General features: G+C 40.5%; 1 protein-coding gene across 1 annotated transcript; it reads right to left on the bottom strand.

Annotated features, from left to right (window-relative positions):
* Positions 1 to 36,443: 36,443 nt before the first annotated feature.
* On the bottom strand, positions 36,444 to 36,926 carry LOC148010118 (uncharacterized). Its single transcript, XM_087672879.1, has 2 exons — positions 36,764 to 36,926; positions 36,444 to 36,673 (listed from the first exon to the last, which is right to left on the bottom strand). Exons 1-2 carry the CDS (start codon positions 36,924 to 36,926, stop codon positions 36,444 to 36,446), a joined length of 393 nt encoding a protein of 130 aa, XP_087529005.1.
* Positions 36,927 to 72,089: the final 35,163 nt, after the last annotated feature.

The raw sequence follows: 72,089 nt of genomic DNA, 5'->3' as shown, positions 1-72,089 counted from the left end.
CTCCTGCCTCTTTGTTCTCTCTCTCTCCTTTGCTTCTTTCAAGGATTCCTTCTTCGCCCTTTCCAAGTCTTCCCTTTCTTTCTTCCTGCCTTCATCACTCTTCTTCTTCCCCTGTGCCGCCTTCTTCTTCGTTGTCCTGATTGTCTTCTTACTAGTTTGTCCCTCCTCTTCTTCTTCTGTTTCCATTCTGTCGGTGGACCTATCTTTGTCCTGTCGAGGGGGCGACTTCTCCGATGTTTCTCCTTCTCCCTCCTCTGGCTCCTGTGGTGCCCTTATTGCCTCCTGAATGAGTGCAGTCAAGACTCCTCCGTAGCCGATGAAAGAGGCCTTAGAGGAGGCATTCTTCCTTTCTGTCACCTTAGAAGCCGAAGATTCTCCTCCTGTTGGTGCACTTCCCAGGGCTAGTGCCTTGGCCGCTTGATCAATCATCTTCCACACGTAGCCATTCCAATCCACCTCGTCTAGAGTGTGGGCTGCTACATTCTCCAGCATTGGCACGCTAATTTGATGCATTAAGAAATTGTAACGTTGGCTGGAGAAGAGCACATGCACCAACTTGGCTTGCAGCCTGGCGTCAGTGTCAGGGATGTCCTGGATGCTTATGCCGTCATTCGTGAGTACCTCTTCCTTCTTCATTTTGTCGCCTTTCTGTCTTAGGTACCAATCCCAGAGCCTTTTCCACCAAGGCTGGGTCCAACCGGACTTGCACCTGCTTTGTACCCTCTCCTCGGCCCACTATTACAATGCCACCTTCCTGGTCCAGATTGTATGTTCTGAGGAATTCTATGCATTTAAAGTGATCCGGCTCCTGCGAGAATTTTTCAATGTACTTTGTAAGGTTGCACTGTTCCACTATCCTCCTGGCTGTCTCCTCCTTCGCCACCACGACTCCGATGTTGTGGATGGTTTGGAACTTGAGCTGGCCGAAGGCACGGTTCTCCAATTGGATGCAATATAGCTCACTTTCCTCTCAGTGAACGGGAGTCGATGGGCGCGGTCTCGCTGCGACATTTTCTACTCCTGCCATAATTCGTAACTTCTGTTAGTATTTTTCACATAGCACTTTGCTATTTATGCGAGAATAAAAACTTTTGACTGAATTTTTGGAAGCCATTTCTCATACTAATGCTTATGCCTTTCACTACTTTTACTTTACCATGCCCCCTTTTTATTCATTTCCTATCTGATTCTTTTCACTTTCACCACATACCCCACATACATACTCACATACCTCTTCCTCTTCCGGCTGAGATAAGAATCCTTCCTAGGATTGGGGGTTAAAAGGTGAAAGGCATGGGTCCTGTTTGGGCAGGACTTTACGTGTGAAAAAGCCATGTGTAGAATTTTGGATTGTATTCCAGTTGAGCATGACAATCAAGAGTAGCTGGTTGGATAGAGACTTGGGAAATGTAGGTCAGGACATCATGAAATAGATCTCCAGTATTAAGGCGGCTGGCAACATTAATTCCTCTTCCGTGAGGAATTGGTCAATATAGGGGTGGGCGAGCACATGGTCGTCCAAATGCTGATTGCGGGTGATGGCCAAAACCCTAAACGAGATGGGTGCCACATAAGTGGGGTCATATTCAATGGTTTTAACTGCCCTGCGTTGCTCAGCATTGGTCATTATTCGGAAACCTTTTTTCTCCCATTGGATTCTCAGAGCAAACCACTGCTGCAAGAATGTTGAAGGCGAGCTTGCCATCTGTGTGAGCTTGTGCATCTCGTGTTCAGGAACAGAACGAGGAGGCTTCCGATATGAAGGGATTAGGCGTCTGAGGTCGGCTTGCTCCTTTGAGATTTCATCATTTGCTATCAGTTCGGCAGCGATTTTGGGGGATTTAGTAGTCATAAGTTTGTATTCTTCCCAAGTGCATGGTAATGCACGAACCTCCGAAGCAAGGGTTTTGTCAAGAAGGCCTAGGTCTAGCCTCTTGTAGCTTCTAGCGAATGTGGTGAAAGTTTCGTCCAACATCTTGATGCAGGTTATTAAGTCATCTCTAGAGGTCGCGGCAAGGTCCTTAGCCAAGGAGAGGAAAGGTCGTATCGCGTATGAAGGTTTAAGACCTGCTGGTGGGGATGGTGCAAATGGACTGGATAGTGGTGACTCCCTTATCGGCATCACCGGTTGGGCTGCACATTCCGAAGCACGTTGAGGCACTGCAGGAAGCTCTAGGGGCCTAGGGGTTGTGCTGGGTTCTGAATGAGCAGTCATAGGGCTTGTTAAGTCCTCTGGATTAGGTAGGTTTAAGGCTTGTGACATTTGCTTTGGTCGATAGATTAGCTGAGGCTTACTAGCCACAGCTGGCAATGGCGTGCTGACTATGTTCTGGGCACCACGTGTGCAAGCCTTCCGCACTAGGGCGAGATCGCTCGTAGATGAGATTTTTAGCTGGCCATTTTTAGGCACCCAAATCCAGGGGTTGCCCTCGTAGTATCCTTGTGCCCGCAAGAGATCCTTGGGAATCCATTGCGGCGTGGTTGTGTATCTATGGCGATAGCATCTAGACTGCCTCTTAGGCTAGGGTGGTTGATGATGTTGGCGGTTAGGATTGCGTTTGGGTGGTTTACCTGGATGTGGTTTCTGCCGTTTTGGCACCCACATAAGTTTGGGCTCCTTGGCCTTGTGAGCACTCTTGGTGGGTTTGGGCCTGGGGTCAAGAGCCTGGCACGAGGCCGCAGGTTTTACAGCCCACTAATGCCAACCTTGCCCCGTTTGGGGGTACTGCCTATCCACTCCTAGGGAAGTGCAAGGTACTCGTTTCCATCGAGTCTGAGAGTTTATCAACTTTCTTCCATGTGTTGCCTGACACTAAAGAAGCCGGTAATGTGTCACTCTTGAGTCACATCTTCAAGAAGCTAACGCATTGTAATGTAGATTACAACCTAAACCGCATTCATCTTGCTATCGAAAACGTCCGTATAGTGACGACTTTCAGCAAGGGCTGTCATGATTCCTCCACCATCACGACGCCACCGGTAGAAATCCCTGGGACTAGCGTCGGTTGACCAATGCGTGCCCAATGGTCATGCGTCAAGATGTTGTAGTCGGCCCCTTCATCCATCAAGGCATCGAAAGAATACACCGCTCCTGTTGCGACTGTGATTCGTAGATATGCCGGTGCCACCGCTTCTTCGTCCTGATCTGTAAGGTCGGTTACAGTAGCCATGCAGACGTTTAGTGGGGGTTCTAGCATGGGTGACTCATGTAATGGATGGGAAGGAGGATAGTACTTCTTTACACGGCTACCATTAAAAAAGCCTATTCCCTCGCCGTCAAGTGTCTCCAACTCAACATTCCCGGTTCTACCAATCATGCGTACTCTGAAGGGCCCTAGCCCCCGGAACTTCATCTTTTGTTTATGTCCTTTTACCGAGTATAGCAGAACAAGATCCCCTTGTTCGAAGTCTCGCTGCTTGACATGCTTGTCAAACCACATCTTTCGTCGAGCCTTTTCACAAATCAAAGAGTGAGTAGCGAGGAGTCGAGTCTCCGTTAAGCGCTCTAGCTCCACCAAGTGGTTGGTCCAAGCCTCTCGTCCCTCCCAACGCTCCTGGACTGCTAGCCTCAAGCTAGGAATGAAGAATTCTAAGGGCAAAATGGCTTCAATTTCGTACGTCAGTCTAAAAGGCGTCTGTCCTACAGCTGCTTTATAAGCTGTGCAATAGGCCCATAAGGTCGCCATTAGCTTGTTGTCCCAGTCTCTTCTTGAAGTAGACACGACTTTTGTAAGCACATTGACTAAGATTTTATTTGTGGATTCGGCTTGGCCATTAGCCTGAGGGTAATAGGGAGAGGATTTCCGATGAATTATTAGGAAGGTAGAGAGCAAGTGGGAAATCACCTCATTAATGAAGTGTGTGCCTTGGTCGTTTACCAGCTCAATTGGACAGCCAAACCGTGAAATGACCTGCTCCCACAAGAACTTTGCAGTGGTCCTAGCATCATTCTTCCTCGTGGCTCGTGCCTCTGCCCACTTCGTTAGATAGTCGATTGCCACGATGATGTAGCGAGCTTGGGAATACTGTGCTGTAGGACTGATAGGCCCAATAAAATCGATGCCCCATTTTTCAAAGGGTTGTCGGGCTATGACAGGGGTCAACTCCATCTTGTCCTTCCGCATAGGAACTTTGGTCCTTTGGCACTCATCGCAGTGCTTTACAAATTTAGCTGCATCGCGGAATAGGGTGGGCCACCATAGCTGGGATTTTAGCACCTTTCAGGCTGTTGTGTCCCCGCTAAAGTGTCCTCCAGCGATTCCGCCATGTGCTTCGTTCAATGCATCGTGCATCTCGTGCTCACATACACATTTGCGCAATAAACCGTCTTGTCCCAACCTGTAGAGTTAGCCTGCTATCAGTTTGGTAAGGCTGAATTTTTAGGATAAGCCTCTTCAGCTTGGCCTTCTCAATGGGTCGCTCAGGTAGTCCGCTCTCTAGTACTTGCACTATGTCTTCGGCCCAATACCGTGTCAGATCAGCTTTAAATAATTTCTTCTCGCTAGACAGGTTAAAGAGATGAGCATCCGGCAAATCGTCAGGTATGCCTTGTCTAGCGGCTTCTCCTGTGGGTATGCGAGACATGTGGTCAGCCATGTAATGCTGCTTTCCTTTGCGTACAACCACAGAGAAGTCGAACTCTAGTAGCAGGAGTAACCACCTAGCTATGCATCCCATAGCGCAAGGCTTATTCACAAGATACAGCAAGGCTTGATGGTCAACAAAGAAGACAAAGGGAGTGGCCAACAGGTAATACCTGAATTTCTTTACCGTGAACACCATGGCCAACCCTTCCCTTTCCGTTGTGGAATAGTTCATCTCGGTCTCTGTGAGCTGTCTGCTGGCAAAACTCGCTGGGTAGTCTAGATTATGTTCGCCCGGCTGGCATAGCACGGCTCCGATGGCAAACTTGGAGGCGTCTATGTGTACATGAAACACTATGTTCCAGTCTGGGGCTCGTAAAATTGGTGCAGTAGTGAGAGCCTTTTTCAACTCCTCATATGCGCGTTGGCATTCCTTAGTCCACTTGAACACTATCAACAACTTGTACAATGGTCTAACAATTAGTACGTAATTTAGTACAAAGCGTTGATAATATCCCGTGTGTCCTAAGAAGCACTGAACTCCATTGTAGTTATCGGGTGGTGGTAAATCCACAATGACTCTGACTTTAGAAAAGTCAATGACAATGCCGTTCTTTGACACTACGTGCCCCAGGATACATATGCGTTTCACCCAAAACTAGCACTTTAAGGGGTTCAAGGAGAGACGATATAAGCGGCACCGTTCAAAGACTGCCCAGAGTTTGTTTAAGTGGTCGATCTAGGTTGAATGGATACACAGATCATTGAAAAAGACCTCTAACTCCTTGCGAAGTATGTCTTTAAAGATGGTGCACATGAGGCATTGGAAAGTGGCAGGGGCATTGGTCAACCCGAAGGGCATGACTATATACGCAAAGACACCCCACTCAGTGGCAAAGGCGGACTTGTGCCTGTCTGTAGGATGTACTTGCATCTGGTTGTACCCTGAGAAGCCATCCAGGAAACTGTAAGCTTCCTTGCCTGCCACCCTCTCAAGCATGTGCTTGGTATATGGCAAGGGATAGTTGTCTCTCTTTGTAGCAGCGTTCACCTTCTTGTAATTGACGCACACTCGAATTTTGCCATTCTTCTTCATCACAATGACTATGGGTGACACCCAATTCGTGTGCTCAATTTCATAGATGAATCCAGCTCTCATCAGCTTGTCAATTTCCTCTTTGACAGCATGAGCGTGTTTTGGATTAATGGGGTACGGTCGCTGCTTGACCGGCGTTGCGTCCGACGTCATGGGTATGTTGTGAGTCACAACACTCGGATCTACCCCCCTTAGCTCTTCTAAGGACTAGGCAAATACGTCTATGTACTCCCGCAAGAGAGCAACAAAACTCAACTCTTCTTCACCAGTCAAGTCATTGGCAATGAACATTGGTCGGGGTATCCCCCCTTCTAGGGCTAGGTTCACCTCCTTGACCTTGGCTGGTCCTTCGATTGGTTCGCTCGTCTGCCCTTGATGCTTGGCACCTGGCAGAACCACTACTCTATCCCCTTTTTTGAATTTAGTGAAGTGTTTAGGGAGGTCCTGCAGCTTTCGCTGCTCTTCTCATCGTGCATCCTCGGGGTACTTTACCCTATCCTACTTTGACCGTCTGCATCTCAGGTGGACGGGTAAGTCCCCCTTGGTGCATCTGGTCATGGGCGGCCTAGGGATCTCTGGGTCGCTATCTGAAGTAACTTTCGATTCAGAGTCAAACCTTTCATCTTCGCTGAAAGAGGTGGTCTCCCCTGGTGGCCGCAATTCGGATGGCGATTTGGTTCTAAGTATTGATGTCGTCCCTGATTGGGCTAGGCCTGCTTGCTCAAGGTCTATGGCCCCCATACATTCCAACCATGCACGATCACATTTCATGTGCATGACTCCTTGCTCCAATCTAAGGGTCTGCCTTTTTAGCGGCTTGGCGTCTGCTCGTATCTGCTCAATCTCTCTTCCTTTAGTGTCGTACTCTATGGTACCCACTTCACCCTCGCTTCCATCACTGAAGGATTGGCAATCTTTGTATTCATCGCAGGAATCCTTGGCATTTGACTGTCCATCATCTCCTAGGGCTTGATATGCCCCGCGTCGTTGGTCTGGAATCAGGGCCCAGTTGTACATGAGGTTCAGCTTGTGCACCCTCGTCCATCGCCACTTAGGATCCTCTAAAAGATCCTGGAGCGGTTTGAAGTTGGCAGCCGGGTTGCCTGCTAGCTGGTCCGCTAGGTATTCCAGTACCCTCTGGAGTTCCCTTTTGTTGGATGGCACTTGGAAGGTAACAGGCTTAGGCCTACCATGGAGGCTTGCTGCCATCATATAGATGGGTGTAGAGAGTGCTTCGTTTGTCTTGCCGATTGTTTTGATGGCCAGCTCATATGCCTCATGGTCTAAGAATGGCAGGTCAATCGTAGCGAGAACGTGCATCCAATCCCGCTCATCCTCTGGGCATGGGATGTACTTAGTTAAGGGCCCATAGGTCTTCCTGACCTGAGTGCTCCCTTTGAGCATGGCAGAGATGGCGTCTAGGTCGACTGGTGAGGTCTTCCAAGTGTCCATCTCTATTCTTACGGCATCAGTTCTATTGCCAAGGAAGATCAAGCCATTGCCCCAATCTTCTATGACTCTAGCGTTGCGCATCCAGGGTCGGCCTAATAGGACATCGTAGTCCACTCCCTTCATGACTATAAAGTCGACAGAGAACTGGACACCTGTGATCTTCACTGTCCAATTCCTCAAGACCCTGAATGGCTTCACTCTCATACTGTTTGCTATCGTGACATTAAACCGAGCAGCCTCGACAGGTGGGTTTCCCCAAGTCTGCAGCACTGCGTGGCTAAGCACACTAACCCTGGCTCCTGTGTCTACAATTCCCTTCCTTGTTGTGTCACCTAGGGCTAGGATCGGCAGGACTACGTGCATCTCAGAGCCTTTCCAAAAGGCGTTGACATGCAAGGATTTAGGCACAGAGTGCAGCGTCAGACTTGGCAATTGCGTTTCTGCATCCTGGTCTTGAGGGTCTGCCGTGACCTGCTCTTGCGATCCCTCTACCCACTGCTTAAGGTCTTGCCATAGGGTAGGGTGCTGCCTAAGTAGATCTCCTAGGCTAAGTGTTATAGGGGTGGTCACTAGAGTGGTCAAGAGGTGGTTAGCACTCGTCCTTCATTTAGCCCTGGCTGCTCGGACCAATGGCTACGGCTAATCTGCGGCTCTGTTGCGTCTAAACTTGGTCTCAGGGGCACTACTCGTGGCAGAGTGGCTTCGGCCGACTTAGGTTGAGGTGGTGACATTGACGTGCTCACGCTGGAGAGGTTGTCGATCTCGTCCTCTATGATGGGTTCAGTGTCTGTGAGATGCTGTTGAGTCTCCCTCACCCACTCCCTCACCTTTTCTATGGCCTCCAATTGTCGCTTTGTATGAGGGCATTCCCCTATCTTAGCGCTTCCCTTTTCAGATGTCTTAAGGGCTGAAGTTGCTGCCTCCGCGTCTGAGACTTTCCTCCCAGTAGGTAAAGACGTCGCACTCTCGGTCTTTAATGCGACCTTCGCTTCCGATCTCTTCTTTTTCTGCCTGCGGCTTTTCTTTCCTATTGAGGCAGTGTCAATATTGCTAGGTCATGGCAGAGAGATGCTGGCCTGCTTCGTTTGGGCTCGGATCATAACTCGCAAGGGAATAGGTGTGGCTTCCTTATCGGGGTTTTCGACACCAAACAGCCCCAATGGGACGGATGGCACATTAGCTGAGCTAGAGGGCAGCTTTCGCTCTGGGCAGTCTATGAAAAGATGGGTGATTCCGCACTCTGCGCACCGTCAGCCTTGTCCGTGTTTTGCTGCTCTCTTTCAGGGCAGCGTGATGAGACATGACCAGGGTGGCCGCAAGTCCAACAAGTGACCGGATCCTGTGGCTGCCCTCCTAGGCCTTTACCCCGTCCTCGTCCTAATGCCATCACAGGCACGGATCCATGAGGACCGCGTTGCCGTCATTGTCATGCCAGATGTAAGGGCATATGTAGGTCTCTTCGTCACTAGGCTTCTCCACGTAGTGTACTAGAGCATCGCTTCGGTGGGTGGGTCACATAAGGACCAAGCGGTCTAGGAATGCCCGTAGGATTTATGTCCATTCTAGGGACAGCTGGTTTCATATCATTAGGCGCGGGTAGAGCCAATGGGGCTCCCTTTCCGAAGAAGGGCTGCGGCTTGGTAGCTAGATAGGGCTGGCCGTAGGGCTGCGAGTATGGAAGTCTTCTTGGTAGTTTGTAATGTGTGGCATCGTGGCCAAACCTACCGCAGTTAGTGCAAGGTCTCGACCTAGGGTCTTGACACTCGGCTGGCAAGTGGTTTGCACCACAGTACACGCATTGGATGTGCGGGCGCATTGGTCATCTCAGCATGTCATGTATCTTGGCTAATTCTATCTTGACCTTAGCCAAGCCTTGGTCTGTCTCGGTGGCCTTCCCCTTATCTTGGGGTGATGGGTTTGACCGCTCACTAGAGGCTGACGTTCTCTCCAAGCTTCGCGGGTTAGTCTCTTCTAGAGTTGAGCTCCTAGAGCTTCGCTCTCTCAGCTGGTCATCGACTTTGATGGCCTCCTAAAAAACTCTAGCCACTACGTCCCGCTGCAAGCTTGAATTGCCTGCCAATGCCTTATACAGCTCCTCGTCTCTAATTTCGCTGATGAATATAGTTGAAACTGCTTTGTTAGTCGGTCGCTTGCCTAGAGGGATTCTCTTAAAGAGACTCCTCACATGGGTCATGTAGTCGTGGATGTCCTCCTTCTCTTTTTGCTTGACATTCATCAAGCGTACTAGCAGGTTATCGGAGTATCCGGGCTCGGCGAACCTCTTGACGAAGAGATCCTTGAGATTACTGAAGTTGGCTCGCTCCACGGCATCCAGGCTTGTATACCACATCCTACCCTTGTCGCCTAAACAAAGCCCGAATGCTTGCGAACGTTGGGTCTAGTCGTTGAGGCGGTTGGCTTCGCAGACTTGCTCAAATTGCTCGACAAAGCTGTATGGGTCATCATGTGACTGGTACGTACTTGTCGAGTTGTTTGGCCACAATCGGTATTTTGGCCTGACTCTTTGAGCCCTGGTTTGCCCCTAATCTTGCAAGCAGAGATGTCGCTAGTGCAGTGGCACTCTGCTCTACTACGGTATTATCGAGCAGCCGTTTCATGAGGAGCTCGCTCAGCGTCAAGTCTCCCTCTAGTGCTCTCTCATGGTCCGTTCGGTTCCGGGCCAGCCAGGTTTAGCACTCGTTGCACCTCATGCAGCTTTATGCTTTGCCTTTGGCTCCTAGCCTATTGATCCCTATTGTAATCAGCTATGCCTTGCAGTGCCTTGCGGGCTAGCCTTCTCTCCTCCTTTAGGTCTGCAATGATTGCATCTGCTGTCCTGCCCCGGTGCTCGTACCGGGCGTGCGCGTCGTAGCTGCTCACCATCAGCTGTATAGCATTTGGGAATACACTCAAATCGAGCTCCTCATTAGACCGATGGTCAGAGCCTTCTTCCATCATGGTCGAATTTTGGAGCCCCGCTGTACTATTAATTAGGTCGAAGAGTCGTGACGGATCCTCGTCGCTGGCGCTCCTTGCTTGGTTCTACCCTGCGCTTCGCGTGTTTGTCTATGTCTTGGGTCTGCTCCTATTGGTGGGTTCCTTGAGAGACTTATCTGAGTGAGTTCCTTCGATTATTGAATACAAAACTTAATTTATGGTCACTAGGTAAGTGTGTTGTTCCTCGTGCACTTGTGCCTAATCAGGCTTTCAGTTTTCTTAAGTGGACTTCAAGTGCAAAAATTCAATGTGAGTGTAGCAAGCAATTCCTCGGCGCCTCACTCACTCCCGCTCGTTTCTGGCCTGATAGGCTTATAGGTCCATTTTTCGGCTATTTAGTCAGGGTTCAGGGTTCCTTGTATGTGTCCTTGTTTGCTTTCGATCGACCAGGTCTTTGTGGTTCAGTGGCTCGCGTCCTAATCCTTGGGTCCCTCAACTGTCTACTACCCACTGCTAAGCGGCTGTGTACTACAATTTCTCTTATCCTGTGTGCCAGAATCACGTTCTGAACGCCCGAAGGGTTTCGACAAGTTGCGCTAATGCATGTTTGTTGGGTTGGGTCAAATTTCTGACAGACTTGACAAAAAGTTGCATTCAGACCAATTGGTCCGAATTGCAGGGTCCGAGTGGGTCACTCGGACGGGCTGAATGGCACAGGGTCAAGGGCCGAATCTCCAGATCTGGCTAGGACGATTTTTATTCGGATGGGCTGAATGGCAGGTTCGGACAGGATAATTCGGACGGGTTGGCCGAGGGCCGAATCCCGGGTATGACCGAGTTTCGAATTTGGAACTCGGACGGGTCGCTCAGATGGGCCGAACGGCACAAGGCCAAATGTGCCACGTGGTCAAAAAGTTCTGGCTCGGACGATTCGAGTAGGGTTACTCGGATGGGTTGACTCGGACGGTCCAAGTGCTGACTAGGGTTCCGGCCGAATGGCCGAATGGAAAGGGGCTGAGGGCCGATTCTGGGACTCGGCCCAGAGGCAACCGCTCGGACGGGCCGAACGCGGCGCGACGGAGACAACGCGATGTCGATTTCGATCGATTCTTGGGATTTACACAATCATACCAAGCACAACCCTCCAGATCCTATCTAGGGGGATTGAGGGAGGGATTCATATACCTGAATGGGTCGGTGATGCGATTGAATCACACGGCCTGGGGCTCTCTAGCTCTCTCTCTCTCTCTCTCTCTCTCACTGAAATGGCACAAATGAGCTCTCTTTTGGCCTCCTAGCTCTTATATGCCTTCCTAGATGTGGCGTTGATGCCCCCGATCACTCTCTTGTCGATCTTAATCCTCGTTAGCGAGCATTTTGCGCATTTTGCACGATTTTCTCCCTGTTTTTTCCCTGTTTTGAAACAATGAACCCTACCCTTTTCCGGTTCGATTTCCTAACTCTAACCTAGGCTAAATGCAACAAAAATCGAAGGCAAAAAACTGAAATAGATCCTCCATGCTTTCCAATCATCAAACAACCAAAATATCCCAAAATACTTACTTGTTTCGAAGATTAAAAGCACCCAACTTCCTACCTATCTCAAGCTCCGTTTCGGGGGTGAATACCCTACTTCGATGCTCGATGTGAGGCGCGCAAGTGCTCAAGCTGGAATCTGTCTATCCCGGCAACGGAACCAAAATGTGGGAGCTTTCGCTCAACCCCAAGACCCACAGACCGCTTATTGTTTCAAGCATTCCAAGCGAGCTGTAATGGCTATCTCTCACCTAGCCGATGCGCCGTCGATGCTACGAGTGTTGTGAGCTTACCTTGATGCCCGATCGAGTACCCTTCTCTCTCTTGCATTCCGGTAGCTCCACGATTCTTGACGCTAGCTCAAGCATCCTCAAGCCTCCTCCATCTCCAAGATCCATCCTCCATAGCCGTGCATGCAAGAGAAGAGAAGGGAAGAAGAGAAGAGGAGATGGTGAAGAGCTTCACCCTCTCGATCCCTCACTCTCACACACTCTCACTCCCTCACACTCTCGCACTCCCTCTCTCAAGAGCACACACAAGCAAGAAGGAGAGAAGAAGAAGAGAGGAAGAAGGAGACTCTTTTTGCCACAAACCAAAGAATGAGCTTCTCATTCACTTTTCAACTTTATATACAAAACCCTAAATTCCTTTTGGGCGGTCATCCCCTTTTTCCTTTTTTACATGGCCGGTCGTAGCCTAGGCCCTTTTTCCCATTTCCTACCATTCTAATTTATCCTATTCCCACTAATGCATACACTTTGCACAGGAGCGAGCCTGGCACTCTTTTGCACAGATTCGGGGGCGTTTCTGCATTTTAATGGTGCGCCTTTTCCTCTTTTGTTGCCGTAGCCCAACACCGAAGCCTCTTGAGGATCGTGTCCGAACATTTGAATTTTTCAGGGATTGGTTGCCAGTCAAGGCGCCTTTTTCTGCTTTTGCACCTTTTTATTATTTTTCCTTCTTCCCAGTTTCTGCTCCTTTGTGCTGCAGTAACGCGGTTGGAAACACGGTAACAACGAGCCCAATGTGTTCGTGAATAATGAGTGCTTAGAATAAAATGAGCATCTTCTTCTTCATGTACTTGTTGATGGACATCTCCATTATACATAGCCTTCTCTCTATGCTTACTATTTCCCATAAGGCCAATTTTAGTCATCACAAGCTTATTGTCTACACTCCCATTTAACCCATTTTCAACATCGGCCTGCTCCAAATCAACATTACATGTATCATCATATTCCCTCTAAAGTTGTTTCTCTATGTCTTTGTTAACCTGCATCAATGCTTGCAAAACTTCACCATCAAATTGTCTTTTTCATTTCAGCATATCAATGATTGCATCATGAAGTTCACGCTTCGTAATTCCAAGAACTTCGTCAAGTATGAATTGCACTATACTGCCAACTATGCGATCTTCCAAGACCTTTTTAAGGTTTGTGACAGTCTTAAGATCCGATTGTAACCTATAACTGGGCTGCTTGTCCCTTTTCTTCCCTCAAATCAATTTTTTGACTCTCCAATGATTACTACTCATCGGGATCCAATTGCATTGTCGTGCCGCTATGCGCATACCGTGTAAAAAAATCTAGAGTGTGGCTTCCTTTTAGATTTGGAGAGCCAATGCCATTTTAGACATTAGTGTTAGTGTCCATGGTTCAAAAATATTAGATTTTAGTCAATTTTTAATATTCTAGATATTATCTCTTGTAAAAAAATCTACAAAACATTAGACAACTTCTAGATTAAGATGACATGTAAAAGAAAGCATGTTGCTTTCAACTAATTTGAGAGGATTTTATGTAAAAAGAGAGATTAGCAAAATCGTGCGACACGCGATCGCTGTTTTCAAGCAGTGAATAGCACTCCGAAAGTGGGAGATGAAGGAGTGATATGGCAGGATTCTGGCCAGGTGCTCTAGTATTTAATCCCCTTTTCAGAGCCATTGGAAGGATCAGATTGGCGATCTGAGCAGCATAGAGGAAGGTATTATTTTGTACATGTTTTTGTCTATTAGAGTTATATTTTCTCATAATACTGAAAGAAACTGACAGGCTTCATCTCTGTTAGTATTCTTCTATATTTTCTAATACTTTTTTGAAGTATTCTTCTACATATTTAATCTCTTCGAATCCGTTCTCTTCCGTCTACTCCTCTCCTTGAATCTACCTTCACCGTGCTGTCACTTATCTTCAAGAACTTGGCTTGAAACCTTCAACCCTTCTCTTATCTCTACCATCTCTGGAGTCTAAGCTCTTGAACCCCCATACATTCTTCTCTTGCCAAACCCATGTGGTGACCTTTAACCCTATGCATTGTGACATTGGTGAACCCCACGTGAAGGTTGATGTAAGAGAACTCCAAGATGGAGGATTCTTCAAGAGATACTCTACAACAATTGGTGTGCATACTGCAGCAGACTCAACAACAACAAATCCAAATGTTACAACAACAACAACAAAGGCAAGAAGAAGAGAAGATTGATCCCACAGCTATCAAGGCCCTAGAATAATTTGGGCGTGAATTAAAACAATTTAATGGTCAAAATGTCTATGTTTTCATTCGTTTGTATGTTGAGAAAATGCTCTTCTTTGGTGTACTGCAACATGCATGGAGCTGTTATTTTGCCAAACTAGCCAAGCATGGTCTTCAAGAAAGATTTCATTGTCTTTTTCAACAAGATGTGGATTGGGCTGCATTCAAAAAAGCCCTATGCGGAGAATTCTTCTTAGAAGACTCTGGCATGATGACGAAGAAAAGTTTCACTGAATGGGTTGAAAAATCCAACAAAGGTTTAGCTGCAACAGCTCTATACCATGAATTTGAAAGTAAATTTGGACAACTTGATACTGAAGACCAGCAAAGTATGGAAGGTCAGAAGATTGAATTATTCCTTAAGGCTACAGATCCCATTCTGCAAGAAAAGCTTGTTGATTGCCTAGAAGATGCTACCTCCGAATCAGGAGTCAAGGCTACAGGGACAGATGTTACTGATGCAGTTAACATGATTGCTCAAAGAGAGCGGATGCGACTAAGATTGGGCTCTACTTCAACTTCAACAACTCCATTGATGGAGCTCGTTCCACCTTCAAAATCCCCTATTCCTTTGACTAATCAACCAACTCTTTCTTCTTCTGTTCCTTCTAAAAATGATATTATGGATGAACTTATTAAAAGCATGTGTGACCTTCATTTGAATCTTAAAAAAATTAGTTCCAAAGTAGAGAAGCTGGATGTCAAAGTTGAAGAAAGAGGATGATCATCAACTCAAAGACCCATGAGAGAAGGCTTTAAGAGGCATTGCATTTGGTGCGACAGGCAACAACATGACAAGAGGGAGTGTTCTTGCCTTCTGTGAGGCTGAAGCACAGAAGCTCGTCTTTTGGAAAGACTGAAAAATCCATGCAGCTAAAACTGGACTTCCACCGGAGCCAAAATTTGGCAATGGTGGAAATAAGAAAAGGTTAGAAGATTTAGTTGTAAAGAATGCCTATGCAGCAATTGATGCAGCTACCTATGGGCTGCAAATTGAGCCAACTAAATCAAGTTTGAAAGCATGTAAAGCTAATGTGCAATCTAAAGCATGGATGTAGACACTAGATCAAATAGAACGTGGTAAAGTAGCCAAAGAAGATTTGGCTAATGCCAGTCAGTGCATTCGACGAATAAATGGTTGGAAAGAATCGGTATATTCTTTTTCCGCCTTTGCACATTTGGCTAACGTCAATCATAAAGAAGTCTTGATTGAAGAAAAGAGAAGAATAGAAGATGAACCAGTGCCTTCCACTTCTGGCCCTCCAAAACGGGTAACTAGAAGAATGCCTAAACAACCAAAGATTGCTGAAAATATAACACCAAATCAAGAGATGGAAGATGCGCCACAAACAAAGAAGACCAAAGGAAAGAAGAAAGGAAAACAACCAGGCTACAAATTGCAGTCTGACATATATTTCCCTTTTTTACATAGCTGGCTATAGCCTAGGCCCTTTTTCCCATTGTCCTTCTGTCTTCCTAGTTTCCTTTCCACCGCCCGTCTATATTTACAAATTGCACGGGTGAGAGCCCAGTGCTCCTTGAATTAAACAATGATGCGCTTGCACTCTTTTACAAAAGTTTTGACTTGCGCTTTTCCTTGTGCGCCTTTGTCTTCCATTTCTCTTTGCCTTGGCCTTTGCCTTTGTGTTCTGTTTTAGCTTTCCGGATTTTCCATCGCCTGGCACACTTTTACAAGATCTCAGGGTGTGCCTTTGTATTTAAAATGCACCTTTCTCCTTTTGCATTTGCCTTGGACTTTTTAAGGTTGCCCTTGCACTTTTGGCCTTTTCTCCTCTTCTTTCTTCAGTCCGGCTACCTTTTTTCGCCTTTTTCCTGCGTCCTTTTTTATTTCATTTTGCTTTCTTCGTGTTGGGGCTAACATTATCTCTTGTAAAAAAATCTACAAAACTATAGACAACTTCTAGATTAGGATGACATGTAAAAGAAAGCATGTAGCTTTCAACTAATTTGAGAGGATTTTATGTAAAAAGAGAGATTAGCAAAATTGCGTGACAGGCGATCACTGTTTTCAAGTAGTGAACAACACTCCGAAAGTGGGAGATGAATAAGGAGTGATCTGACATGATTCTGGCCAAGTGTCCTAATATTTACCCCCCCTTTTGGAGCCATTGGAAGAATCAGATTGGCAATCTGAGAAGCATAGAGGAAGGTATTATTTTGTACACGTTTTTGTCTATTAGAGTTATATTTTCTCATAATGCTGAAAGAAATTGACAGGCTTCATCTTTGTTAGTATTCTTCTATATTTTCTAATACTTTTTTGAAGTATTCTTCTACATCTTCAATCTCTTCAAACCCCTTCTCTTCCGTCTACTCCTCTCCTTGAATCTACCTTCACCGTGCTGTCACTTATCCTCAAGAACTTGGCTTGAAACCTTCAACCCTTCTCTTATCTCTACCATCTCTGGAGTTTAAGCTCTTGAACCCCCATACATTCTTCTCTTGCCAAACCCCTGTGGTGACCTTCAACCCTATGCGCTGCTACAACGTATACCGAATTTCAAATTCACGGAGCAAAGTTATAGTAGCCAACCCTTAATTGGGCTTTTCAATCCAATCTAAAAATGTATTTTTAGTGACCAATCCTGCATCTTCCAAGAAAAACTCTTCTCTCAAAGCTTTCTTGAAAGTTGCCCAATCATCATCTCTTCTATGTAACTCATCAATCCGATCATGCAATGCATGCATGGCCAAATGAGAGAAATACCGACTCTATGCATACTGTGGTACCCCATGAAACAATATCTTTTCTTCATACAACTGGATGAAGGCTGAAACATTTTGACATTTAAATTGCTTCAATTCCTGTCCCACTGCTTGCAATACATTCATATCTAAGGAATCAATTCTTTCTACTTCCTATCGAGTTTGCATCTGCTGTTGTAACAACAATTACTGTTGTTATTGTTGTTGCAACAAAGCAATCATATGTTGTAAAGCATCACCACCACTTGAACCTGTAGAATCCCCCATCTTTACACACCCACTTGCCGACTTTCACATTGGGTTTACCCCACTGTCGGAGTGTTTGGTGTCGAAGGTCTACCACGGGGGTAAGAGACAGTAGGGTGAAGGGAGATTCAGGGAGAGGAGTAGACGAAAGAGAAGGGGTTTAAAGAAATAGAAGATGTAGAAGAATACCCATAGAGGTGAAGCCTGACAATTTATTTATGCATCCTGAGAAGATAAATCTCTTGTAGACCAAAAACGTGCAAAAAACAATAGCTTCCTCTCTCTTGCTCAAAATGCAAATCTAATGCTTATGTTGGCTCGGAAAGGGGGATAAAATAATAGGACACCTACTCAAAATACTCCTAGATCACTCATTCTTTTCCCAGTTCGGAGTGTTGTTTGGTGCTTGTAAACAGTGATCGCGCATTGCACGATTTCACCAATCCTTCTTTTTGCATAAAATTTCCCAAAAATGGCTGAAAGCCACTTGCTTTTTTTTTGCATGTCATCCTATTCTAGAAGTTTTTTATAGATTTTGGATATTTGCAAAAAATAATGAAGTGACAATGATGGATATTTGAAGTGTATAAGTGTGTAGGTTATGTTGTGAATACATGGGCAGTGTAGGTACATGTGCATTTATCCCAATAACCTTCCACTTAAAGATGAATGTGTATTTAGTCAGGAGTGAACATGAAAAAAGTGACAAAGTACAAATGTGTATAAAGTATGATAGGATGAGGAAAGATATCATCTCATCCTATGCCCATCATTTTTCTAAGAAATGAAAAATGTTCCCCTAAGAGACTTCTAGTGAGAAGATTTATAGGATTTTGGTTAGTTGAGATCTTTATAAGCTCAATTAACTTTTTCTCAACAACATCTGTGATAAAGTGGTAATGCACCTCAATATGCTTTGTCTTCACATGGAAGAGAAGATTCTTAGCCAATTGAATAGCACTCATACAATCCAAATGCAGTATAAGGACCATGTCAATAAGGTCGGTCTAACCAAAGAGCCTCCTTGTAAGCCTCAATGGGGGCTATAACATACTCTGCATTTGTAGTAGATAGGGCCATGCATTTTGACACTCTCGACATCCAAGAAACATCACCTCCAACAAAGGTGAATACATAGCTAGAGGTGGACTTCCTATTGTCAACATGTTCTACATAATTAGAGGCAGTATATCCCATGACTCTTGTATCTTAGCCACCATAACATATGCATATATCTATGTCATGATAACATTCATGGTATCTCACTTTTGCCTACCAGGTGTAGCCATATAGTGTGCCACAACTCCCACTACAAATGCTATGTCAGGAATGAGTGGCTATTATAGCACATATCAAAATGTCCATCACTGTAGATGTGTAAAGGGTCTTGGCCATCTTGGCCTTTTGCTCATCTAATTGTAGACCATTCATATGTCTAACCTTCATATGAGAAGGTAAAGAACAACTAATTGGCTTAATATCTTACATATGAAATCACTCAAGGACCTTTTGGATGTAAGTCCTTTATCTGTCTATTTATTTGGAGTTACTCGTGTCAAGTATCCTTTGAGATTATGAAGTAGGAATTGCCAAAAGCACTAGTCTTGAAAATATCTAAAAGGGGCGAGATATTTTATATATTTTCAACAGCTACAATGTATAGTATCAACTACTATTTAGCCCAAATTTGGGAGAAGTGGTATCATCCAATTGCATTTGCCAGTCGAAAATTGGGGGTGTCCAAGATTAATTATACTTCCATAAAGAAATTGTACCTTGGGATAGTCTTTGAAATGAAGAAATCCAGGCACTATATCCTGTATGAAAATATAGTACTTTATACGAAGATAGAGGGACTGAGGCTTTTGATGAATAAGTTATAGCTGCCTAATCGCCTAGCAATATGATTGATCACTTTACAGGTGTTTGACTATGAAATTAAGAGTAAGCTACCCCCAAGGAGTCCACCTTCTTATAGAAGATGTAAGTTACCACATGAGTTTAAAAAAAAGAGCATTATATTCAATAAAATTTACAAGACTATATTTACAAAAGTGATTTTTATTTACAATTTGAAACAAAAATGGTAAGTTTACTAAATTAAAAGGGGTCATTTTAAGGCCTTATAGCATGTAAAGAAAGGGTATTTCTTAATATCTTCTGAACGCACGTTATATAGATGAGTTAGATGGAATCCTCAAGAAGCCAAAAAATTCGCAAGGCATCTTTGAATGTCTTATGGATTTTGAGGATCCGAGGGAAGTCTTGCTTGAAGGTAGTGATCTTGAGGGTCTATTCAAAATGGATATGGCCTTCATTCAATCTTGGTATGCTATCATAACGCACTATCTATCCACAAGAGGGGCTGGGACTGCTTTATCGAAGAATGGAAAGAGAAAAATTAGACAGTAAGCCTTGAAATTTCCCTTGATTGTAAGAACACTATATTGTTAAGGGGCTAATGATGTTTATCACCAATGTGTTATGCATAATGAGGTTCTCTTTATCTTGGAATAGTGTCATGACTCCACTTGTGGAGGGCACTTTGCTAGATGGTTGGCTACATAAGAAGCTTTGAGAGTTGGATATTGGTGTCCATCCATTTTCCAAGATGGATTTGCGTATGTCAAGAGATATGATACATATTAGAGACATGACAATAGGGAGAATAAGAAGCACCCACTAACTTCTATCATGGCTATACTTCCATTTGAGAAGTGGAGCATCGATTTCATTGGACCTACACATCCTTTATCAACTACACAAAATTGTTACATCATTGTGGTGACAAATTATTTGATGAAGTGGTTTGAAGTCCATGCTATGATGAAGGATAATGCCAAAGAGATGGCTAGATTTATTTTGGAGTAGATTGTTTGCTATTTTGGTCCACTTAAGGAGCTTGTGTCTAACCATGGAATACATTTTTTAAATAAAATAATTGAGGCTTTGATGAAAGCTTTGAAAATTAAACATAATAAGACCATGCCTTACAACCCCCAAGCTAATGGGCAAGTAGAGAGCACTAATAGGTAGATTGGGATAAAAATTTGTATGTGGCTATTTGGGCTTATAATATGACATTGAAAAGAGATACAAGCCACACCCCTTTTAAATTAGTATATGGGGAAGAATGCATTTACTTTTTGAGATTGAGCTGCCTACTCTAAGGTTTACTCTAAACCATTCTTTGGGTAAAGAAGAAGCATTGCAAGAAAGGCTCACTTCCCTTGCACATCTTGATGAGATTCGATTGTTGTAAGTCTTATTACAAGAGGAAGTAATGAAAGAGTTTCACGAACTTCGGGCCAGGAGATATAAATTTGTTATAGGCCAATGGGTGCTATAGTATGATGCCCATCGTGAACACTTCCCAAGCAAGTTGGAACCCAAACGGGATGGTCCTTATGAGATTGTTTATATATGACTAAATGGCTTGATAGCTCTTCTCGCAACTCATTTAACTTTCTTGCCCATAGTCTTATACTTAGTATACACCTTGGCCATTATCTGCTCTCTTGCCCTCAAAATTTACTGCATACGCATGACACACAGCTTTGTTGACTGGAAATTACCAGCCCTATACTCTTTTAGTTGTGATACGTGAGCCTCTAACTCCATATATTTGGCAATCACAGAGTATATTTCCATAGAATGCACTAAGATAACATTGAAACGATTTAATTCCTCAATTTTCGTCATGGTCTAAAGTTTTGACACTCTATCTACAAAAGTCAAAACATCAATATTAGTCCATCTATATCCTCATCATCATAATACTTGACTTTTCAAATATATTTCTCTTCTTTCGCATCTACTGCATAGCAGTTCTTGGCATATAAAAACACCCTCTGATAAGAAACCAAATTGTTTGCATAAAAACCAACAAAACTAGAAGTAAACACCCCACTATTAGGAGAAAGAATTGATCCGACCATGTACTCGTGTTATCTTGTAGGATAGTGGTACCTAGTGAAAATCCATATCTACCACTGGTGAAGGAGCATCCTATAAAAAAGAGTCCCTGTTTGTTGAGTGATTGATACATATAGTCATGAATTGAACTACCCTCATTCCATCTCTACTACAAACTTGCATATAAGCAGAGCCATCATCTATCACCTTAGTCTCCATGCATGTCTCTATAATGAATGGCTGCCCCAATATGACATCATAGGAACAATTGTCCTACACAAAGAAATGAAAATCCTCCTACAGGTTACTTATGGATACTTTGATATTTGAGCATGCAATATACAAAGCCCTTGCTATGTTGTTGGCTACTATCACGCACCAACCATGATCCACATCAATTGGCCGTCTCTCACTTTCATAACTTCTACACACAATCACATTAATTTCAGACCCATGGTCAAGAAAAGCAGTGGATGATGTAGCCTTCTATTCCATAGTGGCACCAACCCAGCAAGGCTTAGAAAAGTGATTATGACACACCATGATAGGTGTGCCACTCTCCTCATCATCCACTAGCTATGCATGCTAAACAACATCTAAGCATACATGAGCACTCTCCTCATAAGACTCATCCCTACTTTCATAAAGAAACTTTTCAATCTGAATTCCTCATTCCTCTCTAGTCTACACAATCTATTTCTTGTGCTTTATGATATTGATAATCTCTTCACAAAATTCCCTCTTAGTGATTCCCAAGATCTTGCCAAGAGTGAACTCCACTTTACTATTTAGAATTTGATCTTCAAGCAACGTCTTGAGGTCCATAGCATCCTCAATGTCTAAAGATAATTTTTAGGTTTCTTTTTAGGTTAGGCATCCCACTTCTTCTCCTTAAGCTTTACATCATCCATAACTTGCAGCGCAAAAACTAGCCTAGAAAGGAGAGTGGGAGACTCACCCCCTCTTGTCTTCTTTGACATACTATGAGCATCATCATCTCATGTCCTCTTCTCTTCAACCTATAGCTCAGTCTCTTGGGTCTTTGCTAAGCATGCATAGATCAAGTAATTATCCACTAGCACATCCCAACTAGTTTCTCTTCGTATGCTCTGACTTGCAATAGATAACTCTACTTGCTGCATCTTTTCCCTATGAGCTATATCCAAAGCAAAGTCGATAATGCAAACTTACTTTGTGAACTTTGCTCAATCTACATACTACAAGTAGAAGCATTGCTTCTCGCCATATAAGAACTCCATGTATCCATCTCTTTAAGAGTGTGCTTTATCTCTCCTTTGCCAAAATTGGGTTGCATAGGCAAACTAGTCTTTGTCAAGTATATTTTGTTCTTAGGCCCCCAAAACACTAAATTCCTTCCCTTGGCTTCCTTGAAAAACTCATAATCATTGCACTGATACTTAGGACTATCACATCAAATAGATCTCCCAATAGTGTCTCTTCTTGAAGGAGCTTGTGCCTGCAGCCCTATAAGTTTAGACAACTCAAGCCTTAAATCTTTGGAAGTTCTAGTTAAGTCATTTAGGCCATAATTTTTGAGTAGTAGCGCAAGAGCTATTGGTATAGTCATAGATATAGGGATTGGTATAGGCATAGGTGTGGAGACAAGTGCAAATATAGGAGCAAAAGTAGACAATTCATAATAAGCATAGTAGATATAAGCATGACAAGGGAAGGTACATTAGTAGGTTTAGGTAGTGAGACATGAGCTAAGGGTGGAGTAGTAGAAGGAACAGTAACAAGAGGGATCATAGGTGACATTAATACCATTCTCTAATCATGACTTCCTCATTTATACCTTCATCAAAGTGGTGACAATGTCTTTCGCATCTTGCCAATCGATCTTCAAGCCCATGGGTTGTATCTTATCCTCCAAAGGCTCTCCTAGTTGGGCTTGATGAAAGGTGAGAAGGATCGAAGCTTGCTTGGAAGTGAGCTATGGTGGAGAGCAAGAGCAAGAAGAGAGAGAGACACAAATGGGAACTCCAATAGTCACAATGTGTGATCGCACCTTTCTTTATTCAAACTATCACTAAAAGAATAAAGAATAAAGTGATGGTGATGGATGCCCACCACCTATAGTGTGCAATGGCAGGTACTGTCAGTGTAGTAATACATGAGTGGCTAGGTAGAGGCGCCTTTACCCCCAAAAACCTCCCACTTAAAGATGAATCTGCCCCAGTGAGGAGTGAAAAGAAAAAGAAAAGATAGTACAATGTACAGATGTACAAGAGGATGAGGAAAAATGACATTTCATCCAATGCCCATCAATCTCTTGAGGAAGGCAAAGCACTTAGTAGTGAGGCTTTTCGTCAGCAGATCTATAGGATTTTTTTTAGTGGAGATCTTGACAAGGTCAACAGACTTGTCCTCCACAACCCCATGTATGATACCTCACCTCAATGTGTTTTGTCTTCGCATGGAAGATCGGATTCTTGGTGGCTAGCTGAATAGCGCTCATAGAATCCAAATGCAGCGTAGGTATAGTATCAATCCCAAGGTCATGAACCAAATGGCCCACAACCATATGGCCTCCTTGCAAGCCTCAGTGGCCGCAACATACTCGGCCTCAGTGGTAGAGAGAGCCGTACACTTCTAAACCCTGGACATCCAAGAAGCAGCACCTCCAACATATGTAAAGACATAGCCCGAAGTGGACTTCCTACTATCTGCATGTCCTGCATAATTAGAGTCTGTGTAGCCCACAACTCCTATATCCTAGCTACCATAGCAAATACACATATCTGTTGTGCCCTTCAGGTATCTCATGATACCCTTTACAACATCCCTACTTTTTGCCAGGTGTAGCCATATAGCATACCACAACACCAACTGCAAAGGCAATATCTAGACGAGTGGCTATCATGGCATACATCAAACTCCCCACGGCTGATTCATAAGGGATCTTGACCATCTCGGCCCTCTGCTCATCCATCTGTGGACAATCGGCTAGTGAAACCTTCACATAAGAAGGTAATGGACAACTGATAGGCTTTACATCCTGCATGCAGAAATTGCTATCATGGCATACATCAAATTGCCCACGGCTGATGCATAAGGGATCTTGACCATCTCGGCCCTCTGCTCATCCATCTATGGACAATCGGCTAGTGAAACCTTCACATAAGAAGGTAATGGACAGCCAATAGGCTTTACCTCCTACATCAGGGACTACTCTACTCCCTCTGTGAGAGGTAGAGTAGTCCCTGATGCCTTTCATTTCAATACCAAGAATGTGAGAGGCATGTCCCAAATCCTTCATCTCAAAGCTATTCTTCAACTGAGATTTAAGAGCATCTAGCTCATCATGATATTTCCTTACTATTAGCATATCATCCACATAAATTACCAAAATAAGCAAGGAGCCATCACGGGCTTTCTTGGTATAAAGAAATGGATCCATAGCACTGTAACCCTGTGACTGCATAAAGGCATCAAACTTGTGATAGCACTCCCTAGGTGCCTACTTCAAGCCATAAAGACTTTTCTTCAATTTGCACACTAGGGGTGCTCCTTGCCAGGTTCTACAAAGCCCTTAGGCTGCTCCATGTATATCTCATCATGCAAATCCCCATGCAAGAATGCAGTCTTGACATCCATCTGATACACGTCCAAGTCAAGCTGCGGGACTAAGGCCAAAACCAAGCATAGGGTGGTCAACTTGACTAGATGAGAAAAGACTTCATCAGAGTCAACTCCATGCTCGTGTTTAAAACCCTTAACGGAAAGTCTTGCCTTACAAGCTTGCTTGGGGCTTCCAGGGGTAATTTTTATCTTGTACACCCATTTGCATGGAAAAGTCTTCTTGTCCTGAGGCAAGGCAACCAAATCCCAAGTCATATTCTTGTGCAAGGAGTCTATCTTAGACTGCATAGCCCTCTCCCAGGAGTGACTGTCACCCTTGCGCATAGCCTCATCATAGGTAAGAGGCTCTCCTGCATCTGTAACCAAGACATAATGCATCGAGGGATCAAATCTATCAGGTGGACGTTTATCTCTAGTAGACCATCTCATGGCAACAGGCTCTGCTATTGCCTGTCCAACACCTTGGCCATGTATACCAACTACTGTGGCAAGCTAACCATCTAGTTGTGTAGGTTGTACTGGAGCATGGGGCTCCTCTTGGAATATAACCCTATGTATCTCTATCACCTTCTTAGGCTGGCTATGCATCTTGTCTTCATGGAAGGCTACATCATGGCTGCAGATGACTTTTCGCACTTGCGGATCCCAGAGGTGGTGATCCATCTTGCCTGCATCCCCATAGCCAAGGAAAATGCATTTTACAATCTTAGGATTCAACTTAGTATGCTTGTCTTTGGGCACATGGCAGAATGCCTCACATCCAAAGACACCTAGATGCACATAAGACAGAGGTTTCCCAGTCCATACCTCCTTTGCAACCTGGAAATCCAAACCACTAGAAGGTGATCTATTTATGACATGCACAGCTATATTGATTGCCTCAGCCCAAAAGCTTTGTGGTAAGCCTGCATGGCTAAGCATACTGTGTACATGCTCCTGGATGGTTCTATTCATCCGCTCAGCCAAACCATTTTGGGGTGGGGTTTTAAAGTCGTAATTTCAAATGCACTTGTAAGTTGTCAGTTGTCTCCTCTCAACCTTTGACAAAATCTAGGATGCTAACCTTAAAACGATGGATCCATTGCGATGGAAAACCTTAGGTGAGAAGGTTTACCCTAAATGAGAGAAGAAGAAGAGAAGAAGAAGAAGAAGATAACGATGATGATGACATTGATGAGAGTTTGGTTCTCAACCAATGCAAGCCATCTCTGAAACACAGCCAAGACTTTGGACTTAAGCTTAATGGGGTAAGCCGAGACTTTACACGAACAATCATCATTGAACATCACAAAATACTTTGCACCACCCATAGACTGACAAGGCATGGACCCACAGACATCTGAATGTACCAATGCCAGGGGCTCACTCATGTGTATCTTAGCAGACTTCTTACATGCATTCCTAGTCTATCTGCCATAAAGACAATGCTCACATGAATCAAAACATGCGTAGTCAAGGGGTAGTAAGTACTGCAAACCAGAAAGAATTTTCATTCCCTTCAAGGACATATGGCCCAAATGGGCATGCCAAAGAGATACATGTGGGATGGAACCCACTGACAAAACATGGTCAACAGAGGACCCATCAACTACAAGAGGATAGAGGCTGCCAACTTTGGCACCTCTAGTAAGCACAAGTCTGCCACTCACGGGTGATCTTCCAAGTAGAATCCTCAAATGAAACATGAAACCCTACATCATCAAGCTACTCTGCAGACATAAGACTGCGTGTAAGCGCAGGTACATGATGTACATCCTGTAATAGAAAAGTACTGCCAGTAGAGAATTGCAGCCGTACATCCCCAATTCCAACAATAGCAAGTGACTTGTCATCACCCAAGTGACCTAAACTAGAGACAGCGCGGTAGGACAGGAACCACTCATGGCATGGTGTAACATGAAATGAAGGACCAGAATCTAAAAGCCAGCACTGCGCATACATAAAGTGAACATCGGTCAATGACATAGCATCACAAGAACTAGCTGCAAGTATGTACTCCTCATCAGAGTCATCAGTCTGCATGACATTTATCTCCTCGATTTTCACACTGGATTTTGCAGGCATAATGCTGCGATCAGAGGACTGCTCCCATACTTTGTCTTTCCCCTTCTCTTTGCGCTTCTCATTGTGTAACTCATGACACTGTGGGCATATATGACCCTTTTCGCTGCAATAAAATGACATGTCACATTAGCATTTCTCCCACGAGATTTGCTGCGCGACTTACCATGTGACTTAGACCTCGACTTCTGCGAGTCTCTACCACAGCCACTCCCACGGTCATTCTTGCCATTACCATCTCTGCCTCTAACAGTCAAAGCATGCGGCACACGAGAGGCATCCAAGTTCTTATGGTTGATCTCTTTGGCATAAGAGCACTCTCTACATCAGGCAAGTTCAAAATAGTAGCAGGAGCACATAAGGCAGTGCGGAATACATCCCATGACTCACTTAGAGTCCCAAGCAAAAACAATAGAGTAATCTCATCATTAAAGGTAATACCTTATGAAGTCAAGTTCTTGAGAATAGCATGGAACTAGCTCAAATGAGCAGACATTGTCATATTCTCCTTCATGCGCATGTCCATTCGCTGCTTTAGCCAATACATCTGACTTGTTGGACTTTTCTTATCATAGAGGTTCTTAATTTTATCCCAAAGTTTCCAAGCACTCTGTGCTTCCTCAACCACATTGTAATGCACCTGTTTAGTGAGAGACAAGATGAGGGTGGACTTGCATAACTCATTAAGCTCATCCCATTCGTCTCATCAGTCATAGTTTCAATCTGTTCGCCATGTATCGTTAGTGGATTTATTTGCGATTTTTGCACCAATACCTGCCAAACTTGGCTCTTCCAATAGGAATACTTCGTACCATCAAGCTTATTGATGTTGAAGATAGCACTATCAATGGAAGAAGAACCCATAATGAAATCCAAAACAATGTAGATAGTTCAAAACTGCTTGTTGTTTTCTGCTGTAAACAACCAAAATACCACCAAAACCAAGGCAAAATGACCACGAACTGATAGCTAATGATGCTGCCCACCAAGTACCATCAAAAGTTCATAAAATCGGGATGATTTAGCATGAAAATTCCACATCAATCCATACATAACTACTTACTATAATAAATTACAGCCAGGTACAATGGGAGCAAACTGTAGGCAAAATCAATGCATCAAGTCAACCACGCCCTATCAAAGCATAACCAGCATCAAGGGGGCATAAATCAGCATATGACAATCATATGAACATTGAGAAAATACCCAAGCATGTCAAACAAGTGTGCCATCAGTAAGTCGGCATACCCCCTGTGTGTAATAGGGCAAAGTGTACACAACACTGGCAAGACCTGACACAAAGAGGTGTATGCTCAGGGAGTGCAAAGCCCAAATCAGCCCAAGTACATGTATATGGACCATGGCATATCAACCATACAACATCCAAGTGAAGAAGATCCTAGTCTCAGAAGACTCAAAGCTCAATAGCATAAACCACTAAGTCCCTCAAAACTCTTGACATGTCAATCTAAAAGAAAAGAATTGAAGACTCAATGAATATGCTTCCAAAAGAATTATGAACCTTTGGTCTTAAGAGAGTATTAATAGTTGAAGTTGTCATGGATACGCCTATTCAAGTTTGGAACATGTATAGTAAGGTAAAGTTTATGAGAGTAGTGAGTTAACAATAGGCTTGAAAAAGCTCTAAGATTAAGGCTCAAGAAATGAAGCTTCAAGTCAAGTACTTTGCCTATGATAGGTCTTCTATATCAAATGCTATTGAAATCTCATATAGAACTCTTATATATTGTTAATGATTCTTAGCCTCAAAGTTTATAGAACTCTTATATATTGTTAATGATTCTTAGCCTCAAAGTTTACAATAGCATGCAAAAAACCACATTCTTAGTTCAATATCTATGACACTATAGAAACTAAGAATGAAGTGGCAAGTGTTCCCATCCTTCTATAGATCTCACCCTTGTCACTTTGAAAGGAACCAACTTGGAAACAGGACAATTGAACCTTGATAGTGAGTTGAAGCATTCTCTATAGTGAATGGACATAGACCCCACCTATGTTCAAACTATTTGCTAGCTCTATGCTTGGCCATTTTTGTCTATTCTAGAGAGGCTAGATGCTTGTGCATCATATGATACCCTACATGTCCCCAATATTTGAAATAACTTAGTATATAATTTGTTAAAAATTCTATGAGATACTTCTTAGTAAGTCCACTAAAAAATTTAAACCATCAAAACATAGTCTATAAGTACACTTTTTCTATGATAGATCTCGTATATCAAATGCTATTGAAATCTCATATAGACCTCTCTTATATAGTTAATGATGCTTAGGCTTAATGTTAACAATAGCAAGCAAAAAACCACACTCTTAGTTCAATATCTTTGACACTAAAGAAACTAAGAATGAGGTGGCAAGTGTGCCTTTCCTTCTATAGAGCTCACCCTTGTTACTTTGAATGGACCCCACTTGGAAACAAGACAATCAAACCTTGGGAGTGCATTGAATTATTCTCTAAAGTGAATGGATGGAGACCCCACCTATGTCCAAATTGTCTTTTAGCCCTTTTCTTGGCCATTTTGGTCTATTCTAGAGAGACTTGTTAATCTCACGTGTTGATGCATGCTAGGATCTAGATTGTGACAATAAACTATTGAATTCTTAGAGAGGAGAGATGTTTGTGCATCATATGGTACCTTATATGTCACCAATATGTGAAATAACACTCATATAGTTTGTTATAAAATGTATGAAATACTTCTTAGTAAGTCCACTTCACAATTTAAATGATCGAAACATAATCTTGAAGTACACTTTGCCTATGATAGGTTTGGTATATCAAATGCTATATCAAAATCTTATATAGACCTCTTATATATAGTTAATGATGCTTAGGCTCAATGATAACAATACAACACAAAATACCACACTCTTAGTTCAATATCTAAGACACTATAGAAACTAATAATAAGGTGGCAAGTGTCCTCTCCTTCTATATATCTCACCATACTCACTTCGAATGGATCCCACTTGGAAACAAGGCAATCAAACATTGGGAGTGCATTGAAGCATTCTCTAGAGTGAATGGACATAGAACCCACCTAGATCCAAGTTGTTTGCTAGCTCTTTGCTTGGCCACTTTGGCCAATGCTAAAGAGGCTTGTTGATCTCACATGTTGATGCATGATACAATCCAAATTGTGACCATGAACTATTGACATCTAGAGAAGCCATATGTTTGTGCATCACATGGTACCTTATATGCCACCAATATGTAAAGTTCCTTATCATATACTTGGTTATAAATTGTATGAAACACTTCTTAGTAAGTCCACTTTAAAATTTAAACTATCAAAACATAATCTATAAGTACACATTGCCTATGATAGGTCTACTATATCAAATGCTATCAAAATATCATATAGACATCTTATATATAGTTAATGAGTCTTAGTCTCAATGTTAATAATAGCACAAAGAAAAGAGAAAGAAAACCATACTCTTAGCTCAATATCTATGACATCAGGTTTCAAGTTCAACTATGATACTATGCTTGAAAATGAGATGGTGGGAGGATATCATCCCCATCTTGATGGAGGCCTATTATCTAATAAGTTTATGTGCTGCATTGCATGTTATCTTCTATCTTCCTATCATACCTAGAAGACGAATGAGTTTTTCAAACTTCACCAATTAAAGTTGCCTTGAAGCATACTACTCTCAGTTTATGACTCTTAAGAAGTATACCTCTCTTATGGATATCACTCAAAAAGTTGCTAAGCTTCATTGAGGCCTAAATCCCCCATTGGTACTCAATTGGAAGTTATACATCCCACAGATGTTCAACATGCTTTAATAAGAGCTAGGCCTCCATCAAGATGGAGATGACTACCTCCCACCATTTTTTTTGTACATAGTATCATAGCCGAACTTGGAAACTAAAGACTAGGCCACTCCATTTCTTGTAGGTACTGAGGTATAGATGGTTAAGGAAACTAATTCAAGAACCTTAAAGTGATGCAATTAGTACTGCACATGAAGTGAGGGCTATGACTTGTATAAAAGGAGGGGTGCACTTGCCACCTCATGATTAGTTTTTGTAGTATCATAGATATTGAACTAAGAGTATGGGTTTTTGCATGCTATTCTTAAAATTGAACCTAAGCATCGTTAACAATATAAAAGAGGTCTATATGAGATTTCGATAGCATCTTATATACCACACCTATCATAGGCATAGTGTGCATATAGATTATGTTTTGATAGTTTAAATTTGGAAGTGGACTTATTAAGAAGTGTTTCTTACAAATGAAAACAAAGTACTTTATAAGTTATTTACATATTGGTGACATACAAGGTATCATATGATGCATAAACATGTAGCTTCTCTAGAAGTGAATAGTTCATGGTCTTAATTTGGATCGTAGCACACACCAACATGTGAGATCAACAAACCTTTTGACGGTTTAAATTTAGAAGTGGAATTACTAAGAAGTGTTCATTCTACATAAAACAAAGAACTTTACCTTGGGGATCCCTAACACCAACTAGAAGGTTTCCAAGTCTATGTGGCACAAGGATAAGGATTTTGGTATTCAGGAAATAAAGATGGATTTTCCTTCAAGGGTGAGTAGGGGTTATATTTATTTTTTATCATCTCCCCCACCCAATTGATCACACACACACACACACACACACACACACACTCTCTCTCTCTCTCTCTCTCTCTCTCTCTCTCTCTCTCTCTCTCTCTCTCTCTCTCTCTCTCTCTCTCTCTCTCTCTCTCTCTCTCTCTCTCTCTCTCTCTCTCTCTCTTAATTGAATATAGGATATGGTCATGGAAAGGGGAAAGGTAAGTCTTTGAAAAATTATATGTGGCTCTCTCTCTCTCTCTCTCTCTCTCTCTCTCTCTCTCTCTCTCTCTCTCTCGACCGAGATGAATTTATTTTTTATTAGACATATGAAATGAAATGATATTTTAATGGTTGAAAATGTGCATGCCATGTGTACATAGTCTAAAAACATCCACAAATGTACATACACTATAATGAAAGAATTACATTTCTATTTTTAGTGAGCATTACGGAATGGGATAATAATTCTAATGGTTAAATATGTTCATGCAATGTATGCATACTCTAAAACCACGCATAAATGCATATAGACTATAAAAAGACATGAATAATATATAAACACATACACATGGATGCATACACATACATGTGCAAACACCTACATAGATGTATACACATGTGTAGAAATGCTCATATACATGTAAGTATATATGATTGAGAGAAAAAACGGATAGAGAGCAGAGGAAAGAGAATGGATGCACACTTATAAAACATGCACTTACAAATATACATGCATGTCATATGCAAACATATACATCCAAACACAAATATATACATGTACATATGCATGCAATGCATAAAAACATGTGCATACACACACACACACACACACACACACACACATACATATATATATATATATATATATATATATATATATATATATATATATATATATATATATATATATATGTATACACATGTACATATATGAGGTGAAGAAAGATGAGAAATAATAGGAAAAGAAAGAAAGGAGAGAAAATAAAAATGATGAGAGGGAGAGAGAGGACACACGCATGCATGCACGCACGCATGCTCGCACGCGCGCGCGCGCGTGCACACACACACACACAGATTACATATTTATCATTAACTATTGATTTTTATTAAGTAAATTATACTTAATCTATATAATCAATATGTAAATGTAGAGTTAGTCTTTATATTGCATATTTAATCTTAATTATTATATATAATCAAGTGTAAAAACACTAAATTATACTTAATCTAAAATCAATACATTCATTATATTTAATATTTATATAATATACCATACACAATTGATTAGATATTGATAAATAACTATGAACATGTTAATTAATTATTAATAAATCATGTATAACGCATACATACATAATACTTAATAATTAGATTAATGCATGCATGCATTATGCGTTACATGTTACATCGTCACAATGTGGATCGTAACGGCATGCATAAACACATGAGATCACTAAGGCTCTCTAGAATAGACCAAAAACTGGCCAATGGAAGAGCTAGAAGACAATTTGGACATAGGTGGGGTCTATGTCCTTGCACTCTTGAATACTTCAGCCCACTCCCAAGATTCATTGTCTTATTTCCAAGAGGGGTCTATTCAAAGTAAGGAGGGTGAACTCTAAACAAGGAGAGAAACACTTCCCACCTCATTCTCAGTTTCTACAATGTCATAGGTATTAAACAATGAGTGTGGTTTTTTGTGTGCAGTTGTTAACATTTAGCCTAAGTATCACTAACCACATGTAAGAGGTCTACATGAGATTTCGATAGCATTTGGTATACCATACCTATCATACGCAAAGTATACTTATAGATTATGTTTTTTATGGTTTAAATTTTGAAGTGGACTTACTAATAAGTGTTTCATAAATTTATAATAAAGAATTTTATAAGTTATTTTACATATTCGTGACACATAATGTATCAAATGATGCACAAACATCAAGCCTCTCTAGATCTCAATAGTTCATGGGCAAAATTTGCGTCCACAAGCGTCTCTAGAATAGACCAAAATGGCCATGTGAAGATCTAGTTGACAATTTGGACATAGGTGGAGTCTATGTCCATTGACTCTAGAGTGTACTTCAATGTACTCCCAAGGTTCAATTGCCTTATTTTCAAGTGGAACCCATTCGAAGTGAGGAGAGTGAGTTCCATAGAAGGAGAGACACACTTAACATGTCAATCTTAGTTTCTGTAGTGTCATAGACACTGAACTAAGTGTATTGTTCTGTTTGTGCTAGTGTTAGCATTAAGACATATCTTTAGCTATATACGACACCTATCATAGGCAAAGTGCACTTATAGATTATGTTTTGATGGCGTAAATTTTCAAGTGGACTTACTAACAAGTATTTCATACAATTTATAAATGAAGCATATGATTAGTTATTTTACATATTGATGACATATAAGTCATCATATGATGCACAAATATCTAACCTCTCTACTAGAAATTAATAGTTCATGGTCATAACATTGATTATAGAACGCATCACCACATGAGATCCACAAGTCTCTCTAGAATAGACCAAACTGGGCAAGTGTGAGCTAGAAGACAATTTCTGCATAGGTGGGGTCTATGTCCATTTAGTCTAGAGAACACTTGAATGCACTCCCAAGGTTTGGTGTCTTGTTTCCAAGTGGGGTCTATTTGAAGTGTGGAGAGTAAACTCTATAGAAGGAGAAGCACACTAGCCACCTCAGTTTTAGTTTTTGTAGTGTCATAGATATGGAATTAAGAGTATTGTTTTCTACATGCTAGTGTTAACATTGAGACTATGATCATTTACTATATATAGGAGGCCTAAATGAGATTTTGATGGCATTTGATGTACTGGACCTATCATAGGAAAATTATACTTATAGATTATGTTTTGATGGTTTTAAATTTTGATGCTGACTTACTAGTAAGTGTTTCATAAAATTGATAATGAGGTATATGATAAGTTACTTCACATATTGGTTTCATACAAGGTATCATAGGATGCACAAACATCTAACCTCTCTTGAAGCCTATACTTCATGGTCAAAATGTAGATCATAGCATGCATCAACAAGTGAGATCAACAAGCCTCTCTAGAATAGACCAAAATGGGCAAGTGAAGAGCTAGAAAACAATTTGGATATAGGTGGGGTCTATGTCCATTCATATTAGAGAATACTACAATCCACTCCCATGGTTTGATTTTCTTGTTCAAAGTGGGGTCATTTCAAAGTGAGGAGGCCGAGTTTTATAGAAGGAGAGGAACAATTGGCAGCTTATTCTTTGTTTCTAAAGTGTCAAACATATTGAACTACTAAAGTGGGGTTTTTTGGCATGCTATTGTTAACATTGAGACTAAGAATCATTAACTATATGTTGTCGAAGGGTTTTCAAAAGCAAAGTCACGACCATAGAGGACCTTGACTAATTTCAGGATAGAAGATCAATCAAGCGAGATCAGATTCAATTTGAAAGTTCAATTTTAGGTAATATGTGTCATACATTCAGCTACATCTGAATGGGAGTATCTCCAATAAACAACTTGACGAATACACATGTCATATAAACAGCCTGTCTTTTCCAAAGGAACAAGGAAATTTGAAGTAAGATTTAAGGGGTTGGATTAGGATTATGAAGGCATCTTTGTATTCAGGTACAGTTTTTGTAGATACATTCAGCTCTTATTATATAGATAAAACTTTGTAACAGCCAACCAGGTCTGGTGCAATTTTGCACAGATGTACACAACTCTTGCATAGTCAAAGCTCTGTCATAGGCCTTCCAAGATACATTACTCTCCTCCAAATAGAACTGTGATAAGATCAAACTTGCACAACATGCATTTTCTTTACCGTGTCGATGTTGCTTTGAACTGATTCAAAGGCATTTAAGCCTAAACCAGGGCATCAGCAAGGAAAAGATAACTGATTGAGCAAATCAAGCTCATAACTGTCACTTTTACCAGCTACATAAACACTCAGTTTACAGAACATAATGCAGCATCTGAGAGTCTGCAACCCTGGCTATCCAGAACAATTGAAACATATTCACAATTTTTAGTTATATTCATGCTTTGAGGTACTTGCCCCTGTTCCACGATGTCCAGCAGCCAACACATTCCTATATGGTTTTTCCCTGAACCCGTTGAGATAAGAAGCCTCCAACAACACTGCAAAGATCTGTCCTAAATGTTATTCTGCTCTCTCATCAAGCAATCAACAGAATGACAACTGTGTGCCTCGACCTTTGACGATGAGCACTCTAACGACACAAGTAGGAGGATGATAAAAATTAACAAAACTTAACGATTCTCTCCTTCAAAACACAGTCAATCATCTCAGACTTCTTCAATCCATTGCAGCCTTAGTATAGTCCCTTCTATAAACATAGTAGTGCTCTTCTGTAATTGCCCTCCTGCCTGGATTCATGTAGTCATAGCTCTAGCAAGTCGATCCTCTTCTTCCGATACATTAAGGCCACTGAAACGGAAATATGTGAGGTGTCTAGGATTCACACCAGAAGCAGGATTGGGAAAAATTCTTCTTTGCTCACTTGGGCTTTTCCTCAAAGAACAAGTCAGGTAATCGACTCAGGTAGACTGCGTTAAACAGCGCTCCAGTTAGTAGGAAAAATGAAGCACATGTAAGGTATGTCGTCGTTGAGAACTGGTTTGCTGTATCCTCCTTTCAATGTCGAGCCTCCTCCTTCAGAAGTATCTTCCACTGTTCATCCTGTCATGTCCCTAAAAGCAGGTCGAGCCCATCAATTTTAATTGGACTGGTTGCAGCGCCATATTCAATCTTTGTCTAATCTACGAGAGCTATGATCCAACCACGATCCTCCTAGAAAGTGTGATGTCCTCGAGTGGAGCCTCGCTGAGCCAAATTCACAAAAGCAGAACTCCTCACGAACCAGGAAGCAGAAAAAAAATCTGTGTGTCTGTATCACGCCTTCCTCTCAAACGCGCACTCTCGTCCCCAGAAAAAACTTCCCTTCCAAAACAACGACATTTCCCCTCCCTTTCCAGCGGCTCTTCTTTTTCCTTCAGACCAATAAAGCAGCCCCCCCCAATTTGGCTTTTCTCTCCACCAGGAAAGCAGGTATTGGGAATATCATCTAGAGATGTTCAACGTTAATCAATGGGATTTGTATGTGAACCACCAATGCTGCTGCTAGCTGCCTTTTTCAAAATAGTAAACAAAGAGCCGTTTTATCTCTTTCAGGTCTCTTTCATATGCAGCATGCCTCGCAGTCAAAAGTACGACTATTGGGCACCCGTGTTTATCATGGCCTTGCATAAAAATCTGCTTTCTATCAAGTTCTGTGTTGATCTCTGCTTCTTTGACAAAACCAAATGATCTCCTCCATTTCAAGTGCTGCACAAAAAGGTCTACAACATTGTCTGTATCAGAGGCGACATGTCTGTGGATCAGTGCATCATGAATTATTGGTTTGGCACAGACAAACTACTGATGGAGTACTGAGTCCTGACCTCTTGATTCCTGTAAAAACTGTAATTCAGAAAAATGCAAAGGCAGCTCCTGTCTGATAACAAGATTGAGCCCTTTGAGCTTTTGAGTTTCATCAAGACAGGCATCGGTGCAGAAACTTAACTGATAATGAGGTGCTTCTACTGCGAGCAATGGTGTGGCCATCCTAGAAATAGTCTCTGGGAAAGCAATTAGGGGACTTTGAAGGCAACACGTTTGATGTCTGCCAGTATCATCACCTTGGCTCGGAAGGCAAGGCTCATGATTGCGATTCCCCTCTTATGTGCCCAATCTCTGATCATTACTTGATAATCATTTAGAAAGCTCACACGCGAAAACCCAAGAACTCGATCTTCTCATGTCACAGTACAAATCCATGGGAGATCAAGTCTATCAGTCCCTTAACTCTCATGAGATTGCAAGAAGCTTGCTCGTTCTCAGGAAGCAGTTCACCAATTCCACCTCATTATAGAAACCATTCAACCTGAACCTCCATTTTGAATATATCCTGACATTAAAGCACTCCATGACACTTAATTTCTTTCTAGCAAGCCCTTGAAGACTTTATGCGCTTTGTTTAAACTTCCACATTTGACATACATGCCAACCAGAGCATTATTGATTAATTCCTCTTGCTCCAAACCCTCTTCCACGTAGAACAAAAGTATAATCACAACAACTAAATATGTACAAAGTATCAAATCCCACACACAACTTTTGGGTGGTTTTCACACTTCGAATGCACAGCAATACGACATCCACCCCCTCTAATCCTGCGCATCCTCCGGATGGGCCAACTACCCATGATCGTTATCATCAAGATCCACAAACAAATCAATCTCTTCATTATGCATTTTCGGTATATCAACAAGATTATTTGTCATATCATCTATCTCTTCCATTGGAGTTTCTTCTCGTTGTTCTTCTCTTGCAAGTTCTTCTAATGCATAATCTTCATCATCTCTTTTCTTGAAAATCTTGATTCTTTTTCCAGCAATAGGCACTCTAAGCACTGTCCCATCCAATTCTGTCAACTCATATGTTGCATTATCAAAGACATGTCTGACTATGTATGGCCCAAACCATCTTTTCCCCATCTTCCGAAGTGCAGTATGCTGATTTTCAAGGCTGCTATCAAAGATTAATACCCAATCTCCCTCTTCTATTGCTCTAGGCCGCAAGCGATGCCTGTTGTCAAACCTGTCCTTATTTCTTAGTCTAGCAACCTTCAACTTGTCAATAGCTAGCTGAATATCCTCTGATCTTCTCTCAAACTGCCAAATCTGAAGAGCTAAGAGCTCCTCTCTCGTCAAATCCTCCTGCCAAGGTAAAACTGACCAAGTCAAAGCACAAGTCTCAGTCGGCATAACAGGTTTCTGACCATACATCAACTTTGCGGGCATATATCCTGTGGTAACACTGTGAGTCGTACGATCAGTCCACAAAGCAAATGGTAGAAGTCTCGGCCATTCTCCAATCCGTCCTTTGCATGCTTTGGCTAATGCTTTCACTATCGGCGGATGCCCTCTTTCACTCTTCCCATTTCCATCTGGATTGTATGCTGTGGTTAGAGCCAACTTGATTCCTAGCTGAGAGAAAAACTCCCTAGCTTCATCTGCATCCAATTCACCGCGATCCGCAGTGATCTTACCCACACAACCATACCTACAGAAAATTTCTTCCAATAAGAACTTACACACTGCACTAGTGGTCTTCGTTCTCAAAGATCAGCCCTCAACATGATTGATAAGATCCTCTCTAGCCAAAACAATATACCTCATCTGCCATAGACCCATAGGCATAGTATTGGATGAAGCTCATCTCGATGACGCACTACTGAATACATCTGACAGTCCCTGCAAGTCTCAACAAAGTGAGAAACATCTCTATACATGCCTTTCCACCAATATTTCTCCTTGATTTTCTCATAAGTAGCCCACACTCCTCTATGACCAGCCCAAGGACTCTCATGAAACTCCCTCATCACCTGTAACTGAGTCCCTCTATCGCAGACAACCCGCAAAGGTAATCCGCCTCTTTTCTTTGGATGCTTCCAAAGAAATCCGTCCTTGAGAAAATAACCATAGGCTTTCCTTCTGATCTTCTTGAACTCTTCATCTGTCCATTCATCTCTTTTGCTTAGTGTACTAAGGTACTTGCCAATCTGCAACCAATCTCCAACATAGAGTTCTTCTATGAAAGCCACAATATCATAGACATGGCAAACATGATCAACCATAGTGGCTAAAAATTTCTGCATCATCCTCTTCTGCAAATAACATCTCCTCATCATCATATCTGGCTCTAGACAACATATCTGCCACTGGATTATCCTTTCCTGCTATTTGTTTAAATTCCAGATTTAATGACTTGATGTATGCAATCCATCTCAACATGGCTATATCCGGAGTAGAGCAACTCGTAATCATACCAATCAATGGCAAGCAATCTGTCTCTACCACAACTGAAGCTCCAATAAAGTACTCCTTGTCACATTTGAGAGCCGTAACAATCCCCAATATCTCCCTCTTGATTTGCGGATATCTCCTCTGTCTCTCGTTTAGGACTTTCGCCCCAAACCGAATAGCATACCTGTTTCCATCTGCATCATCTTGACCCACAGCCCAACCTATACCAATTGGACTAGTGTCAACTGTCAATACAATAGGCCTTCCGCAATTATAATCCGCTTTCCTGAGAGTAGGAGCATTCTGCAATAACTTCTTCAATTTTCGCATGGCTCTAGTGTGGCTCTCATCCCAATAGAATTTCTGCCCCTTTCGAAGCAGCTGATATAAACAATTTGCTATGTGTGCAAAATGAGGTATCCAAATCATATAAAACACACAAGCTCCAATGAATCTCCGTACCTCTGAAGTGGTAGAACAATACTCGGCAATCTTGCCTATAGCATCCACCTTGTTAGGTGAGGGTTTCCTGCCATAATACCCACACATATGTCCAACAATGACAACCTCATTCACTCCAAAAACAAATCTTTGCCCTGAAAGTGTCAAGTTCACTTCTTCTAACCTGGCCAAAATCTTCTCACAAGCTGAAATATGATCAGCCACAAAGTATCTGCATCCCTGCTCATTTAGACTCTCATTTTTCTCTTCTTCTGCACACCCCTTAATGGGCACATCATCCAAGAAATGCATAGTAAGCTGAGGTATGTAATCATGAAGGACCTTATGCATGGCATTCATCATATGTGCAACAGAATTAGTGGCACCTTGAGGCAAGGTACACATCCTAACAAGCCCAATAGGAGTTCTCATGGTGGTTATGTCCCTGCTTTCCAAAGCCAGTTGAAACTGATCATATCCTGAATACAAATCACCTAAAGAATAGATGGCACGTCCAGCAAATGCTTCGGCAAACTCATCCACAACTGGACCTATACCAACATTCTTGATAGTAACTCTGTTCACTGGCTGCATATCCTGTATAAATCGGAGAGTACCATTCTTCTTTGGAACCGTAAACCACCTGTTTGAGTATGGTGCAGATGAAGGCTCAAGAATTCCCATCCTGATTTTCTCATTCAATAAATCAATCAGCTTTGGCAGGTGTGCTTTAGGCACTGGAATAGGTCGGAGATTCCATGGAATATGAGGAATAGTAAAAATGACCATAGGAGCAATAGTATCTCGATTCACACATCCAATCTCATGCGGGAAAAAAGCAAATTCCCTTCCATGTCGCTCAAGCATCTCGTGAAAGCATTGCTTCTCTGTAGGTAGCAAGAAATCACCATTTCCAATTTTCAGTTCAGCAAGAGTCTTTACTGAAAATTTATGACCAATATGCTCTGGATTCCTCAAAATTGGTTGTTTGGCAGCCCTCTCTATTTGTTGATCACTGTCAGGTGGAAGCGGTACAGCTACCGCCTTCACCTTCTTATCCACAGTTTTGTATTTCACGTCAACCCTGGCTTCATTATACTCTTCTGCATTACTCAAATCTTGCTGTAAATCAGCAATTCTGCACTCCAATGGCTGAATATCCTCAGCCCTTTGCTCTATGGACTGCATAGAAACAGCCCTAAACTCTGGATGCTGAAATATTTCAGCAGTAAACTGTGTTGGCTGAAAGTTTTCAGCCCTCTCTCTCTGTAAGCTGATCATAATCAGCCGGAAACTATGTTTTCTGAATTTCTTCAGCACTCAACACTTTTTGCTGAGCCACCTCAGCCTCTGACTCAATCTATGACACAAAATCTGCAATTTCATGAAACATGTCCAGGGATTGCACTAATACATTACTGTGACAACTCTGCATATCAGTTTTCAGCATATCCTCCATCTCTTCCATCGTATCTACACAAATCATACTGTCATACATCCCATCTATGTGCTCATCATCCTCTAAAATTCTTGCATTTTTCAAAATTTTCTCCTTCCTGCATATGTACTGCCTGGCAGCTCTAGGCAACCTAGAAATCTTCTGATAGCTCATCGAACTGTTTGCTGAAATCCCAACAAAACCGGAGGAGAAAACACTGCTGCCAGGAGGCGAGAACTCCAGTCTCCTTTGCTCTGTACCACCGTCGTCTCGCGAAATGGCGGTACCTAATGAAAACCCGAATCCCTCACAGTGGGCAAAGGTGCATCTCTGAGAGCATCCCTGTTTCTAACATGGTTCACACACACAGTCATAAACTGAATTGCTCTCGTACCATCTTTACTGCGAATCCGTGCATAAGCAGATCCATCATCCATTACCTTTGTTTCCATGCGCATCTCTGTGATGAATGGCTGTCCAAGAATTATGGGATAAGAACATGAATCCTGCACAAAGAAATGGAAATCCTCCTCTACATCACTAATAGAAACCCTGACACTAGGACAGGCAGCATATAAATCACCTGCAGTGTTATTGCCGGCTCTCATACGCCACTCATGCTCTACATCCATAGGCCATCTGTTACTCTCATAAACTCCATGAACTATGAGATTAATCTCTGAACCATGATCCACCAATGCAACATAAGGCACCTGTTTCTCTCCAATTTTGCCATCGTCTCTGTAGTTGCCCTGGCCCAATGACTCCGCGAAAAGTGACTACGCGGTATCAAGACAGGCTCATCAGTTTCAGCATAATGCATAGCCTGAACCCTCTTCTCTACCTGTGGAAAAACAGAAGCATTCTCAACCATAACCTCATCCTCATCCTCATCCAACTCCCCAATCAAAACTCCCTGTGTATCAGTGGTAGGCAATGCATGTCTTTTCCTCTTCAAAACCTCCTGAAACTGATCTTGAAACTCTCTTTTCGAGATGCCCAAAACCTCAGAAATAGTGAAAGTCACCTCACTGCCAAGTATCTTGTCATTAAAGATTTTCTTCGTGTCCGTAGATGTCTCAATATCGGACATCAATCTAAACCGTGGCTGCTTTCTCTCTCTAGGCTCTTGCCTCTTTTCTCTCTTTTGAGCATCTTCCATCTGTCGTTCTGGCCCTGGTCTCAAAGACGGTCCTGCAGTAGGTGGAGTAACAAACTCACCCCCTCTAGTCTTTTTAGCTGCACTTGGATTTTCTTCATCCCTCTTACGCTTCTCCTCAACAAGTACATCTGCTCCCTGAGACTTAGCCAAATAAGCATAAATAGAGTACCTGTCAACAGGCGAATCCCAACCTGTCTCCGATCTGATGCTAGAGCCTGCACTAGTCAAAACAGTTTGCTGAATTTTTCGCTTGTTTGCAGTCTCCATAGCATAAGTCCATAGTGCTGACTGATTCTCTAATCCCTTCTCAATCTGGACTCCATATGCAGAAGCATCTCCTCTAGCTGTCACATAAGAAGTACGCGCAGCCATATCATCCACTAACTTCTTCATTCCGCCTTTACCAAAGTTGGTAGCAAGCGGAGCTCCTGTTTCAGTCAACCAAATCTTACCATCTTGTCCCCAAAATACCAAATTCTTCCTCCTTGCATCCTGAAAAGATTCACAATCCCTGCAATGCTGATGGTCCGTACTATCACACCAAATACATCTCCGATCTCTCCTAGGTGCACTAGGAGCACTCCTAGGAGCAGTAGGAGCACTAGAAGAAATAGTAGGCGTAGTCGAAGCAAACTGCTCTTTCAATTTTCCCACCAACTCTGCTTTAACTGACTCCAGTGTCAAATCTGTTATGCCTTTGATTATGTCATCAAGAGAGGTAGGCACCGATGGAGTGGCTGGTTTTGGAGCAGAAGGTGCTGGCATCGGTCATGGAACAGGAGGAATAGGTGGAGTGGAAACAGTAGGCACTGGCATAGGCCAAGAAACTGGCTGAGGAGGAGAAGAAATAACAGGGATAGAAGTAGGCATAGGAGCAGATGATGGTGTCGGTGTCATGGAACCATTCTGTAGGCGGGTCTTTCATATCCTCCTCTTGGTCAAAGTCGAGACTGCATCCTGGGCATCCTGCCAATCCGTTTTAAGTCCCATGGGCTTCGTGTGATCCTCAAGAAGCTCTCCCAATTCTTCCTGAAGAGCAGGATCTGCAGCTTGCAAGAAAAGCTCAACTTTTTCAACATCCAATGCTCTTTGTTCAATGGCATCAAACTGACTATACCTCTCTTCAAATTCTCGAATCAACTCTGAAGCAGCTAGACCTTTGTTTGGCATGTAGACCCACTCTCGGAATGACCGCCGAGTAGCTATACCAAAGTCCTCAAGGAAATATTCTTCTTTCAGGGCCTTCTTAAAATCTTGCCAATGTGTATTTTGAATAAAAAGATCAGTCACTTTTTCCCTCAAGGCGGGTGTGACAAGACGAAGGAAGTACTTACTCATAAGTCCAGCTGGAACTCCAAAAAACCCCATCTTGATCTCATATGTCTTCAAATATGCTGAAACATTACGGCCATCAAATAGCTTCTTTTCATTCTCAACTGCTTCAATAGCCTTAGTCGCGCTGATTGCATTCTCCTGCTCTTCGAATATAGTTGCCTTTGCTGAGACAACTGTTGTTGATGCAATTGCTGCTGCTGCTGCATATACAATTGTGTCTGCTGATTTTGAAGCTGCATATACATGGACATATTCTACAAAATCTGCTTTAGATCATCTGTTGAAGTACTTGACGCAGCAGTCATTGATGGAGCTGAAGTAGAGGACGCAGCTGGAATTATAGAAGAGGCTGAAATAGAGGGTGAAGTATCTCCCATCCTGAAATTTCTGCGACGCTTTCACGTCGGGTTCACCAAAGATGTTGAAGGGTTTTCGAAAGCAAAGTCGCGACCACAGAGGACCTTGACTAATTTCAGGATAGAAGATCAATCAAGCAAGATCAGATTCAATTTGAAAGTTCAATTTTAGGTAATATGTGTCATACATTTAGCTACATCTGAATGGGAGTATCTCCAATAAACAACTTGATGAATACACATGTCATATAAACAGCCTGTCTTTTCCAAGGGAACAAGGAAATCTGAAGTAAGATTTAAGGGGTTGGATTAGGATTATGAAGGCATCTTTGTATTCAGGTACAGTTTTTGTAGATACATTCAGCTCTTATTATATAGATAAAACTTTGTAACAGCCAACCAGGTCTGGTGCAATTTTGCACAGATGTACACAACTCTTGCACATTCAAAACTCTGTCATAGGCCTTCCAAGATACATTACTCTCCTCCAAATAGAACTGTGATAAGATCAAACTTGCACAACATGCATTTTCTTTACCGTGTCGATGTTGCTTTGAACTGATTCAAAGGCATTTAAGCCTAAACCAGGGCATCAGCAAGGAAAAGATAACTGATTGAGCAAATCAAGCTCATAACTGTCACTTTTACCAGCTACATAAACACTCAGTTTACAGAACATAATGCAGCACATCTGAGAGTCTGCAACCCTGGCTATCCAGAACAATTGAAACATATTCACAATTTTTAGTTATATTCATGCTTTGAGGTACTTGCCCCTGTTCCACGATGTCCAGCAGCCAACACATTCCTATATGGTTTTTCCCTGAACCCGTTGAGATAAGAAGCCTCCAACAACACTGCAAAGATCTGTCCTAAATGTTATTCTGCTCTCTCATCAAGCAATCAACAGAATGACAACTGTGTGCCTCGACCTTTGACGATGAGCACTCTAACGACACAAGTAGGAGGATGATAAAAATTAACAAAACTTAACGATTCTCTCCTTCAAAACACAGTCAATCATCTCAGACTTCTTCAATCCATTGCAGCCTTAGTATAGTCCCTTCTATAAACATAGTAGTGCTCTTCTGTAATTGCCCTCCTGCCTGGATTCATGTAGTCATAGCTCTAGCAAGTCGATCCTCTTCTTCCGATACATTAAGGCCACTGAAACGGAAATATGTGAGGTGTCTAGGATTCACACCAGAAGCAGGATTGGGAAAAATTCTTCTTTGCTCACTTGGGCTTTTCCTCAAAGAACAAGTCAGGTAATCGACTCAGGTAGACTGCGTTAAACAGCGCTCCAGTTAGTAGGAAAAATGAAGCACATGTAAGGTATGTCGTCGTTGAGAACTGGTTTGCTGTATCCTCCTTTCAATGTCGAGCCTCCTCCTTCAGAAGTATCTTCCACTGTTCATCCTGTCATGTCCCTAAAAGCAGGTCGAGCCCATCAATTTTAATTGGACTGGTTGCAGCGCCATATTCAATCTTTGTCTAATCTACGAGAGCTATGATCCAACCACGATCCTCCTAGAAAGTGTGATGTCCTCGAGTGGAGCCTCGCTGAGCCAAATTCACAAAAGCAGAACTCCTCACGAACCAGGAAGCAGAAAAAAAATCTGTGTGTCTGTATCACGCCTTCCTCTCAAACGCGCACTCTCGTCCCCAGAAAAAACTTCCCTTCCAAAACAACGACATTTCCCCTCCCTTTCCAGCGGCTCTTCTTTTTCCTTCAGACCAATAAAGCAGCCCCCCCCAATTTGGCTTTTCTCTCCACCAGGAAAGCAGGTATTGGGAATATCATCTAGAGATGTTCAACATTAATCAATGGGATTTGTATGTGAACCACCAATGCTATTGCCAGCTGCCTTTTTCAAAACAGTAAACAAAGAGCCGTTTTATCTCTTCCAGGTCTCTTTCATATGCAACATGCCTCGCAGTCAAAAGTACGACTATTGGGCACCTGTGTTTATCATGGCCTTGCATAAAAATATGCTTTCTATCAAGTTCTGTGTTGATCTCTGCTTCTTTGACAAAACCAAATGATCTCCTCCATTTCAAGTGCTGCAGAAAAAGGTCTACAGCATTGTGTGTATCAGAGGCGACATGTCTGTGGATCAGTGCATCATGAATTATTGGTTTGGCACAGACAAACTGCTGATGGAGTACTGAGTCCTGACCTCTTGATTCCTGTAAAAACTGTAATTCAGAAAAATGCAAAGGCAGCTCCTGTCTGATAACAAGATTGAGCCCTTTGAGCTTTTGAGTTTCATCAAGACAGGCATCGGTGCAGAAACTTAACTGATAATGAGGTGCTTCTACTGTGAGCAATGGTGTGGCCATCCCAGAAATAGTCCCTGGGCAAGCAATTAGGGGACTTTGAAGGCAACACGTTTGATGTCTGCCAATATCATCACCTTGGCTCGGAAGGCAAGGCTCAGGATTGCGATTCCCCTCTTATGTGCCCAATCTCTGATCATTACTTGATAATCATTTAGAAAGCTCACACGCGGAAACCCAGAAACTCAATCTTCTCATGTCACAGTACAAATCCATGGGAGATCAAGTCTATCAGTCCCTTAACTCTCATGAGATTGCAAGAAGCTTGCTCGTTCTCAGGAAGCAGTTCACCAATTCCACCTCATTATAGAAACCATTCAACCTGAACCTCCATTTTGAATATATCCTGACATTAAAGCACTCCATGACACTTAATTTCTTTCCAGCAAGCCCTTGAAGACTTTATGCGCTTCGTTTAAACTTCCACATTTGACATACATGCCAACCAGAGCATTATTGATTAATTCCTCTTGCTCCAAACCCTCTTCCACGTAGAACAAAAGTATAATCACAACAACTAAATATGTACAAAGTATCAAATCCCACACACAACTTTTGGGTGGTTTTCACACTTCGAATGCACAGCAATACGACAACGTAAGAGGTCTATATGAGATTTTGATTGCATTTGATACACTATACCTATCAAAGGCAAAGTGTACTTATAGACTATGTTTTGATGTGGTCTAAATTCAGAAGTGGACATAGTAAGAAGTGTTTTTCATTAAATTTATAACGAAGTACATGATAAGTTAATTTACATTTTGGTGATATGTAAGGTATCATATGATTCACAAACATCTAGCCTCTCTAGAAGTCAATAGTTCATGGTTAGAGTGTGGATTATAGCTTGCATCCACACATGAGATCAACATGCATATCTAGAATAGACCAAAATTTACAAGCAAAGAGCTAGAATACAATTTGGACATAGGTGGGGTCTATGTCCATTCATTCTAGAGAATACTTCAATTCACTCCTAAGGTTCGATTGTCTAGTTTCCAAGTGGGATGCATTCAAAGTGAGGAGGTTGACCTATGCAGAAGAAGAAGCACACTTGCCACCTCATTCTTAGTTTTTGTAGAGTCATAGATATAGAACTAAGAGTGTCTTTTTGTGTGTGCTATTGTTAACATTGAGACTAAGCATGATTTACTACATATAACAGGTCTATAAGAGATTTCAATAGCATAATATACAACACCTATCATAGGCAAAGTCTACTTATAGATTGTGTTTTGATGGTTTAATTTTTGAAGTGGACTTACTAAGAAGTGTTTCATACAATTTATAATGACATATATGATAAGTTATTTGGCATATTGGTGACATATAAGTTATCATATGATGCACAAACATCTAGCCTCTCTAAAAGTAAATAGTTTAGGGTCACAAAATGGATCACTGTAGGCATCAACACAAGATCAACAAGCATCTCTTAAATAGACCGAAATGCCAAGGGAAGAGCTAGAAGACAATTTGGTCATAGGTGGGATCTATGTCCATTCACTCTACCAAATACTTCAATGCATTCCCAAGGTTCAATTGTCTTGTTTCCAAGTGGGGTCCATTTGAACTGTGGAGGGTAAACACTACAGTAGGAGAGGTACACTTGCCACCTCATTCTTAGTCTCTCTGGTGTCATAGATATTGAACTAAGAGGTCTATATGAGATTTCAATAGCATTTGATATACCAAACCTATCATATGCAAATGTACTATTTGGAAGTGGACTTACTAAGAAGTTTTTCATACGATCTCTAATAACAAACTATATGATAAATTATGTTACATATTGGTGACATATCAGGTATCATATGATGCACAAACATCTAGCCTCTATATAACCCAATAGTTCATGGTCACAATCTAGATTATACCATGCATCAACATTTCAGATCAACATGCCTCTCTAAAATACTTCAAAATGCCCAAGCAAAGAACTAGAATAAAATTTGGATATATGTGGGGTCTATGCCCATTTACTCTATAGAATACTTCAATGCACACCCAATGTTTAATTGTCCCATTTCCAAGTGGGGTCCATTCAAAGTGTAATGGATATTGAGCTTAGAGCATGTGTTTTTGCATGATGTTGTTAACATTGAGCCTAAGGAATGGTGACTATATATAACATGTATGTATGAGATTTCAATAGCATTTGATATATTGGACATATCATAGGAAAATTGTACTTAGATTATGTTTTCATGCTTTACAATTTGAAGTGTTCTTACTAACAAATGTTTCTTACCATTTATAATAAAGAATATGATAAGTTATTTTACATATTGGTGACATGTAAGGTATTATATGATGCACAAACATCTAGCCTATCTAGAAGTCAATAGTTCATCTCGGGGGGGTCACTCATTAATATATGTATATATAACATGAGTTCAAAATAAGGGGTTTTTAAAACACCATTTTAATACATTTTTTACATACAAAAGGGTGTCATATAAAGGGGCTACTTACAGATTGAATAGAAAAGGGTTGTGTTTTAATCAAGAAAAATTCACAGATTAGGATATTTATAAATAGGCCATGAACGCACGTTATATAGATAATATACATATAGTGAACCCCTCGAGTAGTTCATTGCAACAATCTTGATTGTAGTACACATCAACACATGAGATCAATAAGCCTATCTATAATAGACAAAAATTGTCAAGCAAAGAGCTAGAAGACAATTTGGACATAGGTGGAGTCTATGCCAATTCACTCTAGAGAGTACTTCAATGCACTCCCAATATTCGATTGTCTTGTTTCCAAGTGGGATCAATTTAAAGTAAGGATAATGAACTCTAAAGAAGGAGAGGAACACATTCCACCTCATTCTTAGTTTCTATAGTGTCTTAGATATTGAACTAAGAGTGTGGTTTTTGCATGCTCTTGTTAATATTGAGCCTAAGCATCATTAACTATATATAAGAGGTTGATATGAGATGTCAATACAATTGGATATATCAAACCTATTATAGGCTGTGTTATGATGGTTTGAATTTTGAAGTTGACTTACTAAGAAGTGTTTCGTACAATTTAAAATGAGGGATATGATAAGTTATTTTACATGGTGGTGACATAAAAGGTCTCCTATGATGCAAAAACATCTAGCCTCTCTAGAAGTCACAATAGTTCATGGTCACATTCTAGATTGTACCATGTATCAACATGTGACATTAAAAAGCCTCCCTAGAATAGACCAAACTTTCCAAGCAAATAGCTAGAAAAAAATTTGTCCATTCATTCTAGAGAATACTTCAATGCACTTGCAATGTTTCATTGCCTTGTTTCCAAGTGGGGTCCATTCGAAGTGAGAAGGGTGAGATCTATACAAAAGGAGAGGCATACTTGCCAACTCATTCTTAGTGTTTGTAGTAGTGTCATACATATTGAACTAAGAGCATGGATTTCTATGTGCTATTGTAAACATATAGCCTAATCATCATTAAATATATATAATAGGTGTATATGATATTTCAATAGCATTTGATATATGAGACCTACCATAGGAAAAGTGTACTTATAGAATATGATTTGGTGGTTTAAATTTTGAAGTGAATTGCTATGAAGTTCTTGATGCAATCTATGATGATGTTTAAGATAAGTTATTCTACATATTGGTGAAATATAAGGTATCATATGATGCACAAAACATCTAGTCTCTTTAGAAGCCAATAATTCATTATCACGATGTAGATCATAGCAGCCACCAACACGTGAGATTTACAATCTTGTGTAGAATAGACCAATATGGCTAGGCAAAGAGCTAGAAGACAATTTCAACATGGGTGGATTTTGTGTCCATTCATTCTAGAGAGTACTTCAATGCACTCCCAAGGTTTGATTGTCTTGTTTCCATGTATGGTCCATTCAAAGTGAGGATCATGAGCTCTATAGAATGAGAGGCATACTTGCCACCTCATTCTTAGTTTTTATAGTGTCATAGATATTGAACTAAGACTGTGTTGTTTTGCATGCTAATGTTAGTAATGAGATGAGGCATCATTTACTATATGTATGAGGTCTATATGAGATTTTGATAGCATTTCGTGTGCCAGACATATCATAGGCAAAGTGTACTTGTAGAATGTGTTTTGATGGTTAAACTTTTGAAGTGGACCTACTAGCAAGTGTTTCATAGAATTTATAATGAAGTATATGATAAGATATTTTACATATTGGTGGATATAAGGTATCATATGATGCACAAACATCTAGCCTCTCTAGAAGTCAATAGTTCATGGTGACAATTTGGATCGTAGCATGCATTGACACATGACATCAAGAAGCCTCTCTAGAATAGACCAAATTTCCCAAGTAAACAACTAGAAGACAATTTGGACATAGATGGTGGGGTCTACATCCATTCACTGTAGAGAATAATTCAATGCACTCCCAAGGTTCAATTGTCTTGTTTAGAAGTGGGGTGCACTCAGAGTGTAGAGGGTTAGCTCTATGGAAGAAGAGGCACACCTGCCACCTCATTAGTTTTAGTAGTGTCATACATATTGTATTAGACTATGGTGTTTTGTGTGCTATTGTTAAGATTGAGCCTAAGCATCATTAATTATATATAAGAGGTCTACATGAGATTTCAATAGCATTTGATATACAATATATATTATAATCAAAGCCTATTTATAGACTGTGTTTTTATGGTTTAAATTTTTATGTGTACTTATTAAGAAGTATTTTATACAATTTATAAAAAAAAGTATATGATAAGTGAGAGTGAGATTTTAAGCCCAAAAAAGAGCCAAAAATGTGTCAAATTTTGTTAATTTGAGGCAAAATAGAAGCTCGCAGCAAATTGGACCTCACGATTTTAAGTAGCCATGGAAGGAGGGATTTAAAAGTGCTTTTGAAGATAAACCTTGCAAAAGTTTTAGTAAATTTTCAACGTGCTAGAATGAAGTGGAACAAGTTTCAAGTAGTTTGTGACTTTGAGACGATCATGTAGAAATTTTTGGACTTTGATTTAGACGTTGAAAACTAGAGTTATGGGTGCTTGAGGAAGGAGGAACGAAAGACAAATGTAAAGAGACTTAAGGGGGAAGGGGTGTGACCCTTGGGACCCCCAAGCAATTTTTCATGTGATGTTGGTGGGTGAAAATGAGCGACCATGGACATGATGCTGTGTGGGGTAACACATGCAAATATCATTTTTTTGTCTTTCTAACACCTACCTATAGCGGGAGTCAGGTTGATAGATGGAAATCCCAAGTGGTGCCATGCATACTTGACATGTGGTTGTGATATTTCAGTTTTGAGATATGCACCTCATGCAAAAAGAGGTATCCTCATACAGGGAACATGTTCTCGCTTCCGATTTTGAGTCCCTGAATGGAATTTTACATGGTAGGGGGAATGTTTGCCATCTAGTAACTAAGAGGAAGCATGGGGGCAACTTGGTAAAATAGGGCAAAAAGAAAAAACATGAAGAGTTTTTAAAAAAATAAAAGAGAGGGAGAGGGGTTTCACACAAGACAATTAGCATATCAAAGAGAGAGAGAGAGAGAGAGAGAGAGAGAGAGAGAGAGAGAGAGAGAGAGAGAGAGAGAGAGAGAGAGAGAGAGAGAGAGAGAGAGAGAGAGAGAGAGAGAGAGAGAGAGAGAGAGAGAGAGAGAGAGAGAGAGAGAGAGAAGAATCTTGCAGTCTGAAGAGAAGGGAGAAATCTCATGCTTAGAAGAAGAACAAGTTTTTAGAAGAAAAAAGCTATGCAGTTGAAGTTATCGGAGCTGTGGAGCATGATGGCAATATGTGAGAGATGGGGCTATTGAAGCCAATTGGCTGGTGTGAGTTCTCAATTTTCAGTTGATGGAAATAAGAGTCTTCCTTTTTTCTTGTTTTCTATTGTTGCGTGGGGCACAAAGTATGCAGATCTATTCTGATGTATAGATATGAGTGAGAGATAATAGAGGGATATTCTTCGTAGTGTTGAGAGTGATGTATGTTAGTTGTTTGCATGAGGCTTCCCTTAAGAGAGAAGAATGGAAGTAAAGGATTTCTACATGTGAAACTGGGTATGTGACTAAGAATATGTATTAGGGTGGGTGTTGAATGCACAAACTCGCTTTAGTGGAAATTTGAAAGGATTTGTAGCCAAGAAAGTGATGAATTAGAGCTCATAACGATATGGTGAGATGTATCTACTATTATGCTGAAATGATAATGTGAAATCAAAGAAAGTGTCCCTAGGTGCTGTCGAAAGATATCATTCATCATATGTTGGAACACTGCAAGAGCATGTGTGAGACTGAATGGCATAATAACATACTCAAACTGACCATACCTTGTGCAGAAGGCTATCTTATATTTGTCCCCTTCTATGATCCATACACGATTGTAAGCCCCTTATAGATCAATATTTGCAAAAATCTTGGCTTATTCAAGGTGTTACAAGAGATATGGTATTAACAACAAAGGGTATCGATTGTTGACTTTTATTTTGTTATGTCCTTGATAATCCACACACATTTAAAGTGACCCATCTTTATTCTTCACAAAGAGAATTGGGACTTTAGTAGGAGACTTTGAGTGACTAATGAACCCACACACACACACACACACACACACACACACACACACACACACACACACACACACACACACACACACACACACACACACATTTGCTTGAATTTTTTTTCCTTTTGCACTTTTCAATGGCTCGATATGATTGGGGGTGCTTTAAATGAGGTATGTGTGTGGAAGTGCATTAAAATGAGCATTGAAGGGCCTATTTTTGATGCATTTTAATTCATGTTTATTTTTGGGGTTTACTTTTTTAGTGTGCCTTGACATGAAACACTATTGTGATTTGAACATGCCTACTTTCTCCTGTTTGGGCTTTGCATCTCAACTTTCATTTTGTTGTAATATACTTGCCTTATAAAATCCATGAGTCATAAGAAAATGAGGAGGAAATGCAAGGACCTAGTAGCATCTTGATGCATTTTGAGAGTATTTACACACCTACAAATCTTTAGCTTCTAGACTATCAAAAGTGCACTATACATACCAACAATATCACCATGCCCCTCCAATAGTAGATTTTGAGTACTAGGACACACTAGAGATCTTGTTTTCTACTATTCACATGGTAATGTGTCTTTCCAATAAATTGTTCATATTTGGATAGAGAGGGTTCTTCCTATAATGATGGTGAATTTGATGTGAGTTATTGGGCATGTGAGTTGTGGAAGCAGAAACAATTTACCAAGTTTGTAGCTTAACTCATCTATTGGCCAATCATAATCTCACTCATTGCTTAGATGGAGATGTTTATGGTGTAAATGTAAGATATATAATGGGAGTGCATGATAGGTTCTTCATATTCAACTTATGCAACACATATGAAATTTAAGGAGATCTTTGAGTATTGCCACTAATCTTGATTTGCATGGCTCTTGTGATTTCCAGCTAATTAGTTCAACATGGCTAACTTATGGAAACACATAAATGCAAGTGATTGGTTTTTTTTCCAAAGTTACATAAGTGTACACATTATGGGTACTCCCCCCCATTTAATTCCCCCTCCAACCATAAAATTAAGGGAGGGGTTGAGGGTTTCTAGAGAAGGGGGGAAAGGGGGGAGGAGGAGGTGTAGGGGGTGAGGATTTTAATACTTCACTACTCATATTTTTGTTATATTGCCTAGCCACATATATTCCATTGTACTAGTAAGGCATACTTTGAATCAATTGATTAAGGTGCTTCAATCCCACCTATACTTTGAGCTAGAGTCTAGATTTTGAAACTTACGAATGCATAATCTTGAATACAAACATGACTAATATGATATTTTTTATATTATGACTAGCATTTGATACATGTAAACATATTGTGTTTTGAGACTAAACATTAAACTATGAAATACATATCACACAAGACTATACTTTAAACCATGAAATACACATAATACCTTTTGCAAATCTAAGCAATCAAAGAAAAGACTTAATCTAAAGTAGCATCATGCCATGATATAACCTATTTATATGTGAAATAAGAGTTGTCTTACTAAGAAAGAGAGCGAGACAGGTTAAATGAGACAATGTGGTCATCTTATGATAATAGTAAGTCATAACTTCACGGAAAATTGGTAGAAAGAGACAAAAAACATGTTTATGGGATATGGATGGCTCAAAGTTATGCCATAATTATTTTGGATCTAATGGAATTATTGATTTTTTTGTTAAGATAAGAGCATATTAAAAATTTAAATTATGTGAATGAAAGATATCTCTTTTTGTACTTTTTAGGGGGTTTGACATTGTCATTTCCTTGAAGATCCTATTTTCTCCTTGAGCTACATGAGAGCAAATAAACACCACATAACTGTCCTGATGATTATTGGGAGAAGTAATGCTTTTAATAAGTATGCGATATAATCTACACCAAAAATCTTATTGATTGCAATAGTTATGTTAGCTCTATATGTAATTAATCATGGTGGAACATTACCACCATCGTTTTCAAAACATCAATTTGAATATCAACAAGTATCCAAAACATCAATAAGTGTCAATGACTTGTGTATCTCTTTCAAATTCTTAGTCGCAATGTGGTCCAATATCTAGCGACTTGTTAACATTTGGTGTTACAAATGTGGCCCAATATTAGGCACCTTTAACACTAGATATAAAGAACTAGTCTTCAAAAGATTGTCCAATACGTAGAGCCCTCTCTAACACTACATGGTGTCATAATACTCAAAGCTACACTACACTTCACAATCCCCTAATGATTCAATGGTGAAGCTACACACTTCACAAGCTCCTAATGATACAATGATAGTGAGTTCTCATGCATAATTCTTTGCCTCATCTAGTGCCTTGATCTATGTTTTGCTATCTTCTTATTTTAACCATGGATTCTATGTATTGTGAGTATCATTTGTTATTTCTTGGTAGTAATTTTACCTTACTTTATTTATTTATTTTTTGAAAAGAAGTTGTCGATTATTTTGTTTTAGAGACAAGCATCATTTTAGAACTTATCATAAAATTCCAATAAATATGTGATAAACTCACTACATGCAATGCTACTTGAAGAGTATTTTTTCCATTGATTCTCCATTGGATAGATGATCAAGAAAATGTATGGATACATATTTCCACGATGGCCCCATGCACATAGGGCATTAAGAGAGGGCATAAGGAAGCCCATGTGGTTGGATAGAGAGGACTAGCAGAGGATCAAGGGAATCAAGGAGGAGTTGATACCTCTCTCTCTTAAGAGATATGCGTAGGTGGTTGGATAGAGAGGACTAGAGAAGGATCAAGGGGATTAAGAAGGACATGATGCCTTTTTATCTTAAGTGAGGTATTGAGGATCAAAGGAATCAAGGAGGAGGTGATACCTCTCTCACTACAAGGGAATGGGGCAATAGCGAGCCATTTGCGATGCAAAAAAGCGGTGTCCTTAAAAGCATCACTATTAGCGTCGTTATTTGTGTCACTATTAGCATCGCTAATTCTATTAGCGATGCTAATAGTGATGCTAATAGCGATGCTTTTAGAGACACTAATAGCGACGCTAATAGTGATGCCGGTCTGAGGAAAAAGTTTTGAAAACCCGAGCGCAACATTTACAGAGAAAACATTTGTGAGAAAGAATGAAAGAGAGAGCGAGAGAGCTTAAAGCTTTGAGAGGGAGAGTGAGAGATAGGAAGAGGGAGAGAGAGAGAGAGAGAGTGAGAGAGTGAGAGAGAGAGAGAGAGGGAGCTCATTACCATCGTCATCATCGCCGCCGCTATACACGAAGAAGAAAGAGAAGTGTGCAAGGGAGAAGGGAGGGAAGGTGCAAAGAGAAGGTACAAAGGGTTTCATCTTCAAGCCTTTGAGGTAGGTATATTGCCTCTTCTTGCTTTATTTTTGTGTTCTCTTGTTTTCTTTTTGTGTTTTTTCTTTGCAAAGAGATACATGGAAAGAAAGGGAGGGAGGGAAAAGAATGAAGGGAGAGGAAGAGAGAAAGAGAGAAAGAAAGGAAACAAACAGAAAGGGGAAGAGAGAAATGAGAGATGAAGAGAGGGAGAGAGGAGGATGAGTGAGAGAAACAACGAGAGAGAGAGAGAGGGGGAGAAACAAAGAGAGAGGAAAAAAAGAAAGAGAAATAGAGAGAGAAATAGAGGGGGAGAGAAATAGAGAGAGGGAGAGGGAAGAAAGAGAGGAGTGTTAAGATTGTGAGAGAGAAGGAAGGAGTCTCACTTGTAGCTTTCTTACTTCCACAATGGGGGAATACACACACAGGTGGAGGCTGAAAACAGTTTTCCTTTTCTTAGTTGTGTGTAAGCCAAAAAGAACACTCGTACAGAGAAATATAAGAACCCTATATATGAGTCTCAAACCAAACTCAACTAACTAAGGTGGCATACTAACTGAGCCACGAACTAGAGTAGATAAGGATAGCTGTCATCTAGCTATTATTCATGGGCGGTGTACCAACCTCATCTGCAGCTAACAAGTCGGTGACATAAATGCACAACGGTCACCTTGGCATATCACGAGTGGAGGTTGATATCTTAACACTTCCCCTCGAGCTCAATCCCAATTCCTGCACACCAAGGAGGTCTCTGAACTTGCATAGCTTCTCTGCGCCCAATGCCTTCGTGAATATGTCAGCTACCTAATCCTCTGTGCTAACATAAACTAGATCAATAAGACCTAGTAAAACCCTCTCCTGCACATAGTGATAATGCACCTCAATGTGCTTTGTTCTAGCATGATAGACTGGGTTATTTGCCAAGTGTATACTGCTCATGTTGTCACAATAAATGACAACTGGCCCATCTGTAGGCTGATGCATATCATAAAGTAGCTTATGCAACCAAGCTACCTCACATGCATCCATTGCTGCACCCCTGTACTCAGCCTTTATGCTCGATAAGGCAACTGTAGGCTATTTCTTGCTGCTCCAAGTGACTGCAGCACTCCCAAAAGAGAACACATATCCACTGGTACATCGTCTATCAGAAATACTACCAACCTAATCAGCATTAGTGTATCCATGCAACTGTATCTGAACCCCAGTCTCATAAAATAGTGCATACTACAATGTGGACTTCACATACTTGAGTATGCATCTAGCCGCATCCAAATGTGGTTTCCTTGGAGCCTGCATAAACTAACTTAACAATCCAACAGCATAGCTCAAATTTGGCCTGGTAATAGTCATATAAATCAAAATTTCTAGTATGTGTCTATACATAGTAGGGTCTTCGAGAAGCTCACATGCATCTGCGCTCAGCTTCACATTCTGCTCCAAAGGAACTGAAATAGGCTTACAGTCTGTCATCCCATATTTGGACAGCATGTCCAATCCATACTGCCTCTGCAAGAGCCGTATCCCACTTGGTGATCTAATCACCTCAATGCCCAAGAAATAACGCAGCTCTCCCAAATCCTTCATCTCAAACTTCTGCTTCAATAGCATTTTCACATGAAGGATATCTTCATCACTATCCCCTGTGATAATCAAATCATCAACATAAATGACAAGCAGCATAATATCTTTCTTTGTTTTTCTCACATAAAGTGAGAAATCTGCCTTGGAAATCTGAAATCCAATAGTGACAAGATACTGCCCTATCTTGTCAGACCATGCTCTAGGTGCTTGCTTCAAGCCATACAAGGCTTTCTTAAACCTGCAAACAAACTCAGGATGAACAACATGCACATAACCTGGTGGCTGCTCCATATAGACCTCTTCTTGCAAATCACCATGCAAGAAGGCATTCTTTACATCCATCTGATGTAAAGACCATCCCTTTGATGCAGCCATAGCAATGACTACTCTACGATTGCCATCCTTGCAACCGGACTAAATGTTTCTTCATAATCAATGCCATATGTTTGTGCATACCCCTTGACTACTAATCTTGCCTTGTATCTGTTCACAGAACCATCTGCATTGTGCTTCACCTTATAAATCCACTTACAACCAATTGCATTCTTATCTTTAGGCAAAGGTACCAATTCCCATGTAGCATTTGCTTCCAAGGCATCCATTTCTTCATCCATGGCTTTCTTCCATTTTTCTTTTCCCATGGCTTGCTCAAAAGAAGTGGGTTCTGGTTCCTGTATCACTTTGACTATATAAGCATAGTGAATAGCTGTAAATCCATCATATTTCAGCCTATCCATAGGATACCTAGCTCTGGTAGACCTGCGCAAAGTAGACTCACTTCCAGGTGCTCTCAAAACATCCCTGGTCTTCCTTACTCCAGGTGTAACAACAGAAGAAATACCCAACTCATCATCAATGCTCTGTTCTGAGCCATTCGATTCACTATCCACATAAGAGTGACCTGCATTCACATCAAACATGGGCTGATCTACCTTCTCTTTTCCTTTTCGTGATACCTGCATACACTATCTACATTGTTTTGAGGAGATTCTCCTGATCTCAATCTGCCTGTCCATGGCAAATAATGTGAACCATTGCTAGAGGACACTCCGGGTCCACTAATATCTTGTGACTGCTGCTGTGAATTCTGTGCAACATTACCATTTTGTGCATCTACATTATCAATCACATTTACTGGTTTATACCAGCTACTCATCTCATAAAAAACATCTCTGCTCACTATAAACTTACGAGTAGAAGGGTTATAGCATCTATACCCTTTCTGCTTGCAGAGAGTAACCAATAAAGATGCACTTCTCAGCTTTTGGATCCAACTTGGATCTCAACTCATCTGGCACATGAACATAGGCAATGTAACAAAAAATTTTCAAATGAGAAATATTTGGTTTCCTACCAGTATACCTCTCCTCTGGAGTCATGCCATGTATTGCTGCACTGGGAATCCTATTCATTATGTAGACTATTGTAGCAACTGCCTCAGCCTAGTAAAAATCTTGCAGGTCTTTTTCTTTGAGCATGGAATGAGATACCTCTCCAATATGCATGTTTTTTCTGTTGCAATTCCATTTTGTTGTGGGGTATGACTACATGAATATTGTTGCTTTATGCCATGCTCCTATAAGAACCTTGCAAACTCATTTGAGAGGTACTCTCCCCCTCCATCTGACCTTAGGCATTTTATTTGCAGGCCTGTTTCTTTTTCAACCATAGCTTTAAGAGTTTTGAAATGCCCAAAAACTTCACTTTTCTTTTTCATAAAATACACGCAAATTTTTTTGCTATAGTCATCAATAAAAGTGACAAAATAATGACAGCCTCCAATAGATGCATCTTTAGTAGTCCACATATCAGAGTGGATTAATTCCAATGGCTTCTTACTCTCTTGAACATGTCTAGGAAATGGTTTCCTTGCCTATTTTCCAAATTGATAGGCTTCACATACCTTATGCATTTCTGCAACCTTGAATTTAGGCAATCCTGCAACAATATTTTGGGCTTGCATTGATTTAAGTCGATGTACATTAACATGACCAATGTGTTTATGCCAGATATCAATATCTGCAACTACACCGGTCCCATGTGCAAACATTGTTGCACTCAATTTAGGCATGTCTGCATCCAACGTAAACATTCTACCCTTCTTCTTTTCTTTTGTTATCAAGCGACCTTTATTTTTCATATCCTCAACAAAGCATCCATGAGGATTAAATCTGACCTGCAAGCCCTGCTCAACCATTTGACCAAAAGAAACCAGGTTCTTGGTGATATTCGGGACATGAAATACATCCGACAGGTATTTCTTTTTCCCATCCTGCATAAACAAAGGAATTTTTCCAATCTACACAATAGGATATGCAGTATCATCACCAGTCTCCACAAATCCTGGTTTTTCCATTTTCCTTGCATCGTGGATCCATTCTGCATGACCTGTCATGTGGTTTGATGCACCTGAGTCAACATACCACACATCGTTGCTTTCTTCTGCACTTGTCACAGAATTGGTCATGTGCTGCACCATAAACAAATGCTCATTTCTGTCATCACCCTGTCTACTAGAAGATGCATAATTCCCTTGTTGCAATTTTCCATTCATGATGTCATTCTACTTTTTATAGTAGTCTTTAGCCATATGATCCATTTTACCACAGTAGTAGCATTCAACATTGCTGTTTGCATTTTGGCCTCTTTGCCATCCACCACGATCTCTTTGGCTCTCCCTGCCTCAAGAGTTACCACGTCCTCCTCCATAGGACTGGTTTTCTTGAGTTTGCTGCATATTCTGATTTCTACCACGACCTCCAAATTGGCCTCCTGTACCTCTGCCTCTACCTCTTCCAGCATTTGAGTAGAAGACAACTTCTTTTGAAGTTCCTCCTGCAAAAGATGCACCGCCATTTCTCTGCTCCTCAGAAATTAGAAGAGCAATCAACTCCTCAAAATCACGAAATCTTTCATGGACAGAAATGGATGTTCAGAACTGTGCATAATCCTTTCCTAGACCATTCAAGGTCATAGAAACTAAATCATTATCTTCCACTAGCGACCCAATGGAAGCAAGTGCATCTGCAATTTTCTTCACCTTCATGTGGTAGTCATTGAGGCTCATACTTTCTCTTTGCACATTGTGCAACTCTTGCTTGAGCTACATTTTCCTGGCTTGCGTATTTGTGTTATACATTTTTGACAAAGTATCCCATGCCTCCTTTGGCATACTTGCATCCTGAATATGCACAATCATAGAGTCTGAAATACTGATAGACAACCAGTACATAAATTTTCTGGCTCTCTCATGCCATCCTTTAAATGCTTGCATTTGTTGTTGATTGGGAACATCAGGAAGAACTGGTTCTTCTTCATTTCATGCAACAAATTCCCAATATCCTTTTTCCATAAGGAAATTCATCATTCTAAACTTCCATGCTTGGAAGTTGTTCTTGTCAAGCTTTTCAGAGAGAATCTGTGAATGAGAATCAAACGCCATTACAGAACATTGCAAAGAATTCTGTCACTGCAAAAAACACAGCTTCAGTCTCACAAGGGCAAATCTGCAAAACTGACGAAAGTGGTATTTGACCACACAGTCACTTCCTAGTGACGATTTTGCATCAATAGGCAACAAGGATGATTCTGTAACTCCCAATGTCTTTGTGCACAGGCATACGATGCAATTCCTACTGTAACTTTTCACCGATCTATAGAACAGTGGTCGTATATCAAAAAACAGGGCATTTTCCAAAGTGCGTGCGGAAAACTTCCATCTCCAAAACAGGCCCCAAAGCGGCCTCGAATAAAAAAAACAGGGCAACCAAGGGCTAAAGCCCACTCCCGCAGCATATACTGCCCTCTTGCTACACCGCAAAGGGCGTCTCAATCTGAGACAATGCACTCTTGCACTTTCCGGCTGTGCTACATGCAGAGACTTGCTCCCAAACTCAAAAAATGAAAGCAACACTGGTCCTCTTACCAGAATACCATGAACTTGGTTTGCTTTCTTAAGCTCCTTACCACAAACCAGGCTCTGATACCATGTCAAGATTGTGGGAGAGAGAAGGAAGGAGTCTCACTTGTAGCTTTCTTACTTGCACAATGGGGGAATATACACATAGGTGGAGGCTAAAAACAGTTTTCCTCTTCTTAGTTGTGTGTAAGCCAAAAAAAACACTCGTACAGAGAAATAGAAGAACCCTATATATGAGTCTCAAACCAAACTCAACTAACTAAGGTGGCATACTAACTGAGCCACGAACTAGAGTAGATAAGGATAGTTGTCATCTAGCTATTATACATGGGTGGTGTACCAACCTCATCTGCAGCTAACACGTCGGTGACATAAATGCACAACGGTCACCCTGGCATATCACGAGTGGAGCTCGATATCTCAACAAGAAGGAGGTAGAAAAGAAGGGTGAGGTAAAGAGAGGAAGGAGAGTGAAAACAAGATAGAGAGAGGGAGAAAGAGACATAGAGAGAAAAAATAGAGAGGGAGGGAGAAATAGGAAAACAATGAGAGAATGAGAGAGAAGGTTAAGAAAGAAAAGTAAAGGGAGAGGGGGGAGAGAGAGATAAAGAGAGGTGGGGTAACATTTCTTTCAATATCTTTGTTTCTTAAGCTTTTTAGTTTCTATCTTTGATTGTCTTTGCAATGAGATGAGTTGAGTGAGAGTAGGGAGGGAAGGAGTGAGAGAAATAGAGAGAAGAAGGGAGGGAAAGGAACAGAGAGATGGGGAGAAAAAAAAACGGGAGAGAAAGGGGCTTCATAAAAAAGTATCAAAACTCGAGCATGGCATTTTACAGGCTCGTAAACAAGTAAGAGAGAGAGAGAGAGGCCACCGCCACTGCCGCCATCCATGAAGAGGTAGGAGAAAAGTATAAAGGAGAAAAAAAATGAGAGCAGTACGAAGGGATTCTTCTTCAAGCTTTGAGGTAAGTGCATTATCTCTTTTCCCTTTGTTTTTCTCTTTTCTTTACTTCTCTCTTTCTTTTTGTTGATGAAGAGTGTATGGAGAGAAGAAGTGAGAGAGATCAACGTGTGCAAGGGAGATTGAGAGAGAGAGAGAGAGAGAGAGAGAGAGAGAGAGAGAGAGAGAGAGAGAGAGAGAGAGAGAGAGAGAGAGAGAGAGAGAGAGAGAGAGAGAGAGAGAGAGAGATTGCTGCCACCGCAAACGGGAGGACACTTTCTTTGATTTGAGATTACCATTTCAACAAAATAGCAGATACATCTTAGCATATCTTGCATTGATAAAGAGTTATGAAGCTTCAAACGTTATGAGCTCTAATTCATCATTTTCCTAGCTGCTGCAAATTCTTTCAAATTTCCACTAATTGGAGTTTATGCATTCAACACCCACCCATAATACATATTCTCAACCACAGCTAGTTTCAGATGTAAAGATCCTTTACTTCCATTCTTCTCTCCTAACGGGAAGCCTCACACAAACAACTAACATTCTGTGCCCCATGCAATAGTGGAAGAAAACAAGACAAAAGGAAGAGTCTTATTGCCATCATCTGTGAAAACTAAGAACTCACATCAGCAAATTGGCTTCAACAACCCCATCTTTAATACACCGCCATTATACTCCATAGCTTTGATAATTTCAGTTGCACAACTTCTTTCTTCTAAAAACTTGTTCTTCTTCTTCTTCTGAGCATGAAATTTCTCCATTCTCTTTAGACTGCAAGATTCAACTAGATATGAGAAAATGGTTTAGAGGGTGGGGAGTGGATAGATATCTAAATATGGCATCCCAAGATATATGCATGGACACATTTCAATCAGACCTCTTACGAGCTTATCAAGAAAAACATCAAAGCAAGGAAGAAAATGGAAAACTTGCTTATTACAGTATACATATCTATCCTTCATGTTGGGAATCCTACATGTAGGCAGAGGCACACACGCATTATACATATCTATCCTTCATGTTGGGAATCCTACATGTAGGCAGAGGCACACACACAGCCATACATAGCCAACCCGCTCTTGGTACAATTTAGACGAAGTATTGCATGACTTCAAACTCGATCACACACTTTATTGATTGAGATAGGTGCATGGAGTGGACAAGTAAGAGAGATGAGGTTATGCAAGCTGTGTGGACTATAGAGTGTAGAATCAGAGGAGCACATGATTATGACACGCTCATCATATGCAGACATACACACTAACTTTGATATCCCTTTACAAGGGCCACTTCACGAGTTTCTGACCACTACTCCTATATTGAAGATAGGGGCTCTCATCACCCACATGTTACACTCTCGGGAGAACCATGCTGCATAGATATGAATGAGTCACTAGGGATTTCCATTTACAACCGAACTCCCACTCTATGGGTAGGTGTTAGAAAGACAAAAAAATGATATTTGCATGTGTTACCCCACTTGACCCTACGCAACATCATGTCCTAGGTCGCTCATTTTCACCCACCATGACTAGCCACCCCCTGGTTTGGAACACAAAGTGTGAACAAACGTTTATTAAAAGCTTCAAAAACATCTGACAAACATAAACTTCTTTTCTTGAAAATCTGCCTCATAGCGCACTGCACAGAACAACTCATAACTTTCTAACCAAGTCTCATATTGCCAAGTTTCTGACTAGAAAGTTGTAGCTCTCTTCTCAATCTAGAACTCTTTAGATGACCTGAGAGGCAAATTCTTTGAGCTATTATCCTAAAATAGCTCTGCATAGCCTGTAGTCCTAAATTTCTACATGCAGTTTGCTTTAAACATCAACCTTTTAGGGACCATAACTTTCACATTCTTGCTCGGATGAAAACCAAACTTGGTAGGCCCTTTAGTAGGTGTCAAAGCACACTTTAAATATATTTTCCATCATTTACAATCATATTATTATCACCCGATTTTAGAAAAATTAATCTACCCCAAACAATAAACTTGAAGCAACCTACTCTACATATACTATGTACATTACTTACATACCCTTTATTTACAAGATTCTACATATATATTTCTTTAGAAGAAACCCATTGATTCTACTATTGTGAAGAGACACATCTAAACCTTGTAGCAAGTATTCAATATTGAGCCTTCAAACATGTTAGCTCAACAATCCTCCTCGAGAAACTTAATTAGGAGAGCTATACTAACTAGCCTCAGCTGACATCTAGGCTAATCTCACAAGGCTCAATAGAAGTAACTTCATCACAGACAAACCAGTCAAAATTTCACGGAGAGATGGCTTGTTACTCAACAAATCCAAGCAAGAAATGAAAGAAATCCATAGGGGATATACTCTAGTGAGCTTCTAATCAGCTAGTTCAAACTAGAAAATACACAGTCATGCATGAGTCAAGAACTCACTCGCTTTAGAACTTAACACTCATAAATACAACATTCTTATCATAACAAAACGAAACTACTAAAAAGAGAAAGTGCAATAATAAAAAATTCAAAACAAAAGAAGGTAAGGAAATACTTGATAAGAGTGCATTATAACTTTGTGGTTCCTAGAGCGAATTGAAAAGAAAACCTACATTGAAAGGTAAACCCAACCATGCATGCAGCTAACTACCTAACTAAGTGAAAGGTAGCTTTCGCTTGATGATGAAAGGTCCTTCCCATCTTACTCGAAACTTGGTTTGAAAAGTGGAGTCCAAGCTATTGTCATATCTCATAACTAGCATTCTGTTTGTAATATTCTTCTTCTTCAATACTGTATTGAACCATTCCCTTCTCTTCACAATCTATTTTTCATAACAATCCATTACTTGTTGCCTATCCAACTGTAGGGTATGCAAGTTCAGTTCTCTATCAACTCCCAATTCTATTTGATCTAACATATGCTTTCTTACAAACTCCAACGTAGAAAATATGACATTCATAGGTAATAAAGCATCTTGGCAATATATTAACTGAAAAGGGGTGAATCCTTGTCTTCTACATTGTTCTACAAGCCCAAAAAAGCTTTATGTAGATAATTGTCCCAATCTTTAGGATTATCTTCCACGAGCTTAAAGAGAATCTTCTGTAACATTCCATTGAATGCTTCCATCGGTCCCTTGCACTGAGGGTAATAACAAGTACCAAATCTATGTTTCAAGTCTAGTTTGCTTATTAATTCTCTCAATAGTTTATTTTTGAACCTAGTACCTTGATCTGTCACTATTTCTACTGGTATTCTAAATCTTAGCATATGTGCTCCATGAGGAACTGAGTTACATCCTCTTTCTTGCAATTTCTTGCAGCCTTAGCTTCACGCCATTTGATTACATAATCAACTGTAGTAAGGATGTCAGACTTTCTTGTTTTTGTACCACACAAAGGTCCCATAAAATCCAAACCCCACTTCTCAAACCATCCATACACAACAATGGCTTTAGTAGGTTCTGGAATTAGTATCCTTTTTGCATATGACTGGCAAGCATGGCAAGTTTTACACAAATGAGCAATATCAGCACTCAGACTAGGCCAAATAAGTCCTACTACCAGAAGCTCAAAACAAAAATGACCACCACATGCTTCCTCATGACAAGAAGATAACCAAATAGGAATCTCAAAACTATCCAACATCCTTCTCAGTATATTATCAATCCGTTTCATGTACAACTGATCATTTATGAGCACATATGCCCTGGTCTTTTTGACAATGATAACCAAACAGGAATCTCAAAACTATCCAGTATCCTTCTCAGTATATTATCAATCCCTTTCATGTACAACTGATCATTTATGAGGACGTATGCTCTAGCCTTTCTGACAATTGCATATCTTTTGTATTTATTAGCCAATTAGGTAAAGGCTTTCCCTACCCTCATACCTTGGATTATCCACCCTCATGGCAGCAACATAGTGGGAAAGAGCATCTTTAGCCAATTCATGAGCTCTATGGTTGTTTTGCTTGCCAATATGCTAAATTTTAAATTTTTGCAACTACCTCATGAGGCCTTTTATCTTAAACAACGAGTCCTTCAAAATATCTTTATTGGCTTCCTAATCATTTTGAACCTATCTAACCACCAACATAACATTTCCTTTTGCAAAATATCTTCCTGTATCCCAGCTAAATACACTATTTTAAGAGAGTATGTAAACTCGTATATTCAACTTCATTGTTATTTTGTATCTCTTTACTTTCTTGACTTCCAAAAAATACTTCTAAAAAATGAGAAAACCCAATCCTCCTTTTTTTAGCACTCTCTTATAACTGCCATAAAAAACAAGGCAGCATATTTATCCTTCCTCTCCTCATGAATTTGCAGATGCGAAATTAGTTTTCGTTTTATAATAATTGCACTTTCAAAAGGTTCTTTACAAGTCAAAATATTAGCCAAGCTAGCTCTTATAGTATCCTCCTTTAAACATGCAAATTCAAAATCTTGCAGAGCCAGGAGTCACTTAGTAACTCTTTGGGCATTTTTAGCAGATCGCAAAACCTATGGAAGAAAGTGAGAACTAGTAAGTACTACAAATGGTTTTTGAATCAAGTATGATTTCCATCTTTTAACTCTATATACCAACCCCCATACCAATAATTCTTCTTCCATCCAAAGTTTCTTAGTTGCTCCAATAGAGGTACTTATATAAAACACACGCCTCATATAAGACACCCTGTCCCTTCTACATTAAAATGGCTCCCACTGCATTTTTTCCAACACTGATGCTAATGAGGAAAGGTTCGAAGAAAGGTTCATCCTAGTTTGGAGGCATAAGAACTGGAAAAATGCTTAACTTTTCTTTAATATGCAAGAATGCATCCTCTTCAACTTGCGTCCAAACTAAAGGATCCCTTTGAGTTGCTTTCTATAAAGGTTATAAATACTTGGCCAGCATATGGAATGATCTTGATAGATACCTCAACTTTTGAACATATCTCATCAGTTATTTTACAGATTTTGGAGAATCCATAAGAAGTAAAGCCTCAACTTTACTAGGCTAAGGTGAAATACCATTAGCAAACACTTTATGACCTAAAAGTATCACTCTAGTTCTTGCAATTTTACATTTATTAGGGTTTCGCTAGATCACCATCCTCATCGATTCTGCATAAATACTCATTAAGTTTTTTAAAGTATAATGCCCTCAAGTTGTACATACAAAATTCATTCATAAATACCTATAAAGATTTCCCAATGAAATGGGAAAATATCCATCTAACCCATCTTGAAAAGTGGGTGTATACATTCATCAGACCAAAGGGCAATACTCTATAGAAGAAGCATCCCCCATGGGGTAACGAACGTTGTTTTCTTTTGATCTTCTTCTGCTATTTTGATCTAGAAATATCCAAAGTATCCATCGCACACAGTGTAAAATTCATGACCAGCCACTTGATCTAAGATCTCATCTTGAAATGGAAGAGAATAGTCGTTCTTCTTAGTCGCTACATTAAGAGGCTTGAAATCAACACATACTCTCCACTTTCCATTCTTTTTTGGCCTCATTACAACAGGAGACACCCACTCTACATCATCAATAGGATAGATAAATCTCACATCAAGCAACTTCTGAATTTCAACTTTAAGCATATTTTCTATAATTGTACCAATTCATTTTAACCTTAAAGAGTGACTTCCTTGTCATTTTAAGATGAATTTGCAACATTTCTTCTTTAGTGATTACACAAACTTGCGCACTACCATCAACATAAACTTGATCAATTTTCCTTCCATGTATCCATGCATCCATGAGAGGTATAATGTCTTTCACATCACTCCAACATGCCCAGTTCGTGTTTCACCTTCCCTAATACTAACCAACCCATGCTTTGAGCAAAAGTTACATTGATTACCTCTTGATAAATTTGTGCCATTAGGATTCGATCAATAGACATGTTACAAATATAGATATGACTATACTGCCTACATTTGCAAGCCCATGCACTCTCTAGAATTTGAATGAAAAGGGATCAATTTGTGCACACTTTAGATTGATTGTATGATCTTTCTCCATCATGAAAGGTGTTGGATATGGAATGGCATGTATTGCTTTATCAATGCAGATCATCTTCCCTATATTAGAACCAACCTTAAAAAGATATAGTGGATCGAAAATCTAAAATTTGTTAAATTCTTATTTTGAAGGAATCTAGGGTTAATCCTATTCTTTTTATAGGAGGACAGAAAATTAATCTAAATTGTTATATTTGTAACTAAAGTGATTCAGACTGATAGAGTTACCATTCGAGGTTGCTCTCACTGGCAAAATTATTGTAAAGAATTTTATCTTGAGACCTTTCTTCCAAATACAAAATCCTAGAGGTTTTTACCAAACCTCAATTATACCATACTATTAATGTATCTAATTTCCATGGGTAAATCTTTATAATAGGATTCTTATTACGATGTATCTTTTGTTAGATGGCAAGCTATATCCCAAATATCTTAGCAAAAATAGCACTCTTTCTTTCTATAATAGCTCTTCATTGTTGAGGTTCATTGGTGATGGTTATAATGGGCTTCTAGGGTATACACTTAACTTGGTTGCATAATAAAAGGATGTCCTCAAATTGGAGAACCATCTTTTATTAAAACATAACAACAAATTACTGCAAGAGCTAGAGGGCTATGAACAAAGAAATCATTTTTCGGAGAAATGCATTAAATCTTATCAACGAAAGCAAACTATTTTAGGACTTCGAAATCGGCAAAAGGCTTTTAGAAATATTGAGAGTCTCACAAGAGGAGGAGGTGGTTGTACTAAAAGAATCCAAGAAGCAAGTTATAATTTTTTTCACTTTAAAAATATGAAATATGATTTTGTTTATAATTAATTGTATTGATTTGTGATGTGTTTTTGTTTAGATATCTTCTTTAATCGAATGCAAGTAAAAAAGATTATTTGAAAACAGCTCTGTTTTATTATCACCTTCTTCCTTTAGTAGTTTCAAAAGATTATTTAGAGAAGAAAAAATTTAAAAAGGCAAAGAAACAATGCTTGGAGTCATTTATAAAGGATCATTCTTTGGATACTGAGTTAGTGCAAAAGACACTAGATAATATTGGTATTAGTCGATATGCTTATATACAGCTTTTTTAGCTTTTACAATCAATATGAAGAAAGGACAAGTATGGTCCTACAATGCTTAATGATTAGATTCTATGACTTGTCACTAGAAGAGACACAAGGAGTGGCTAGATTTGTGGTTAAACTTGATGAAAGTGAGATTCTAAAATGTACAAAACTAGAGAGGGTCTCTATTACCTTGATGAATAGAGCACTTTCATTAGATCATTACAATCACTGAATGTCATTTAGTATTCAATCCAAACACAACTTTTGGTGGCTAGGAGCATTCAAGGTAGATATCAAGGATTTTGATATATTTTTTCATCGAACACCAATACCTGATGTTATTAAGAGACAAAAAGTAGGAGAATAGCTATTTGTTAAAGGATTTGGGAACTATAAGATTGAGTGGCACATAGCTGGTGACTTAAAGACACTTAAATGTATGTACAATGTATCAAAGGGAGCCAACTCTAGATCTCCTTGCCTATATTGCATGTCCCCAGCCATAGATTTGAACTCAAGAAATTGGAATAGAGCTCCCTCTCGACACAACAAGGATCCACAGTATAAGCCAGTCCTAGATATTCCTTTAGTGAATGCCCATATCTATACACTTCATGCGCTTTGTAGGATAATTGAAAAGCTTGTTCATCTTTATATAGGATTTGCATGGAAGCTGAAACCATTATCAGCTAGAACAGATGCTATAACAAAGATTGAAAAAGTCTTATTTACAATTGGTTTGCATGGTGGTAATGTTGTTATTTAACCAGATCTTCCAAAGTCTAAGGATGGCATTTGTGTCCCCAAAAATCCATCTATTGGTGGAATTAAGGCTAGAAGGTTCCTAAACTTTCATGGGAGACTTGGTAAGATAAACTCTAGGAATGGTGGCTCAACTATTACATACAATTAGTGGAAGTGCCTGCATAATGCAGTTAAGGATCATGCTGATAATAGGCATGCTCAGAATAGAAAAGCCAATATTTGGGAAACACTAGACAAAGTATTCTTTTATTGTGATAAAACAGAGTGGAATGATGATAATCTCAAAGACTTCAAAAACCAATTGATCCTTTTAAAAAAAGCAATGAGAGAAACTTGGACTAATCAATGCTTCACTCACTATATGGTAAGAAGTTTGCATATGTATTCTTAGGGTTTTCATCTTCTTCAAGAAGACTATCATCATATAGATTTATTAAACTTTTTGGTTTCTCCTCTAATGGAGACTTCAATTTCTCTTCATACCCTATGTTATCAATACCAAGTCTCTATTGAATTTGTAAGTACTCTTCCTTTGTAGGTATCCTCCCCTTTTCATATTCCATGATTTGATTAATACAAGAATGCAAGGCTTCATAGCTATCTTGAAAATTCTCTCCCTCAACATCAAGAGTTGCTAGTAATTCCTCTTCATAACCTATAAAATTCTTATAATTTTGACTCCATGCTGCAAGGATTTCAAAGCAGTAATCTTCTCTAAGATAAAAAAGGTGTTGAATATAATTTAGCAATACATATCTCTTTTTGTTGATGAGATAACTAGGAAATGTTGGGACACATTCAAGAGGACCTGTTTCAATCTCAACACTCAACTCTATCTCATTTTCTTCCACTTTTGTAATGTTTTCACTTTTAAACAAAGCAAGATCAAATTCTTACACTAACGAGTTCTCAATATCCTTTTGAAACATTTCACCCTTCTCTTCAACTTCATTGTCTTTGCATGCAATATCCTCCGTGTTCTTCTCTTTATTGTATCTGAAGAACAACTATCCATATATTGAAGATATACAAGAAATCCAACATCCTTCTATACAAGAAGACATTGATGTTGATTCTATTGAAAATGGAAATCTACTTTCCAGTTCTTGAATTCTTTATCAATATAGCTAAACCTTGTTTGCAAAGTCATTCTAGCGGCATTGGAAGCTTCCATTATATCACTAGAGATGAAAAGAGAGATGGGGGAGATTGAAAGAAGGAGAGAGATATTGGTGGGAGAAATGGGAAGAGAGAGAGGGAGAAATGAAAACGAGCAAAGAGATAGAGAGGAAAAGATGGAAAGAAAGAAAGGGGGAGAGGGAGAAACGCAAAGAGAGAAGGGGGAGAGAGAGAGAGAGAGAAGAAGAAGAAGAAGAAGAAGAAGAAGAAGAGAGAGAGAGAGAGAGAGAGAGAGAGAGAGAGAGGGGGAGAGATGGGAAGAGAGAGAGAGATGAAAAGAGTCAGAGAGAGAGAGGGGGAGAGAGGGAGAAAGAGAGAGAGGAAAATAGATTAAAAGAGTGAAAGAGACAGATATAGAGAGAGGGAGGGAGATTAAGACTAAGAGAGAGAGAGAGAGAGAGAGAGAGAGAGAGAGAGAGAGAGAGAGAGAGAGAGAGAGAGAGAGAGAGATGGAAAGAGAGGGAGAGAGATTGAGAGAGAAGTAAGAGACGGAGACAAAGGGAGGGAGAGAGAGATAAAAAGAGAGAAATAAAAAGAGATAGAGAGAGAGAG

Source organism: Lygodium microphyllum, chromosome 30 (genome assembly GCF_053477565.2).
Source record: "Lygodium microphyllum isolate KBCC chromosome 30, Lygodium_microphyllum_v1.1.10, whole genome shotgun sequence".
In the NCBI taxonomy this organism is placed as follows: domain Eukaryota; kingdom Viridiplantae; phylum Streptophyta; class Polypodiopsida; order Schizaeales; family Lygodiaceae; genus Lygodium; species Lygodium microphyllum.
Note: the sequence above shows the minus strand (reverse complement) of the source record. Positions and strands in the feature narration are given on the sequence as shown.

Excerpts from the sequence above, each read along its gene's own strand:
- LOC148010118 (XM_087672879.1), bottom strand. The coding sequence starts at position 36,926 with ATGGCCACACCATTGCTCGCAGTAGAAGCACCTCATTATCAGTTAAGT. Across the intron at positions 36,674-36,763 it reads GTTTTTACAGGAATCAAGAG|ACAATGTTGTAGACCTTTTT; the intron begins GTCAGGACTCAG and ends CCTCTGATACAG.